Consider the following 62,305-nt stretch of genomic DNA (forward strand, 5'->3'; position numbering starts at 1 on the left):
AAAGGCTGGAAATCCCATTTCAGTCTATACTCCCACATCAGACTGTTCCTGGGAAAAGACCTTGCATGCACATGCATCCTCCCCTCTTCATTCCAACTAAATATCCATCTGAGGTATTGGTGGATTTCCTGCCTGAAGCACAGGAAAGTGTCTTCACCACCTGCTGTCAGGCCAGACATTCCCTTGTCAGATTTTGTTAGTTTAATTCAAGTGTGGCCTTGTTCGGGTTCTGCACACAGCCGAACTGGAATAAAACTGTTGTGCACAAAGAAACCACCAGCTTCCCTGGACCTGGGAGGAGAGGTGTGTATAGTCAGGGGCGGGCAAGGAGTGGCTCACGGGCTGATGGGAGCAAAGTGGAGTTGCCAACTCACCAGAAAAATAACTGGCTTGTGTCTTTAACAGCGGCATGTGGTGTAGATATCCACAAGTGGTGCTTTTCATAGTATGGAGATAAGCCTTAGATTACACCTGCTAACATTTGTTGCTAGTTGTTGTTAAAGGCAAAGGAGTTAAATAAAACCTGGCAACAGTAGAGGAGAAACATGAAGTCTGAGTTTACTCAGAAATAAGTCCCGTTAAATGGAATGTTCCCAAGCAAACATAGACATCTTGCAGTCTAAACCTAGGCATCTATATTCAGAGATTACTCCCAAGATCTGGGCTTTTGGGTGGTGGCTCCCCACTTGTGGAATGCTTTCCCAGGGAGGGAGGCAAGCCTTTACCTGTTTTTAGGCACCAGGCAAAGACTTGTATCTTTACCCAGTTTATACTTTAATTTGAAGGGTAGCGAGGTGAAGAAAAGAGTGAGGAGCTGCTGCGCACGCGCGCAAGAGCCACGGGGGAACGGTCTGCTTGCAAGATGCTGCGGCGGAAACCGACGTGGCTTGAACTGAAGCTGGACGACATTGAGGAGTTTGATGGCGCCCGCAAGGAACTCGATAGTTGTAGGAAGCACGAGGAGGTGGACGTGGTGGGAGCCAGTGATGGTGAGGGTGCGCTGGGACTCAGCACTGATCACAAGAGCCAGGAGCAGATGATACATGACCAGATTGGCTACAAACCCCTGCCCAAACCAAACAACTGTTCATCTCAGTTTGGAATGTTCTAGAGCCCAAAGGGTGGACAGTGGCAGTGTCTGGTACCTGTGAGCTTTGGAAGAAAGCAAGAATTTGTTTCAAGAGCCCAACAAACTCTGTTTAGAAATAGCAGAAAAGACTGAGTTTCTATCCTCTAGGTTTTAAATGGAATTCCTCCTCCAAGCAGAGCAAGTCTTGCTTTTCCTACAAAGATGGGATCTCTGCCTTACTTGATGATTTCTTTTGTGCAACCTTGCTAGGCTGCCATGCTCAATAAAATATTTGTTTTTAACTTTGCAAAATAAAAAATGAAGTGTAGCACTGATGCCTCTTTCTGTGGGATCAGTAAATGCTCATTTGTTTTATCTGTTCTGCTATGTTTTTAGATTTTTGTTGGATGAATGTTCTTAGCTGGTTGTCGCTTTGGGTTCGTCTGTGAGAAAAATGACCAGCAAATACAATAAGAAGTGAGCAAGTATGTACAGGATTGCAGCCTTGGCATTGTGGCTCTCCATCTCTACCTGTACTAATGCTTCCAAATGGGGGGGTAATGAGGACCCTTAATGGGGTTGTGCCTTGCCCCAAGACAGGTCATTTCCCTTAAACTATTTCTACAGTCACAGCAGTAACCCTTCAGAGGTCTGACTACACCTGCAAAGGTGCACTCTTCCCTTGTCTTCTGAGACAGGCGTTTGCTGACATGAGGCAGGAAAAAATATAGCTAGAAAACATGTGAACAGAGATAGCAACGTTGCCACATCTTTATTTGACACTGCTCCTGTGTCTAACAGCAATTTGACCCACAGACATTAGCAAGTGACCATGTTTTTCCGCATGCATGGAAAGTGCCATGAATTCCACCATTTTCTGTAGCCCAAGCTGCCTTTAGCACAGGAGCAAGAAAAATGTTTTTCTTGGTTAGTTGGCAACCTCTGAAATAGAAAGTAGGCTGAAGATGGGTCTCATTTTGCAAGCTGGACTTAGTGGTTGATCTCTAAATCAGAAGCCTAACCCAGCATGCCATGAGCACTGCAGTGACTCCACAGATACCCAGTGGTATCTGCATCTCAACATAAAGATGCTGTGAAGACAATGGTCTGAATGGTGCAGCAGAAATGCTTCCTTTGCCTTTTGCGCCTTTGAATGTGTAGCAGAATATGGTCAAAAGCTAGTTTTTCAACCCCAATTAACTGCTGATAGAATGCTTCAGCTGTGTGCTTCCTGCCCAGCTTGGATGGCTTTGACTTATTTAGCCCACAGAATATTTAACAGGAGGTGAAAACCACAATGCCAACATGCCATTCAAGGCTTTGATCACAACTTGTGGTTTTTGTTGTTGTTGTTCAGTCGTTCAGTCATGTCCGACTCTTCGTGACCCCATGGACCAGAGCACGCCAGGCACGCCTATACTTCACTGCCTCTCGCAGTTTCGAGAACACTGTCCAACCATCTCATCCTCTGTCGTCCCCTTCTCCTTGTGCCCTCCATCTTTCCCAACATCAGGGTCTTTTCTAGGGAGTCTTCTCTTCTCACGAGGTGGCCAAAGTACTGGAGCCTCAACTTCAGGATCTGTCCTTCTAGTGAGCACTCAGGGCTGGTTTCTTTGAGAATGGATAGGTTTGACCTTCTTGCAGTCCATGGGACTCTCAAGAGTCTCCTCCAGCACCATAATTCAAAAGCATCAATTCTTCGGCAATCAGCCTTCTTTATGGTCCAGCTCTCACTTCCATACATTACTACTGGGAAAACCATAGCTTTAACTATACGGACCTTTGTCGGCAAGGTGATGTCTTTGCTTTTTAAGATGCTGTCTAGGTTTGTCATTGCTTTTCTCCCAAGAAGCAGGCGTCTTCTAATTTCGTGACTGCTGTCACCATCTGCAGTGATCATGGAACCCAAGAAAGTGAAATCTCTCACTGCCTCCATTTCTTCCCCTTCTATTTGCCAGGAGGTGATGGGACCAGTTGCCATGATCTTAGTTTTTTTGATGTTGAGCTTCAGACGTAGTCACCAGTGAATTTCTTCCTGTCTTTGTTGGCACAAAGGCAGCTGTGAGTAGATCCTCAATCAGCCACCAGGAGGCAGGAAAATAGCCTCTTGAACCAAATACTGTAGTCTGGGTGGAGGCAGCATTCAGTCATTCCCTCTCTTTCTTAGAAGTCATGGCTGAACGTCTTCAGCGAGTTATGAGATGGCTATACTGTGTCTTTCAGTTCTTAGCTATCAAAATTCTAGCTGCTGTCGTGGCATACATAAAGAAAGTCCTGTCACACTTTGGGATTTCTTTATTTACAATACCAAGTAAAAAGGCTTCTGGTTTTTTTTATTAAATGTGTTTTTCAACACTTTCTTTAATTCATTATAAATCCTCTCCCAGAAATCTTTTACTTTTGGGCACGTCCACCACATATGGAAGAATGTTCCTTCTACTTGCTTACATTTCCAGCATTTATTGCAGAGGAGTTACCAGCGTTAGAAGAATGGCAGATGAAAATGATGGACTATATGGAGCTTGCTGAACTAACTGGGAAACTTCGTGACCAGAGGGATGACACGGTGGAGGAAGATTGGAAGAAATTTAAATTGTATTTAAAAAATCATTGTAAGATAAAAGATTAGAAGTACCGGTAAACTGAAAGATAAATCAGGCTGTAGATTTAGAAGGTAGATTTAAGACGTAGAATTGTTTGAATAAATAATGAAGATATGAAGAGAGGTAAAACTTAATTAACAACGTTGATTATAACAATGTAAAGAAATTACTAAAGATGATTGTCAAGGAACGCAGGAAGAGAGGACGGGAGGAAGTCAACCTACAATGTTAAGAAAGTAAGATAGGTGTATTAAGATCTATGTGTTGTTCTTGTTTTATATTTGTGTTATTGTTTTTGTTGTTGGTAGTGGAGTATTTGTTAATTTTTTATTTTGTTAAAATCAATTTTAAAAAATTGAAGAAGAAAAAAGAGAGAGATGGCTATACTGTGAGTCCTGTAAAACTCAAGTGCAATCCACAAGGTTAGTACAATAATACCTTCAGTGGGACAAATCAGTATCTACAAACGGCATATAAGCTTGCACAATAATGTTTCTGAGCTAAAGCCCTTGGCTGCTGTGTATTTTCAGTCTTAAGAAGGCAGGTAACAGGAAGAGACTTTTGCAGACTTGACTGGCCCTGAGCAAATCACAACAGACCTTCAGTGTGGGTTTGGGCAGACCCCCACCTCTATGCACTAAAAATTATCCTTCCTTCATAAGAAACAAGGAGGAGGAGATTACCACTCTCTGTACTGACAGAGACTCCTTGGCCTTGACCCAACATATGCCATGTTTTTTCATTGATAATTTTAATATTTCTTGTAGAAATCAAGCAATATATAAATTTGTTGGTTAAATAAAAATAAAAATGCAACTGTTGAAATTCTGCTCACTAAAAGCATGGGCATAAGAAATAAAAAGCAGCTGATGTGACTTGCATAGCACATCATGCCAGTCTTTAAACTAAAATGTTTAAAAACTAAAATGTTTAAACTAAAATGCCTTCTAGGCAAAATCATCTGTCTGTTTGCAGCCAAAAGAGAAAGCTTTGAAAAGCAACAGTTCTGTCAATAGGAGATAAAAGGAAATGAAAGTGAGAGGAATTTATAATACGGTGGTTGCCCACATTCCTAATCCCAAAAGTTGCAAGCCTAAATACGCACAAGGTCAAGAGCTGCAAGACTCACATCACCCCCTTTTCTCTAACTGACCATCCCAGTAGTCTCCCAGTGTTTTGTAACTTCCCTCACTTTCCAGTAGGTACAGCTTTCCCTCACTTCTTCTGCCTCAATCAAGTCTGGCGAGGGTTTACCAGGACTTAGTATGTCTAGAAAAAGAACAAAAGTACCCCAGGTCATGTGCAGAGTGCATTCCATCACCTATAATAAATCGGGGAGTATGGCTTGCAACCAAGCATAAGCTCCAGCACCCACCCACCTTGGTTCTCAAACTCCGACTTCGTCTTTATTTCTCACCAGACTCTATAAAAACCTATAAAGTTTCCAAGCCACTTCATACGTCAGATGAAATGGATAACTCAAGGGATGGTCTAGGCTGTGGTGGGTGTTGTTTTTGGCCACTCTAGGCAAGTTCAAATACCTCCCTCATCTAACGGCATGCTGAGCCACAGAATGACAACATGATCAAGAGTTGACCAAAATGCTATTTTCACATGTTCATATTAAATGCCTGTCCTGGCTTTATTTCCTCCCATCCCTTTACATTTGCACCTCAGTGGCAGGCAGCCAAGGGAGATCAAGAGGCTCTTGAGTGGGTCCCCTAGAATGCAAAGGATGTGGCCCATCTGGTGAGCTCCTGGAAGCTTCAGTCAGAAGTGGATGCCTGGATGGTGGCGGCTCTCTCTCCAAGTGCTTGTCCAAATTGGTGTTCTTTCTTTCTTTCTTTGCAGGACTATTTGTGCAACATGTTATTGATGTAATGCTGCTGGCATTGTCTCAAGAGACAATGGAATGTGCCTGCAATTCTAAGCCCACTTACAGAGGAGCATGCCCCATTGAATTCAGTGGGTCTTACTTCTGAGTAGACATGTATGGGATTTGATTGATAGACATTTTAACAGCAAATGTCCCTTAAATTTTGGCTGCGATAAGAAATAAAGTCTTCAGGGTGACACAGGAATCCTGAGGAATCCTTTAGCAGTAACGGATTAATAGGGTTCTGCTCTTCAACAGTTGCATTAAATGAAGACTGTGAGATAATCAGAGATTGTTCTTAGGTGCTGCAGTTTTTAAATGATGTGTACAGCCCCAGAAATGATTTCAGTGAAGGGTGGCCTAAAAAGGTCAAATGAAGAAGAAGTATGATTCGAATGCAGTTAAAGGACTGGTTGGTGAAACGCTTGGAATTATTTTCAGGGCAGGAACCTTTGCCCGGCTTAAAAACGACAACAGGCAGGTGCTGGAAGAAACCTATGTTTTTAAATAAGCTCCCCCCTTGGCCACATGGAGGCGAAGCTGCGGCGCCCCCGTTTCTCGTGATTACATTGGGGCAGAAGAAGGACGGGGGAAGCAACTCTTTCTCATACCGGGATTCGAACCGGGCTGCCTGGGTGAAAATCAGGATCTTAACCGCTAGCGGCTATATGGGAAGGACATGCTGCACTCGGGCTCTCCGCTAGGGTCAACCCCCCCCCCCCAGGAAAAAGACAGCTGCCCGGCCCGCCCCCTCCTGGAAGGAAGCCGCCCTGTCCGACCAGCGCCTCTCCTCGGGTGAAAGCCTCCCTGCTCGTCCCGTGGGACAGACTGACTCCCCACCAGCTGAGCCTCTCCGTCGGCTGCGCATCTCCGCGGGCGGGGCAGCTGCTAATTGGGCGCACCTGGGTGGGCGCGGGGGAGGGACGCCGAGCCCTTGAAAGGCGCCCGGGGGTCGCGGCAGCCTGAAGGAGGCGGAGAAGGGGCAGCAGGGGGTCGGGGAAGCATTGCTAGCCCAGCAAGATGGGGAGCTGCTGCTGGTGCCCCGCAGCGAGGTGAGTTGGCGCGGGGGGGGGGCAGGTGAGAGAGAGGGGCGTTTCTTGTATTGGAAAATGGCACCGCCGCTGAAATGAGCGGCCAGCAAGGTTTCCTGAGCGGGGGCCTCTCCGGTGCAAACTCCCCTCCACGGCTAAAAGGATGCAGGGAGAACAGGGTTTCATGTTGTTGAACCGACTGGTTGTAGGGCTGCCCCAAGGAACCCCGTTGCCTGAGGCAAAGCACAAGGTGCTTCCACACACCCGCTTCTTCTGCTCAGGAAAGCAGCCACGGCTAGTGTCGTTTCAGACAAACAGACAGAAGCGTTTTTGCTAAAGCGAGACTCCCTAGCCAGGCAGGCGGTGCTATTATGTACACCTGACTTCACTGGTTTTCTAGTCTACTGTTTCTTAAAGTCTTCTTGGTTTCTATGCTTTAACTAGGTTTTTCACTTATACAAACTGTTCTGATATATTTGTGATTAAGCTGCATGTAACTCTTGCAGGTCAGGCGCTACATCCTCCTTACAGCTGTGGTCTCCAACCATCGCAGGGCTCTCTGCCTTCTCTCCCTCTCCACTATTGGCAGCCTCTGGTGGCTGTCTCACTTTGCCTAGTGGTAGGGCCACTTGCTAAGGCTCAGTCTTCTCTGGGGTGTGGAGAGTGTCCTAGCCTGGAACCATACCCGTCAAGTTTCGGATTTGAAAATAAGGGATCAGCAGTCTCACCTATCCCGGGGACAGTCACATGTCAGTGGTGGGCGGAGTCAGAAGCAAAAGTGGGCGGAGCAGCAATGTAAACTCCAAGCGGGCTTGGGCTCGGAGCGGAGCAAAGAGGAGGGCAGCCATGTGCTCCGCGCAATGGAGCCCCATCATCTTCTTGTCTGATCCCATCAAAACAGGACAGGAAGCAGCAGCTGCTCAAAGGCAGCCAGGCTCCGCCCGCCAGCTAACCCTATTGGCCGGCTGAGGGGCTTGGTGGCAATGGCTAGGGGCTGATGCAGGGGGAGGAATACACCCCCCTGTAAGCACGGGAAACAGCTCCCACTTGCTTTGAGGGCTGAGACTTTTCTCTCCAAGTAGGTGAGGTCTTCCCACCCAGTCCCTGGCCAGCAGGGGAGGAGCTGCTTCCATTAAAAACGGGAAATTTAAGGGAAATAAAAAATAAGGGAGAGCAGCGGGAAACTGCTTGAAATAAGGGAGAATCCCGGGGAAAACGGGATACTTGACAGCACTGCCTGGAACACTTTGGGCTTCTCTACTCTGCAGATTGTTTTCCTCCCAGCCAGCTGCTCTTTTCACACACACACACCCCAGACTCTCCGATCCCAAGGGAAAGAGGAGGCAGCCCGTTGGGCATGCTCCAAATCAACAGAAAACTTCGTTTGTTAGCAAAGATGTCCGAGCAAAACTTCCAGATTTGGAAGCCATCTTGGGATTCATCTAGTCAATGCCGTCTGCTCAGTTCAGGACACTTGCAGCTAGTGTCCTTGGCAGGTGGTTGCTGAGCCTCTACTCAGCGCTAGATTTAGGGCAGTGCGGATGGTTCCTTTGCACAGGACACCAAGCCAAGGAGGCACAAAAGAACAACAAAAACAACAACAAAAGAAGCCTTTGTTTATATGGGGACCTACTCAAAATTAGGCCCCAGTCAGACAGGCAATTGAATTGCCGCAATTATGATGCAGTGCCCTTGAGAGCATGTGTGAGCACGGATAATAAATATTTAGGGGGGTGCCCTAATTTGTCCTCACTCAGGGCGCCATATTACCAAAGTGTGCCCCTGCTGTGCTTAAGTACTTCCAGTGAAGGAGATGTTGCCATCTTATGAAAGACTCTTGCTCTTAAGCAGCATCTCCAAACATGTACAGTAGCTGAAATCTGTTCCCTTGCTACTTCTGCGCCTATAGTTTTGCTCCTACCCTTCTGGAGCAACAGTAAAGATGCAGAACCATATTTGGCCTTACCTCCCTTTGGCTCTTCCACTCTTGTTCAGTGTTTTGCCAGGTTTCTAATAAAGATTACCGGTAAATTGCAAAAAGAAAAGAAAATAGTGGCAGTCTGGGAGCATCCTAGGAAAGGCTGGCCTCCATCTGCCTCCCACTGTTTTCATGCAGCGCCAACCATTTTTCCATAATTCTCTTTTCAGGTTGCTGCTTCTTGGCTTTCTGGCTCCTGGACTGTGCTTTCAGTTTGTTCCTGTAACAGGTAAAAGCCACATGGCAAGGCGAAAATAATGCCTCATGTGTTCCTCAAAGCTCTTGTATGCCCTTGCTTTCCTCCTTGTTGTGAACAGTCTGTTAATAGGGAAGGAGGAAGAGCACACCATCTTCCTCTTTATAGAAGAGGTGTGTCCCACTCTTGGACTGCTTACTCATGCAAACAGGACAGGAGTTGGGGGCTTGGCCCTTTTCCAGGCGTCTGCCTGCCATGGAGTGGATGATCATAATACTTGCAGCTCCTGTCATGAGTTGGCCAAGATTTGACAGTTGCTGGGTGCACCCAGACCCATTGAGGGCCACCCAGCTGGAGGCAATGCTGCTCTTTGCATTCTGGACACTCGCACACTCTGCTAAGTTAGCATATACTGCTTGCTAACATCTGATTTATTGAGGCCCTGCACAAGCAGAGAGTGGTAGGGGATGTTTTATCCCATGCTGATGGCCTTTCAGCTGATTCCCTGGTGACCCGCTGGAATGTGGAGTTAACCAGGGCTATTGACTGTTTGGCTCCAAAGTGCCCTCTCCGGTTGCATGGAGCCCAGACAGCCCCATGGTTTTCCCTGGATCTGAGGGCAATGAAACAATTGTTGAGATGGCTAGAGTGCTGTGGCGGATAACTCATTCTGAATCTGACTGGACACAGGTTAGAGCTCAGTGTCGAGCCTACCAAGTGGTGGTAGCGACGGCAAAGAAGACTTTCTTCACTGCCTCTTGCATCTGCAGAAACAGCAGCAAGAGACTCTTTCAGGTGGTTCGGAATTTAGCGGAACCACCTGCTCCATCGGGGCCCAGTATGGACCACATGATCTCCTGCAATGATTTTGCAAAGTTTTTTGCAGATAAAGTCACTCAGATTCGGGAAGAGGTAGATTCCACCGTGGAAGCAGGGCCAGGGCGGGAGAGTGCTAGAGTCCTGTCTAGTCCAGTTGCATGGGATCAGTTCCAATCTGTTACCTCTGAGGGTGTGGACAGGCTGCTTGGACGAATGAAACCAACCACCTGTCTCCTTGATCCTTGCCCATCCTGGCTTATAAAAGCTAGCCAGGAAGGGCTGGGCGGTGGGCTTTGCGGGGTGGTGAATACTTCTTTCTGTGAGGGAGCCTTCCCAGCCCCGCTGAAAGAGGCAGTTATTAAACCGCTTCTTAAAAAACCATCTTTAGATGTGGCCAGTATGGCCAACTATCGCCCAGTCTCAAATCTTCCATTCTTGGGCAAGGTGATTGATCGAGTGGTTGCTGAACAACTCCAGGCATGCCTGGAAGAAGCGGGCCATTTGGATCCCTTCCAGTCGGGATTCAGGCCTCATCATGGGGCTGAAACTGCCTTGGTCGCACATGTGGATGATCTCTAGCGGGCTAGGGACAAAGGTGAGAGCTGTTTCCTAGTTCTGCTGGATCTCTTTTGACACCATTGACCATAACATCCTTCTGGACTGTCTAGAGGAGTTGGGAGCTGGAGGCACTGTTATACAGTGGTTCCGCTCCTTCCTCCTGGGCCATGTTCAGAAAGTGGTGGTGGGGGATGAGTGTTCAGACCCCTGGGCTCTCACTTTTGGGGTGTCTCAGGGTTCCATCCTCTCCCCCATGCTTTTCAACATCTATATGCAGCCACTGGGAGAGATCATCAGGGGGTTTGGGCTGGGTGTTCATCAGTATGCGGATGATACCCAGCTCTACCTCTCTTTCAAATCAGAACCAGTGAAGGCAGTGAAGGTGCTGTGTGAGTATCTGGAGGCGGTTGGAGGATAGATGGCGGATAACAGATTGAGGTTGAATCCTGACAAGACAGAAGTACTGTTCTTGGGGGACAGGAGGTGGGCAGGTGTGGGGGGACTCCCTCATCCTGAATGGGGTAACTGTGCCCCTGATGGACCAGGTGCGCAGCCTGGGAGTCATTTTGGACTCACAGCTGTCCATGGAGGCGCAGGTTAATTCTGTGTCCAGGACAGCTGTCTACCAGCTTCATCTGGTACGCAGGCTGAGACCCTACCTGCCCACGGACTGTCTTGCCAGTGGTACATGCTCTAGTTATCTTTCGCTTGGATTACTGCAACGCGCTCTATGTGGGGCTACCTTTGAAGGTGACCCAGAAACTACAACTAATCCAGAATGCGGCAGCTAGACTGGTGACTGGGAGTGGCTGCCGGGACCACATAACACCGGTCCTGAGAGATCTGCATTGGCTCCCAGTACATTTCTGAGCACAATTCAAAGTGTTGGTGCTGACCTTTAAAGCCCTAAACGGCCTCGGTCCTGTATACCTGAAGGAGCGTCTCCACCCCCACCGTTCTGCCTGGACAATGAGGTCCAGCTCCAAGGGCCTTCTGGTGGTTCCCTCACTATGAGAAGCCAAGTTACAGGGAACCAGGCAGAGGGCCCACCAGATGTCAAAGAGGAAAACAACTACAAGACTTTTAGGAGACATCTGAAAGCAGCCCTGTTTAAGGAAGCTTTTAATGTTTAATAGATTGTTGTATTTTAACATTGGAAGCCTCCCAGAGTGGCTGGGGAAACCCAGCCAGATGGGTGGGGTATAAATAAATTATTATTATTATTATTATTATTATTAGAATTGGCCTTCAAGATGGCGGCTAAGGAGGAACAGCCCCACGCTGCTCCCTGATGTTACAGATAAGCTATAGCCCAATATTGCTTGTTTTATTGTTTTAATTGTCCTCTATGTCTTTTTATGTCCTTCCCAAACGCCTTTAGCGTTTGAATAGTTTTAGTTGACTCCGATCCCAGTTTAGCCGAGTAATTTATTACCTTTTATCTGAGAGATTTACTACTTTTTACTTACCGGAATTTGACCATTGGAGGCCTCCCTATCGGAACGAAATACTCCACCAAGTGCAACTTCAAAGAGGGGAGAGCTCTATTTTTACTCTATTTTTACTACTACCTGGGAATTTTATTAATAATTGCATTGGAGGACGCCTGACGCTGCTGGGGAATATCAAAGTACAGCCTTTTAGGTAATTTAAGATGGCGACTCAGGCCAGATAGGCTTTCGCCGCTCCCCCCCCCCCCCCAACGTTCTCTCTGCTACAGCGGAAGCAAGGATTTACCCTCGTTTACTTCCCTCTGTTCTTGGCTGCCAGTCTGTGAACTGTAGGAAATCCTGATAAGCTGTTAGAATACAGCCATTGCTTTAAACAAACGAGGAGCTTTGGGAAGTTTATTAGATAAAGAGAAGAGGGATAACCTGCATAGTAGGGTCCGGCGGTGCTACTCATATATCTTACGGTGATGGTGCTCACCAGACAGAAATGTAAAGACCTGGGGATTTCCCCAACGCAGAGAGCTGAAACACCTCCGGTATCCTTGCAGACGAAAATTTTGCATTACTTCAAGCCTAAAACAACAAAGCTTACACGCCCTGTATCCCCACCTCCCCACGAATGGTCTATCGATCGAACATGGTATGGGAAGGAAACTGAAATGGAGGAGGAGAGAGTGGGGATTAATCTGGCAACTGAGATGGCTTGGGCTGTTTCCCAATCCAGTGCAATCAATACCCCCGCCAAGTACGATCAAGAATGGGACCTAAATTGCCCCGAAGCTTCACTCAATGGATCAATTAGATCAGACAGAAGGAGTGAAAAAGATAGGATGGAATCCCCAAATATGAAGAGAAAAGAGGAGAACCCAAGCCAGATAAAAGGACCCTGCTTGGATCCACATACCATTATCCATACTCTGATTGGGCTTTTTAATGAAATGATGAACGAATGCCAAATGCACATAAGTAAAGAACTAGGCCCAATTAGGAACTTCCTCACAGAAACCGTGGGTCTGCTTGTAAGCCTGACCGAGTCCATTAGGAAGGGAGCAATTCTATACACCCACAATCCAGAGGCAGAAGCTCCAGCAGAGTCCAGTGCACCGGTGAAGGCCTCAATGACAGCTATACCTACGTCTGCCATTAGCCGAGATATACACCCCCCACTTATAAAGAAACAACTGTACCAAAGAAGCATCAATACTAAAAAGAAACTCCATCACCAAAGAAAACACTTACCCCAAAAGAAGAAATCTAAAAACATAAAAATGGGAAGGCGGTCAAAAAGTGATATGCGAATCAAGAAATTGAATTTCTCTAAACTGTTCAAGCTCATTGAGAATCCTACAATAAAGGAAGCAAATACAAAAAATACTAAAGTCGAGACCGTAAAACCGAACAGTACCCAAGAAGCAACACTGACAGCTGCACTACATTCACCTAAACCGCATTCTCCGGAAGCTCAGAACGAACAAATAGATAAAGTTAAGAAAATTTTATTCGAATCAGTGGAGATTAACAATTTTAATCCCAATAAGATAAATCAGAACAACCAAGCGATGATTCTTAATAGAACTAGATTAGTCATCTGCCCTATGTATAATCGAACAGAATTACTTTCAGTGGACCAACAAAGAACATATATACTTAAGAAAATTGATCTAATGATTAGAAGCCTACTACCGCAAGGATATGATATCAAGGTAGACTTCCTTCCAAACGATATTAAGTATAATCGAGTGATGCTGACACTCAAAGATGATGCGATCGCTAAACAACTACTAACTAATAAGGACAAGTGGCGCAGAGCGGGTCTAATCGTGACACGTCTTTTTGAGGTGGCTGGCCCTCCAGTGCGCCTCATCAAATTAAACAAGAATGACAGCTACTCAAAGGATGTGGAAAATAAAAATGCTGAATATCAGAATAATCATCATTCAGCAAATACTAATGATTCCAACCTACTGAGTCAGGACGTGCTGGGCTCTCCTAGAGACATTATTCTGGCTATGCCTAATGAGAACATACTTACTATAGAAGATACATTGGAACAAATACAAAAATCGCAGAAAGCACTTATAAATAGGCTGCAATCTATCAAAAGCTTCATATCTTGCATTGCCTCCTCAGTACCGTTAGAATTTAACTACTCAAATAACATCACAAAACCGATGTCTAATGAGGAATGGATAACATGCTTATATCTGTCACCGCACGAACTGGGTACCCCCACCCCTACATTAAGACCCCAAAGTAAAAAGCAGCAAGTTGAGCTAGTGACCCCTAGCTCAAGAAACGGCTCAATCTTTATAGATAAACAGGGCCTATTGGATACCATCCACAGGAGTGATTGACGAAAACTGAAGAACAGCCAACTAAACAATGGACTGAGCAAGCTCATTACAATCACAGCAGAAATTAACTTACTAAGATCAGTCAAGGTGCAAAAAACAGATTCAACTAATTCCACACACAGTGTACCACCTGGAAAGATATCCCCATTAGTGGCTTCTCCAAACGCCTATATGTCGGCCACAGCTGATGATACGCCAGTCACTACGACATTAACTAAGTCAAACCATAATTTGTCTCTTATCTCCTGGAACATCGCAGGCTGGGGGCCTAAGAGTAAAGACCCCCTCCTCATAGATTTTCTTACCACATATGACACCATTTTTATTCAAGAATCCTGGCTAACAGGAGAATTATATTTAGAAAATTATCAATCCTATGTAACACATGCATCACCAAGCCAAAGAGGAGGAAGATCAAAAGGGGGCATCGCCATACTAATTTCAACGCATATACAAGCAAAGGTTACTCAACTTCAGCACCATGCAGATTGGGTGGCGGCGGTTTACATGGACTTCTATGTTTGCAGCCTGCTGTGCATAAATCTCTATTTACCTCCTAAGCGACTGCACGCACAAGTTGAGCAACAATGGAAAGAAGTAGAAGACTATATTGAAATGTGTCGTGACCTCTACCCGTCAGCAATGATATTAATAGCAGGGGACCTCAATGCCAGGACAGGTCAGAGTGATGCAGATCTTTTTGCGCACTTCCACCTCTGCCCACTGGACTCAGAAATTACTGCACCACTAGGTTCCAGAGCATCTTTGGACAAAACCTGTAACTGGGGAGGTTTACACCTGATACAAACAGCATTTAGACAAAATCTACATATTTTAAATGGAACAGCTCTGGGCGACTCACCAGGCCAATTTACTTTCTGGTCAGGACGGAAGCTCTCTGTAATAGATTACTGTATTATCTCACAAGAGCTGATTCCCCTGATCAACGAGTTCAGAGTAATTCCAAGATCAGAAAGTGACCATTTACCACTAAGTCTGCGATGCATTTTACCCCAAAGCCAACCTCCCCCACAATCCAGACATAGGGCACGCCTTACGACCGATGCAGGTTACAAAAAAGTCAAATGGAATGGCCAAAGGAATGTCCTTGCAGCTAATTGGTACAAGTCCCAAGAAAGTGAGAAGTGGGTGGAATTATTTCAGAAGAGCTGTTTAGAATCGGCAACAAATACATCTGATATGCAAGTATTATACCAGAAGCTGATAACAAGACTTCAAGAATTATTTGTAAAACCATATATTTATAAACCCCAACAAATGACCCACTCAAAGAGATGGTTTGATAAAGATTGCATAAAAGGAAAAAAGTTACTGACTCAAGCTTTTATTGAGCATAGGGAAGACCCCTCAGACCATAAAAAGCAGCTTATGATGGAGACCAAAAAAAGCTATAAAAGACTATTGGCAAGGAAAAAACGGGCCGATCTGATGCAACACTGGAAACAACTCATAGAGGCTTCCAAGCATAAAAACCCGTCATTATTCCGGAGGCTAGTTACAGGCCGCCCAACACAGGAGATGACACACTTATCACCTTGCATAACAGTGTCAACCTGGCAGTCGCACTTTCACAACCTGTATGGAGAAGTTAACTCCACATTACCTTCGTTAGACATCCCGGAAGAACAACTCCAACCATGGCCCCCGCCTTCAATAGAGAAAATACACCATTTGATAGATCAGCTAAAGAGTGGTAAAGCCCCAGGGCATGATGATCTCCCACCGGAGGTGTTTAAAATCGACCCGAACTGGTGGGCTCCTGTGTTAGTGGCCCTTTTCTCTTTCATTGACAGAACAACACAGATCCCTGAGGACTGGGGGCTGTCAATTATTATACCTATCTATAAAAAAGGTCCAAGAGATGACCCAAACAACTATAGGCCAATAAGCCTTTTGAACATCCTAAGCAAACTCTACGCCAGCTACTTAAGTGAGAAGTTGTGCTTGTGGATAGAATCTAATAATATACTCAATGATGCCCAAGCAGGCTTTAGACAAGGAAGGTCAACACTAGACCATTGCCTAATACTCCAGCATCTGGCTGAGAAATACACCTCACAATTCAACACCCATCTTTTTGCAGCATTTATCGATTTTAAAGCTGCGTTTGATTCAATCCCTCGTACTCGCCTTTGGGATAAACTCACCAAATTATCTATAGACCACAGATTATTGCTTTTAATATCTAAACTATACAGCAATACCTTTTTGAAAGTAAGATGCAACCGGGAAGGTTTACTCTCGAACCCAATCAAAACAGCAAAAGGGGTTAAACAGGGATGTATTCTGGCCCCCCATCTGTTCAACATCTACATTAATTCTCTTATCACCCAGATGGAAGAGGCAGACTCGCATCCCCCCAAACTATCGAATCAAAGGATCCCTATCTTACTTTATGCAGACGACGCGGTCATATTGTCACAGACCCGTATTGGCCTCCAGAGAGCACTAAATAAACTGGAGCAATACTGCAAGGTGGAACAGCTATTAGTGAATTTCCAAAAAACTAAAATAATGATATTCTCCAATAAAAGGAAAACACTAAGGTGGCAAATAGATAACCAACCTATTGAGCAGGTGACTTGCTTCAAGTATCTTGGCGTAGTCTTTCAATCTTCCAGAAAAAACACGGCGCATATTAAATATGCATCCTTGATAGCTCAAAGGAGTGCGGCCGCGATTGTAAGATATCATCGAACAACCGGGGGAAATTTTATCCCGGCAGCCCTTAAGCTTTTCGCGGCCAAACCACTAGCCCAATTACTATATGGCGCACCCTTCTTGATAAATTCCAGATTGGATGCATACGAGAAAGTTCAGTCGGGTTTTCTAAGATCTATAACTCTAACCCCTAAATGTATTCCTAACGCAGCTTTGCGACTGGAAGCTGGAGTGCAGGAAGTAGAAACTAAAGTATGGCAATCAGCTCTACAGTATTGGATAAGAGTGAAAACGTCCCCAAATGGTCTTCTCCCCTTAATCAATACTGATAGTTTTCAATCCACTTGGGAGCAGACTATTCAAAAGAAATTAGCCTTGTATGGACTGCCGGTGGCGACTACTCTATCTATGGGAAGCGAAAGGGCGAAAAAGATTATTAGGCAAAGAATCGCTGATATCGACCGCCAAAACACCTTAACTCGTCTTCCCTCAACGTACAGACAACTGTATGAGCACCGCCCAAACCACCCAGCTATCTACCTAAAGACGTTAGAAAACCCGAGACACCGATGGGCCTTTACTAGGGCTCGTTTTAATGCATTACCCTCGGCGTTGCTAACTGGTAGATATCTTCGGATCCCAGTAGAACAGAGGCTATGTCCTTGTGATCTCAAGGAAATCGAATCTATTAGCCACGTTCTCCTACACTGCACTCTGTATCGAGATTTGAGGAAGGAGTTAATCGAACCCCTATTAAAAAATCTACCAGGCCGTTCAATTGAAACGCTGACTAGATACTTAATTGAGGACATCAACCCAGAGCGCACTATGACTGTAGCTAAATTTTGCTATCATGCAGCAAGACTGAGACGCGTCATGATATCAACCGACAACAGCGATAAAGCCGTCCACCAAGCCATAGTAGATAATACTTAAATGGAACTATCGCCCATTAAATTTTAGCTTAATTTTAATCTAACATGGGATCTGAAATAGTATTGTTAAAAGACGATATTTAAGAAATATTTATTTTATGTACTATCGTTTTATTTTCTCTTCTGCTGGTCTATGACCGTAATAAAGTTTATTATTATTATTATTATTATTATTATTATTATTATTATTATTATTATTATTATTAACCACTGCAGCTTGGCTCCTTTTGCCCCCCCTCCCCAAATAGCGAGACCAGCATTTCTCAAACTTGGGCCTCCAGCTGTTTTTGGACTACACCTCCCATCATCCCTAGCTAGCAAGACCAGTGGTCAGGGATTACTGTACTCCACAAAAATGGATCTCGTGCTGGTCCTGCTTCCTGTCCTCCCACCAGAGGAGGAAACTCAGTGGGTGCATTATATATAGGGGGTGAGCCCTGGTGCTGCTGGTGGTTTATGTGTAAAAGACTAGGTAATCTTCCACCCAGTTCATGCAGCCAGGGAGGAGAACTAAAGTTCACAGGGCAGCGAACACACAAGTCAACCCTAGGAGCAAATCCGTTTCCTATCTTGGTTCTTTGTCTTGGAGAAAGAGTCCGTGCTGGACTGGTCCTTCTGGAGTAGACATGCTGGAAACCCTTCGGAATGTCGTTGTCAACCTGGGGCACAAAACACAGCTGTGAACAGATGGAGGTAAAGAAAGACTTCTTGAAGAACAGCAACATGAAAACAAGATTTGGCTGCCTCTGTCATTAAGTGGGCTACTGCCAGATGCTGCTGGAGGGAATTAGGGCTGCCACCTTTTGAACTCCCCTCTTTGGCTGTTCCTCTTTGTTCTTGTTTAGAGTGTTGAAGGTGCAGTCGTGGGATGGAGAGTGAGGGAAGGAAAATGAGGAGCAAGCCTGTATAGATGTGTTGAGCATCCCCAAGAGGCTCAACCTGGTCCTGGGACCATGGCTTGTGAACCATTTAGGAGTTTTGCTCCCATGTTGACTTGAGCCTGCTAGGTCGGTGCCCAGTTTGCTAACAACTTTGATTTTTTGTTATCTTGCCCTTCAGATCAGGTTAGTGTGCAATGTCTAGGCAGCCTTGCCCGACTCCGATTGAGTTCAGCCTATTTCCAAAACAAGTACATCAGCTTTGCTGCCATCGGTGAGTGCTGTTTCTTTTCCTGCCTTTGATGAAGAGAAGAGTTAGGCGTTGTTCTACATGTAACATTCTTCCTTTCACCTTTGGAGGGGGGGATGAATGGGTTCCCCATGTGTGCCTTAACCAGGTTCTGGCCAGTTGCCAGATGTTTGCTTTGCTTCACTGGCTTGAGACAACCTCTCCAGAGATGCATTGACCGATATCTTCTTCACTGAGGGTTGCAAGACTGTTTCCTGGTGCATGTTAGCATGCTGAGCCCACCTGGCCAAATATCGAGTATCTGGTGCCGCAGGCTGTTGGTGCCTCTTTTCCCACAGTCAGACGTTTGCAGCTGGCCTGATAAGCAGGGTGTCAATGAGGTATGTTAAAGAATTAAATATTAACGCACACAATGCTATTGTGGGTAACTATTATGAAGCAATTTCCCTTTCCCTCATCTAATGATCTACATTCTTGTCCTTCCAGACCAGTTTGGCAGGCCCTGGCCTATAGACGAGGTCCAGTCAACAAAATGTGGATACACCATTTCCCAAGACGTTTGGGGGAATATAGAACTCCGTGCCTCGCTGCTTGGCTGTTATACTCTGATGGTGGGATGTAGGGCTAAACTGTATGCTGCAGGGGTTGTGAAGAGGCTCCTGGACTGTTTGTGTGAAGCTGTCTTAATGCTCAAAACAAACTGTTTTGCCCAGTGGTGAGCAGCCGCCAACATAATGAGGCCTGGCGTGGGTCCCAGTTTGGCCAGTGAGGCGATTCCCCCACAAAACACACCCACTTTCCCCCATGCCTGATGTCATCTATGATGTCATGTGTGGACATAGTCCAAAAGGAACAGCTGGGGCCTTAAAGTAATTCCCCCTTTGTTCCTTTGCAAGTGGAGTTCCTTGATACAGTCGTACCTCGTGTTACGAATGCTGCGTGTTGTGTTTGTCACAGGTTACGAACGCGCCGAACGCGGAAGTACCAGAACGGGTTACTTCCGGGTTGGGTGGTTCATGTATGCGCAGACGTGCAAAACCACGTCACACGCATGTGCAGAAGTGCTGAATCGCGTCGCGCACATGTGCAGACGCAGCACTTCAAGTTGCAGACCTTTCAGGTTACGAACGGGGCTCCGGAACGGATCCCGTTCGTAACCAGAGGTACCACTGTACTGCTGATTGACTCTGACAGGAAGGCCCACTGGGAAGGGCCACACTAGGGCGTTATCCATTGGCTCTTGAGGCAGAGTGGATTGAAGCCTAGGCAATGCTGACAGTCTGTGAGAGATTTGGGGATGTTTCAGATCAAAACGTCAAGGCACTATGAAGCACTGGGGCCTTAATTTACCATTCAGACGGCCCAGAGCATGCAGGACGACCTCCTGCCAGAGCTGTGCTATCTGCTTGCTCTGGTCAAAGTGGCTGAACCTGTGTGATGGCCTTTGAATTCTGTATCTGAGTCTGTGCAGAGCCTGGAACCCATAAGTCTTCCTGATGGGAGTGAAGGTTATGGGCAGAAGTATGGGCTGTGTGCTTAAGCATGGAGACTGCTATAGAGGAAGGTGACTTGGAGTTGGGACATAAGGCAGTCACTGTTCCTGGTCTTGGGAGCATCTTCAAGTTGGATATGCATGCAATGCCCTGTAGCTTCCATGAGGACTAGCAATTTAAAACAACCAGGAGAATACAAAGAATACAAACAAGGGTGCCATCTAGGGGGCATTATTATGTTTCAGACCACCTGTGGTTAGTCCTCAGGAACACCTTGACATCTAGTTATTCCACTAGGTGTACAAAGCTAAGCACAGCTAACTGAAAGCAGGTGTTTTTTGATCTCTTAAAATTTGAAAATATCCACAAATAAATGTTGTGTCAAGTTCATTTTGGTAGGCATTTCTGAATGCAGTGTCTATAAATTCCTTCAGCCACTTTCCCTTTAAACACCCTTGGAAACATATCTCAGTCCTTGACCTGCCTCAAACACTGTCTTGTGGCTAGAGCTTCTCTCTCCAGCCAAATTGACAACTTTCCCTCTTTGCATAATTGCTGGATTGCAGACGTTCTAGCAGCTTTGTTCTCTGAGCAGCTGGAATGTTTGTTACATATTTAATCCAGCTCATCCTATACTGCAGGAGGAACACTTCCACCACTGCAAGCATAACCTTTAATGGAGGTTAACTGTTGGTCCTCTTCTTCCCACATTCAGGATGATCAGCACTTCACTTTGAACATCCAAATAAAGGCAGCGACAGACCCTGAGATGCAGCAGGCGGTGGTGCTTAACATTCCAGTGAGCTGCTCATATGGCCCATGGCAGCCTCGAGAAATAGTCTGTGAGGCAAACTATATGGAGGTAAATTTTTATATTGGGGAGCCAAGCAGCATTTTGAAATGCATGAGAGGTGTACCTAGAGATCATCTGCTGCCTTTCAAGAAGCCAAGTCTCTGAGCGTGAAGACTTTCACTTCCTAGAGCAGGAGGTTGCACACACAGTGTACAGATTCCCTCAATGAACCTTGGGTGCTTTTTTAAAAAAAAAAGGTGCTGGGAATTGTGAATTGTAGCTCTGTGAGGGGTAAACTACAGTTCCCAGGATTCTTTGGGGGAAGCCATGTACTTTGAATGTATGGGGTGTGCACAGCCTGTATTTACAGGTGTACACTAAAATGCTATTGAACCTCTCTGACTCTGCTTATGTCATGTGCGAAAGTTGATCTGGGGGTAGAATGTGGAGGAAAAATTGTGTGTTCCAGATGCACATGGGGAAAGGTGGGTGGCAGGCTTAAAGGTAGAAACAAATATGAGATGTCGAAAATAATTTGAGGTATACACTTCAAAGGCCGGGAGCCTTGCTCCTTGATTTCATGTTGGTTGCCAGATGAAGCAATAATGTTTAGTTGGGAACTCCTAATTGCAAAGTGTGTGTGTGTGTGTGTGTGTGTGTGTGTGAGAGAGAGAGAGAGAGAGAGAGAGAGAGAGAGAGAGAGAGAGAGAGACGGATAAGGCACATGGGAGATCCTGTACAGAGAGTAGCTGTGAAGAGTCCCAATGACAACGTCCCTTTCCCCCACTCAAGGTCTCTGTAAGAAGGAATGTACCACCAATCCCAGATGGCTTTCTTCAAGATCAACCTGCAGGTCCACCTGAGGACTGGGCTGCTGCCTTTCCAGAGGTATCTCTCTCCTTTGCCACAACTGAGAAAGAACTGGGGGGGGGGGCAGCAGACTTCCATATGGGAGGTTATTTTAAAACTCTGAAATTATTTCTTCCCTCCCTCCCCCATAGGCTGTAGCAGGGGCCTCCTCCATCTGGCAAATCGTCTTTCACATGGACGCCAGGAGGAAGGCCATGCGGGTGGAAGAAGCTCATGCTGCTGGCTATGGAGTCAACACCACAGACACGAGGATCGTGCTCAGGGCTCCCTACAATGCCACTGAGGCTCAGAAGGTGGAGGTAAGTGCATAACCCCCCCCCCCCCAAATAGGGAGGTGCAAGTCAAAAGGAAACAGCAAGAGCTTGAATGGTTTGTAGAATTAATAGTTGTATTTGTGTGTGTGTGTGTCTTTACGCTGCTTTGATGGCCTCAAGCTGTAAAGCAACTTATAAACTTGTCAAGTAAAAACAAAACTTGCATAAGATAAATTTTGCATATATATACATCTACCTTGATCCCTTCAGCATGGAGCACCCCGGCATGGCCAGGAACACCTGTGTCTTTTTGAGCTTGGGATATGCACCCTTTAGCAATGAGAAATGTGGGTTGGGTAGCATGTAAAGGACTAAACAACAAGCATGTAGTCAGCAGAATGCCTTGGCTAGGAAGTCTCTCTGAGTGTTAGATGATATATTTCTGCAACTGAAGTAGAAAAGTGGGAGTGGTACTAATGATGGTGATGGAAGCTAGACCCTTGACCAGGGCTTTATGTAGACTCATGATCTGTACTTACTTGGCATGAATGGATTTGAACTGAGCAACAAAAGGTGCTGAACTATTTGACCAACATAAGTGATGCAAACTAAGCGTAATTTGAATGGCATGTGCCTAATTCTGCAATGCCATTGAAAATCACTCTGCTCTTGCTAGTTCATGGGAAAAGGGACTGAGCCGTGAGGCACTGAAACATGGCAAATGACAGGCAGGAGCTGCTGCTTCTGTTTCCAGGTCAATGGGATTCCCTTCTCCTCTGTGAGGTCCAGCAGCTACTACAAGCAGCGCTTTATGCTCCTAATGGTGGACACAGCAGTGACCTGCCCTATAGGTATGTAAACAAGGGGCTGAAGCCCACAAGAGTTTCCATGCTTTGGATTCCCTCCTTGATGGTGCAGGATTTCGAAACAGTTGCACTGAAAGGTGAACCTACCTTCTTCACATTTTCTGAAACAATATGAAAACGAACACAGCTATACTAAAAAAACTGCTTCTCTGAAGTTTGCAGTGCAGTTATTCAGACAAGTAATGTGTACAGCAGCATTGCTTATACTGGGGATAAAGTGTGCATAAACATTCATATTAGTGAAAATCGGGTTTTTTTTAGCCAGAACTCACTGGAACTCAGTTCAAGCTCTGCTCAGGTTGGTGCCATTGCAGTTGTACAAGAACAAGGGAGGCGTTTGTGGTGAATGCTGAATGATTTTCATGTGGACTTAGCCTTTCCCCTTTTTATCATTTGCAAACTAATGTTGAGGTTAGAAAAAGGAGAAACAAAGGGCTTATTCACACCTTCCCTCCACTCTTTCCAGGCTCTGTGTCCCGCCCCCCCTTCTTCTTTTTTGTTCTGGAGCTTTCCCTGTGAAAACCCAATCTTAAAAGCTCAATCAGAGCAAATGGTCAACCTGCAGAAAATCTGAATTGACATTTGCTTGGATTCAGCTTTAAATAGTGGGTTTTTGCAGGGAAAGCTCGGCGGGTGGGGGACATGGAGCACTGAAGCAAGGACCTCTGCCAGACTTTAGAAAGGGCAAAAGGGCAAAAGGCAAGTAAGTGGATTCAACCCCAAGAGGAGCCAAAATTGGCATGTTCCTCCATCCAAAGATAAGCTGTTTGCTTAACATTCATCCTGGTTTGCTTGCACAAAAAGCTTATGTGGAGGTTAGATTACATGCCGTCTCTGTCATTCTGATTTGTTTGATGGGTAGTTATTTGCCAATGAGCATCCAACCTGCATTCATTCCAATTTGCTTGCAGTGTGTCTTCCTGTTGCTCATTCATTCATCCCACACTTCTCAGTGCCTTTCTCTGTCACTTTCTGACCCTCAAAGAGCTTGTTTCTTTTTTAAAGTGGATTTGTTGTGCTGGGGCAGCAGAACCCTTTAAGCCACTAACTGGGAATTCGAAGCTTCTGGGATGGGCTTCAGTCTCTCCCACAAAAGAGTGACTGTCTGGAGACTCCCTAAGCTATGGGGATCTACATTTCCCTATCTCCCTCCTCACTCTCCTCTGCCAGATGGTGTGTACTACTCGAAGGAAACAATTACCTGGACTATTCCCAAGAGCATCCCTCCTCTCCTGGTTGGAGCTGGCATTGTCAAGGAGCTGCAAGTGGACATGGGGGTCAACCTGGACAAACTGTCTGCGCAAGACATCAAAAGTAGGGGATACTCACTGACTAGTGACAAGGATGCTATAGTAGTAAAGATGCCCATTGGTGCACCGGGTGGTAACTACAAGGTGGGTACAGACATTGCTCCTGGATGCTTTAGATAATTCAATGGTCTAGCACAAGGTGTTTTGAATGGGGAGTAATTTGTTAAGTGGCAGGGAGGCAAATGGGTGGCCATGCATTGCTTCACTCCTGAACTATGTACTCTAAAGAGGGGTGGACAGAAGGTAGATTGGGATCTACTGGTAGTTTCTGGATTGTTTGTAATGGCTCAGCAGGGGGTTGTCTCACAAGGCATATTCATACAAGGTGCCAATGCCTACATGGGCCATTTTTATGTGTGTGCGCCATTGTCAACATATGAGTGCTTTCCATTTTATGCCTCCAAAATCTCAATATTTCTTGTTCATGCCTAGTGGGTGGTCCTCGATGGACTCAATTCACTCTCTGTGCCGCCCCTTTTCCACAATTAGTTCTTCCAACCCCTCTCTCTGCAGGTCAGGAAACCTGGGGTCCATTGTGGCCATGACAGCAGGTATTTGCTTACCAGTATGCATGCACCTTCGTAGTGGAATTGCACAACAAGTTTCCACCAAAGCCAAATTTGAAGCATGACTTTTTTATTTTAAAAAATTGAAATACATGTTTTTCGGTCTATCAGATTTGCACAAAAGAGATGTGTGTGGTGTACCTCACAAGGGCAAAGAATGACCAGGCAGGGAGGATCATGGGCGCCTCTAATCATTGACTTAAAAGTTTTGGGGTGGAATCAATGGGGCCATGCAAGGCTGTGCTTGAATAAGAGCATGCTGCTCTCATTTCTGGGAGAGAGACGGGAGAAGGTCCTACTTTGTCTTGGAAAAGATCTTCCTTTCCTTTTTTCTGTAAATGCCAGGGCAAATATTATTATAAATTATTTTTATTAAGATTTTCCAACAAAATTTTAACATAATCAATACTAAAAACAAAAACACAAATTACATCTTATATTTTCTATTATTTCCCCCCTCCACTTCCCCCAACTTCCCTTTCAGGTTTATCACATTCATTTCTTCTGTCTATAATTTTATATACCTTATATATTGAAATTGAAATTAGACCTTACTAACATTCTTTACATTTTACTCTCATATTTATATTTTCTGTTTATATTGATTAATTGTAAGTGTCTTAATCAAATCCAGGGGCGTTCCTAGCCCCTTGGCTGCCCGGGGCAGGAAGCCAAGAGGCACCCCTGGAGGCGGGGGCATCGCGGCGCGTGCGTCCGTGCGTCATGACGTCATGACGCACGGACACGCTGCGACGCCCCACCCCCGGGGGATGCCGGGCGGGGCTTCGGGACTATCTGCACCCCTCTTCGCTGACCCGCCCCTCTCCCTGCCCCACTTGCGCTCCCCCGAGGGGGCCCAGGCGGCTGCTTTGGGAGTTTCTGCAGCCCGCAGAGGCTCCCAAAGCCCCCGCCCGGCATCCCCCGGGGGTGGGACAACGCCACGTGTGCATGCGTCATGATGCACACGCCGCGATGACCCGCCCCTGGGGATGCCGGGCCGCCGCTTCGGGAGCCTCTGCGAGCTGCAGAAACTCCCGAAGCCACCGCCTGGGCCCCCTCGGGGGAGCGCAAGTGGGGCAGGGAGAGGGGCGGGTCAGCGAAGAGGGGTGCCCCGGCTCTGCAAGCCAGCCAGCGGCGCGAAAAGCCGCTTGAGGGCGGGGGCTGTGACACCCCGACTCGCTGGCCGCCCCTGCGGCTCCACCCTGGCAGTGCTGAAAATAGCCTAAAAAGAATTAAAAATAAAAAGTTTTAAAAGCCCAATGGGCGGGGCCGCCACCCAATGTGTCACCCCCAGCAGGGTCGCTGCCCGGGCCCCCCCCGCCCCCCCTGCGACGCCCCTGATCAAATCCTGCAAGTGAGTCCATTTCAGTGCATTGTTTCTGTATATATGTCATAAAAGATTCCCTATCTTTCTTGAAATCATTATTGTCCTTATCTTTAAGTCTCTCAGTCAGCTTTGCCATTTCAGCATATTCCATCATTTTTTCTTGCCATTGTTCATCCCTTTTCCATCTTTGAGCTAATAAATTTCAAAAAAAATAACCACACATACTACATCTTTTCTTTGGGACAGAAACCAAATGGGAGTAAGGAGTATAGTGCACAGTGGACTCTACTCAGTGACATGGCACCACACATGTAAAAAACAACAACCCCTAACCTGCCCCAACAGTGCACATGTGTTTGTCCACCATTGGTAACATGCACATTTACATTAGCTAGACTGTCCTTACTGGATTATCCTCAGATTCGAAAATCCAGATGTAATGTGAGGAAGTGCAGGCTGCTAGGCTCAAGGAGGAGGAGGTCATGTGGATGAGACTCAGCTGCTTTAAATCTACATTAAACTCCTGTGTGGGTGATCCTGCAGTTGGCTGACAATAGCGGCCACTAAAAGGCTTTCTTCATGAAGCAGGCTGCTGAAAGAGAGAGGGGAAACCAGTAGTGGATTTTTGTGTGTGAAAATATTGTGTTTGGTTCTGGAATTAGATCACTCCTTGGCACAGAGCATGTGCTTGGAGCCACCCCACTCCTGAATTCTATAAAGAGAATGTTCCCCTTCCTTTTCCTCAGACAATGAGCTCATCCACACTTCACTTGTTCCGCCAGAGCAAATATCAGTTAGGTTTTCTGCAGATTGATGATTACTCCAATTCAGCACTAAAGAGCGGGGTTTCCCTGGGAAAGCAGCGGGACAAACTGAGAACTGTTTGGAGCTGTGATTTCTCGGCATGGGATAAGCAGCTGTGTGGACAAGCCCACTGTTTTGCACTTGACTTTGGTTGGCAGAGCTCTAGCAAAGAGTTCTTGAAAAAACGATGTAGATATGCTCACCCCTGCTGTACAAAATGGTCTTAATGGCACTTTCTTCCAAAATGAGGGAGATGAAATGTGTCAAGTGTACACCTGTATTAGAAATCCTTAACAAATCTTAAAGTCCAGAGCCCATGTTTTGGGATTGAAATAGCAACAAGGTGGGAACCAGGGAGACAAGGGAACTTCTCACACATCCTGCCAAAACATGGCTTGTATTAACATTAGGTCTCTTCAACTGATGTCTACTTGTTTATCTCTTGCTCCAGACCTATGTGATTGATGGGAAACCAATGATTACCTACAAAATCACCCCTTATTTAGAGCATCTGTGGGAAGATGACAAGAGGGGTATTACGAAACATACCATCCTGAAGGATATTAGCACCCCTCTGCAACTTGTGCCGGTCATAGTTACAGATTGTGAGTGTTCATTGTAAATAAACGTCCTGTAAAGTTGTTGAAACATTGGTGATGTGCTAGACAATTGGGTGTGCTAGTAGATGCCTTCTATTCTAGCAAGATCAAATTGCCCCTAGATGTGCTTAACTCTTCAGTGGGAGAGTTAGAGATGGCATCATAGTCTTGCATGCACACGAAAGCTCGTACCAAGAACAAACTTAGTTGGTCTCTAAGGTGCTACTGGAAGGATTTTTTTTATTTTTTATTTTGTTTTGACTATGGCAGACCAACACGGCTACCTGCCTGTAACTGGCTTACAATGTTCATCTTGAGCCCAGGAACCACTTCACTATTGCTGTGTGTGTGTGTGTGTGTGTGTGTGTGTGTGTGTGTGTGTGTGTTTGTCTATTCTTGATCCTTGAATTCAGGGAAGAGCTTGTCACTCCATGGTAGAGCCTTTACTTTGAATGCAGATGTTTCCAGGTTCAATCCCTGGCATCTCCAGGTAGGGCTGGATGAGAATCTTGTCTGAAAACCTGAGGAGCTGGTGCCAGTCAGTGTACACATTACTAAGCTTGATGCACCAATGATCTTACTTGGTATAAGGCAGCTTCCTCAGTCCCCCATTCTGAATGGGTCCTGCCCACCTGCACTGAAGAGCTGTAGCTCAGTGGCAGAGCACATACACTGCCAAAGGTCCCAGGCTGAAATGTTAGCATCTCCAGGTAGGACTAGACATAACTTGTATATGAAACACTGGAGAGCCTCTGCCAGTCAGTACAGGGCTAGACGGTCCAATTATTGGATTCCTTTTTTCTTTGTTGGAGGCTAGCTGATTTGGTGCATTCAGATGTTGCTGGACTCCCCTAAGCCTGCCGGTGGTCAGGGATGCCAGGAGTTGCCATCCACCACATCTGAACAGCCACAGGTTGACCACCCTTGGTCTTTGTCTTTGAAGTAAGAACATTGAATTGGTGAAGGAATAAACAAATAAGCAAACATGTTCTGTAGGAAGGATGAGCTTTGTTAAATAGGAAAATTGTCTAGCTTACTAACATCCAGAAAATGTTTTCAAAATGACAACCTTGAAGAAGGATTTATAGAAAGGAGAAGCAGCATATACTTGTGGGGGCTTGTTGACAGAACAACTGAGGAAATCCATTAGAGAGCAAATTTAACTCATAAACCTGATGAGCAAAATTGATATGGGGAACTGGCCTAGAAAAATGTTTTATTTTACAAAAACTGTATTTCTCTTCTCCTTGCAGATACTAATGCCAGTCTCCAGCTCTTCAATGCAACAGTTGGCACCTTCCTGCCAGATGTAGTGCTGGTCAGTATTACTGTGGATGCTTCAGGGCCCTTGCCACTACCTGAGGCTGAGAAGAAGGGCTATAAGATCTATGAAGCTAAGTATTCCAACGGAAGTCGGGGCTACGTGGTACAAGTGCCCTTTGATGCCCCTGGAGTTGGAAGGGAGGTGAGTGCTGCCACCCACCAAGCCTAGTCTGTGGGCTCTTGGAGAGGAATGTATTGCAGTTGTAAGGGGCAAAGCATAGAGTGGAAGTGCTGGTGGTCCTGTTGACTGGGGAAGTTGGCTAACTTCAGAGTTGACATTTAAATAACACAAGCACATGTAGATACATCAACTATCCATCCTGAAATCATCTGAGCTAGGAAAACAAATTTTGGCATGACATCCTTGGAAAGGCCTAACTCAAAAGAATATACCGGTACTTGGAACATGGAGCTTCTTTCATCTAATTCTTTCCAGGAGGTTGCATCTCTTCCCCCTGTATCCTATAACTGAACTGAGACTTGGTAAGGGATGGTGCTTGTTTATGCCTCTGGAACTGCCAAATTGCCTCTCACCCCAAGTGTGTGTTGTCCCTACAGTCAATAGCTGATGGGTTGGAATGTATGGATACCTTCTCTCTGGAGCATATTAAAAATAAGCTACCCTGCACCTATCAAATTCTAGGCACAAGCTCCTTCAAGCAGATGCATGTCAATCTTTTATGATGCACTTAAGGCACCAGGAAAACTGGATTTGTGTGACACAGATGATTGCAGCCCACCAGCTATATATGGTGCCCTGTTTTATAAATCACTGTGTAGTTTCTTGTCATCATGGGACTGCAAAAAACGCTGAAATCTAGTATGCCAGGTTAAAGTATGTAGGTTAAAGTGTACATGCTTTTTATGCCTGGCTTATGAGCACAACAAAGTCTCCTTCCCTTGAGAGCTGTTAAATGATGGTGATATAATAACAAAGGTTTGTCATGATGCTGAACAACCAGAGCTCACCTCCGCTCAAATTATCTTCCCAGTATGTACCAGATAACATCAGAAGCTACACTACAAACCCCATATTGGGATTCAGTGTGATTCCTCAGGGAGACACCTTTGATGTCCCCGTTCCTCTGACAGCCCTAGTCCAGGATGCAGGTGAGTCGGTTGGGACCAACATTCTTACCACTTTCCATTTTGGATTCAAGAATCAGTTAGTGGAAATGGTGAGCTTAACTTTAGTTGCTGAAGGTTAAATATTTGGGAGATGCACCTATTGTTCAATTTGAAGTGGTATCTAGGATTTCACCAGGGGCAGGGAGGGTGCTTCTGGGTTGCCTGTAAAGAACACCAATATTGAACTATGAATATCGAATAGCTTGGCATCATTAAAACAGTGGTGACTAAATGGAGAAGTTATACCAAGGTTTAGATAACTCTTTGTATTATTTTGTAATGTTGATGCTCGGTGTAGAGGGTCATGTCTTGATCTTGATTTAGCCTACCTCAAAGTGTTATGGGGAGGAAAAAAACAAAAGTGGGCCACTCCAGTTCTCCATCCTGGGCAGTTCCTGGAGGAAAGTTGCAATGTTTCAGAATTCTGTGAGCTGCTGAACGTAACAGGCATCCTCCTGTTGCAGGGGATGCTGGTCCACTAGGGCAGAGGGGACACTGTCCCACTCACCTCAGTCTTCTCTCAGCCAGCCCCCACCTGCCTACAATTGGTGCAGGGGAAGGCCCTGCCTGCCTGCTTCTCCTCCTTAGTTTCAGCAGGGAGTAGGATGGGGGTATAGCTGGAATCAGTTGGCTCTGCTGGTCATTGGCTCTGGTTTCTTCTGCCTTACCAGTCTCAGTGGGCGCCAGCCGCTATTCTGTTGACTCCTGGAAATATAGCCAAGTACTAGAATGGTAATTTTCAGTAAATAGAGATTAGTTTCTAGCCTGCAAAAATTATTCTAGAAATTGTGCCTGGAAGGATAAAACAAATTGCCCCTTAGAGAGGACTTTCAGGAGAAGGTCAGGCAGGCAAATGGCTGTGGGATTCTTCTGCTCTAGGTAAGGTGAGAATTGATGGCCCATTTCACTTCATAATCAGTAGCTCTACTTTAACAGGGCTTTGAAATCAAGTACTCTTCAGCGGGCTGGGTGGTAAAAGCATGTTACATGCACACAGATATGACTTTTCATTGTGTGTGAATCACATTCTGTTTGAGAATCTACAGGCAGCACCTTGTCTTTGTAGGTGCTCCACAACAAATAGCCTTAACTGTGTGAATGGGGTGGAAGTGTGGCCAGTGAAGGGTTAACAAACATGCACATGGCCTGTCCAGGTGAGTGGCCAGGCACTGTGTCCCACCTACCCTAGACCCAATGCCACCTGAAGTGGTGTGCCTCCGTGTGCCTGTGCCCTGAACACTGGGTCCCTGGCAGGTATCTTACCCTGAAGAGCAATTGCTCCCAGCCTCATGCAAATATTCCTTTTGGAGGAATGGGCCTTGTCTGCTGCTCGGCTGCCTAGAAAGTTGTACTGCCGTTAAATCGTGCCGGTGGCATTGGAAGGGCGGGGAGAATGTGAATGGATGAGGGCTCCTGCTCTTGAAAGTCTTGCTTCTTCCTGCTGCCTCCCTCCCAGTGCTGCCCCAGGCTGAGGGATTCTGTGATGACGAGGCCCTCTACCTGGTGGTGAAACGAGGCAACGTGGACCAGGACTGGCTTCCCTTTGCGGGGGACGATCTTTTGACGCGCGAGAAGGCACAGGCACTCGGCTATACTTTGCTGGACAATGGGACCCACTTGGCCTTAAGGGTACCCAGGCAGGCTGCCCACGTGCGCTATGAGGTAAGTGTGTGAGTGAAGAAGCTTGGGTTGCACAGCCATGAAGCGGGGAAACAAGAAGCAGCTGTGAGGGGTACGGTGATCGGTTTCCTTGGGGTAATTGCTTCCCAAGAGTCATAGGTGCCAATGCCCTGGGTGCCCAGGCACCCACAAATTTCGGTGCCAGGCCCTGGGCACCCACGGCCATGGGGACAAGGTGGCACTCCTGCCTGCCAAGAGTGTGGTTCTCTGGCAAACTCACTTGTACTGTACAAGTACTTTTAAATGTAACGCATTTTCACCCTGCTCTCTAGCTGAAAATGCTCTCAGAGCAGCTTACAAAGGTAAGAGGATTATTTGCAGGTTAAAAAGACATGATGTACATGGAAGGAAGAATGGAGCTAGAGGAACCTCAGGTGCCATTTCTTAGTCCTGGTGTGCATGAATGAACAGCTGGCGTGTAAATGATTCCAGTGGTGTGGTGAGAGAGGACCACAGGCAGCTGGCCTTGGCGGCAGCAGCACCACAAGAAGCCTTCTTACCTTCTCTGCTCTTGAGCATGTTTGGCACTGAGTACCATGACTAGAATGGCAAATCTCTTCGCTTCAGCGAAAGGAATTACTCACCCCCTATTCTCCACCTCCAACAAAAAATGCTTTTAAGGGCCCTGCTTTGCTTTCAGTCATGAGAGTACCCTTGACCCAGACCCTTGAGCTCTGCAGGAGGAACCTCTTTGCCTCTGCTAGAGATCCATCTAAGGCTTAAGGTGACCTTCAGAATCTGGGCCAGAAGACAGGCTGATGTTCCAGCAGGGGCGTAGCAAGGTAAATTGGTACCCGGGGGCAAAATTTTGTCACCCCCCTCCCCCCCCCCCGAGCCATGGGAAAGTCAGGTGGTACCCGGTGTGGAAAATTTCGTGTCAAACCCCCCTTAGATTCCCCCCCTGCAAAAATGGTTTTACGTTATTTCATATTTTCTTACAAAGGAATAATAACAAGTATTAAAAAAGAAACTTTTATTTATATCCCACCCTCCCCGGCCAAAGATGGGCTCAGGGTGGCTAACATCAGATACATAACATTGGTATAAAATCAAACAATAATTAAATTACCTCCTAAAAACATATCAAAATCAAATTAAAGTCTAATTAGATGGCTTTCCACAGGGTTAGGGTTGGGAACAGTAAGTGTTCTCTGAACTGAAATTTCAGCAATCATGACATAGGAAAACAGCCAAGTGAACAGCTATTTGGGTGGAGGAGGGTTAACCGATATGCATGAAATTCCATATATAGCTATATAATCCCTAGTATAGTAAGATAAGACCTCCGGAGCAGGCATTTTCAAAAAAAATTTGTTCCTTGATAATTTGTCACCCCCTCCATTATGGAACCCGGGGTGGCCCGCCCGCCGCCCCCCCTTGCTACACCCCCGTGTTCCAGTCTTCTACACAACAGTGTGTGAGTGCCGATGACTAGAGACTGTGTAGGAGATAGGTTTTAATCTTTGTTGGTGCTTTGTCTGAAATGGGATTTGTGTGTTGTGGGGAGCATCCTTGGCAGTGAAAGATGTCCACAGACTGGACAATAATCCAAGATAAGGGTCTAAAAGGGCTGTTCATGCTACTACGTCCCGCTTTGTCCCGAGGAAGGATGACTGAAACCAAGGATGCAAGCAGGCAATTGAGGACTGCAGTATATCCACCTTGGGTTGGAAGGTGTTGGCAGTGAGGTTGCCCAAGCCTCCTAATGCAGCCAGCTCTTAACTTGTGCAACTAGTCTGGTCTCCTTTGCTTTGTAGGAAATAGATTCTTTTGGGATTTTGGTCACCTTCCGGTTGCAGCTGAAGGACTATCGTCTTGCTGAAATGATAGACTTTGCCGTTTCCTGCAGCTTCTCTCCAAAAGACCTCATTGGTAATCCCTCTCTTGAGCCCAGGGGCAGGGGACCCTTTTCCATTTGGGGGCCACATGCCAGGGGTGGGTGGAGCAAGAAACAAAACAGGACAGGACACCTGGTTCTCTGCATAGCAATGGCAATCTGCATTTCTGTTGTGTTGTACTCTGTATTTTATTTGCTTTTCCTAATGTCAATTCATAATTTCCATCATGTCCATCTTGGGCACCAGCTATTTGTTCATTTTCATTAGCAGAGAAAATGATTTCATTTGATGGTACAGTGGTACCTCGTGTTAATCCATACTTAATCTGTTCCGGAGGTCCATTTGTAACGGGAAACTGCTTGTAACATGAAGCATGCTTTCCCTAATGGCGCCTCCCTCTGCTGCTGTGCTGCCGGAGTGTGATTTCCACTTGCAACCCGGGGCAAAGGTCACAACAAGGGGCATCTGCTTCCGGGTTAGCGGAGCGCGTAACCCGCAGCATTCGTAAGGGGGACGGTATGTAACACGAGGTCCCGCTGTATTGAAGTCTTCTGCTTGCTACTCTGCTTATATTCAGCAAGGCACCGTCTCTCATCTTCTTGCCACTTCCGCTTCTTGACTTGTCTGCAGAGGCAGATTTAGGGGAGCACAACCAGTTGGGTTGCACTGGGTGTGGAGCATTGGGGGGGGGGGTGCCACAACTATGATGTAGAATGGAAGGTGAGAGGCGGGGTGTGTGGAATTTGGGTGTCTTTCAGAGTGTTGTTGAAATTTGAGACCCCAAGGTCTGCCACTGCTTGTCTGTTATGCTCTGGCACAGGCGTCGGCAAGGTTATCTGGCCATGGGCCGGATCAAGCCCACGGAGAATGTCCGTGGGCCGGACATGTGCAGCGTGATGCCAAAAATCATGTCTGCACATGTCCAGACGGTGAAAATCGTGCCCGTGCAGACGCGATTTTTGGCATCTGGACATGCACTGATGCAATTTCCAGCGCCACTTGGCAAGTCCCCATGCCATGCGCAGGAGGCTTGCCGAGCAGGCAGCTTGTGGGCCGGTAAAATGGCCTTCGTGGGCTGCATCTGGCCCATGGGCCGGAGGTTGCCGACCTCTGCTCTGGCATATGTAATATATTTCTCTTGCAGATTGCCTAGCTAATGGCACAATGAGGATCTCTGCCTTGAAGCTGGTTGGCACCCCAGATCTGGTGCCTTCTGGCCTAGTGCTGAGAGACAGACGCTGCAGGCCAGTTTCGGTGACAGAGGAAGGAGCAACATTCATTTTCAACGTGACCTCTTGTGGGACAACTCGCAAGGTAAGAAATGGCTGCTTTGTCAGGAGCAGAGTCCATGAGGCCACTCATGTTAGAAGATGGTTCCTGAATGTTTGCTCCAGCAGTACATGTCAAGCTCAAAAAAACCATGCTTGCTCTTTATTTGGCTTGTCTTGGGTTGAAGCAGCCTGCCTTTTAGCTACTGGAGGTGGCTGTGAAGCTTGGCACAAAGTCTTCTAGTCTGGTACTTGAGGCTTCCTGCCTCTCAGGGTTGTTGGGAAGATGGAGGGACAATGTACATGCACAACAAGTGCTACGCTGAGCTCCTTGGGGAAGGAACATCAAGACCAGGGGCGGTAAACTGTGCTTCTCCGGATGTTGCCAGATTCCAAATACCCAGCAGCCAGCATGGCCCATGGTGGGAAGGGGATATTAGGAGTTGTAGCCCAACCGCTTCTAGAGGACCCCAGGTTGCCCAGCCTCTGCTCTAGAAGATGGTTGAAACCGCCTCCTGTTTTATCCTCTAATCTAATCTGCAGTTTGAAGATGCCACCATGTCCTATGAAAACGAAGTCCTCTATTTTCTCACAGGCCAAGCGGCACCTATCTATCAGTGAGTACTCATGGCTTGGGCAAAGGACTGGGGAAGGAAGCTGCTTACCGCATTGTAATACAAGGGTCACTTCGTGACATAGCCCCCATGTGCAAGCTTTTTCTAGGAGATGCATCCTGCCTTTAAACATAACCGGCTAGAACTCTTGTGCCAGTTTCTGCTGCAGCTCCCTTCCTCCCCCTTCCACCCCTCAAAGCAGGGCTGTTCTGGACTGGAAGGGTAACGAATGGACTATTCTCTCACTTGTATTTTTCAAGGTTGAAATGTGCTTGCCGGTACTTTATTGGTGATACCCTGTTGCTCCAGTACAGCCCAATAGAAGCCCCATCGCCAAGCATCCTGCCTGGGCTGGGGGCGCTGGTGCTTGCCCTTAAGCTGGCCAGAGGTAATGTCACAACACAGCCTTCTGTGGGAGCCTTGCAGGTTAAGGCTGCAACCAAACTTTATCTCAAAATATGTGAATTTTATCTCAAAACAGCAGGCAGGAATGTGGATAAAACATTTATGAAGAACATTTTTTCATCTGAAATCAGGGATGGGGAAGCTGTGGCCCTTTTGGACATTGTTGGACTGCAGCTCCCATCAGCCTCAGGCATTATGGCCAGTGGCGGTGGATGATGGGAGATGTAGTCAAAGATTTGTAGGGCCAGATCTACATAATACAAATTGTCTTGATGGTGCTCCTGTGTGTTGAGGGAGAATACTTAAGATGTTGCTAGTCATATGCAGTTGCAGTAAGTATTCACATTAAGTCCCCCCCCCAAAAAAAATTAGGGAGATTTAATCCAACCTACAGTATTTGAGTGTTGAATATCTAGTTTATGGATTGTGGGCTGAAGAGTTCTGTTGCCTTTTCTTCCCTCACCCCAAAAGCATGTGAAGGGGGTGTTTTAAGAGCAGCCAGGAACATCTCTTGGCTGTTTTTTGGGGGGGGGGGGCAGAGATGTCAGTGGCCTAGTTGGATTCCTCACATCAAATGGTTTGGTAGTGAGCACCAGACTTTCCCAGACCCACCTAGTAGAGATGCAATACACAGAGATGTATTGCAGAAAATGATTCTTTTTGCACAAAGTCAGCTTTCCAAGCTCCTCCCACCCCATATTGATCCTTGGGAGCAGCTTTTTGTGTGATGTTGGAGGATCTGTTTGAGCAGATTTCCACTTGATTTGCTCTAGATTCAGACAGTTAAAAAGCTTGTTCTCTGTCACTGGTATAAGGTCTTGCCATAGTTCTCTGTGATCTCTCAGCCCTGGTACCAAGGGTTTATATTAGGGCTGAAAGCAGAGGCGCCACTTGCATTGCCCTACCCCAGCCTGGCTCTCGTACTAGGAGAAATAGCCTAGGCCAGCTGTTCTCAACCTTGAGTCCCAACTCCATCACCCCTGACTGCTGGCCATGCTGCCTAGGAATGATGGGAGTTGTAGGCCAACAATATTTGGGGGCACAAGGGTTGAGAAAGGCTGACCTGGACTGCTCAGTGCCAGCCTTGGCTTGTTAAAAGCAACTAATTCTTCTGGGTTTGTTAAGGTTCTAATATGTGCTTTTCTTCCCTCCTGCGGCACCATGGGAAGATAAGTCCTACAGCAGCTTCTACCAAGACATGGAGCACCCAGTAACTCGCTACCTTAGAGAACCGCTTCACTTCCAGGTTGAGCTTCTCCATAGCCAGGACCCACAGCTAGAACTTTTTCTGGAGGACTGCTGGGCTACAGCATCTTCTGACAGGAAGAGTCTTCCCCAGTGGAACATAGTGACGGACAGGTAAGAGTCTGAATAATATGTTACTAGTTCTAAGAGCAAGGATGATGTTTTCACACCCTGTTAATTCAGTGAGGTGAGGTGAGGAGGTTGGTTGGTTTGGTTGCATTTGCTGAGGCAGTTTACCATTTTAAAATTATATTATTGCCTTAGGTATCTGGGGTAAAAATAGAATAGCACTTCTGGGTGGAGAAGTGATGGCTAGAACTAATGAGATGATCTGAAAACACAACACAAGCCAGAATGGAGCATGAGAGTCAGTACTACCTGCCGCTGTATTCCTGACCATTTTGAAACAAACATTTCTTAAAGGGGGAAGGGAGTTTTAGTAAATTTCAGAAGCCAGAGACAGGGGTACTAGGCTTGTACTGAGCATCACAAGTGTGCATAACAGCAGGTCACAGGCTCCAGCTTTTCTTGTGGCATTCAGGCTGCCCCAGTGTGTTCATTGCCATGGGGCTGTTAGCCCAATGATGTGGCAGCAAGGCTTGTATCTCTTAAGCTTCTCTGTCATGTTCTCCCCCCCACCCCCACCCCACAAAGTTGTGAGAACACAGAGGACTCTCATCAAACCACATTCCATGGAGTGACTGAGGACTCTGTCCCTTTCCCTACACACCTGAAGCGGTTTGAAGTGAAAATGTTTACATTTATGGTGGACAACCAAGCACTTCAGGGGAAGGTAAGGGAAGCTCTTGACCATGGGATAATGCTTGCTATTGAACTCCCCCTCCCCCCAATGTGGTCCCATCACAGTACAGACTTGCCTGCCTCAGTTGCTGTGCTCTGATAGTTTCTGTGGATGCAAACAGTCTTAACTATTACGTTTTATCATTGTAAGCTGCCATAGGAATTAAAGTCAAGAGCACCATATTGATTAAAAGCAATAAAATTAAAGCTGAGCTGGTATGTATTTTGGCACAAGGAGACACATGCTGGGGGCAGGGAGGGGAGTACGTAGCTGTCAGGACCCCGACTGTTGGGAGTTTTGCTTCCTGGTTCTCCTATGTTATGTTGCTTGTACTTTCCTCAGATCTACTTCCACTGCAGTGCCGTCATCTGTGATTCCAGCCGGCTGGCCATGGACACCACCTGTGCCCAGCGCTGCATTCCCAGAAGGCAGAGAGTAGGTAGGTGTCTTGTGAGGTAAATGCCTTCTGTAGAGCTCTCTACCTTCAAACACAGTGGCAGGAGATCCGTGGCTCTCAAAGCAACATAGCCAATGGGAACTGTATTCTTAACAGTGGATCACAAATTCCTCACCTCTCTTCTAATCCCCTGCCAGAGGCCAGCATGGCTTTCCCTATTGCCTAGAACACAGGTGGGAAACCTTTCTCACTCTGCACGCCATGTCCTTAGCAGGATCTGCTTTGCAGGCCAACCCATCTGTCAGTCACCTGAAAGGAGGACTAGCCTGCACAGTCAATGCAAAATTGAACCCCACCCCCATCAGCAGGCATCACTGTTACCTTGACAGGTGGGTGTGGTTTTCTGGGGAAACAGGTGGGTTTTAGGTCAGCTCAAAATGAAATGCAATTGGTTCAGGCAAGCTAAACACATCATTTTTTGTTGTTCATTCATTTAGTCGTATCCGACTCTTCATGACCCCATGGACCAGAGCACGCCAGGCACTCCTGTCTTCCACTGCCTCCCGCAGTTTGGTCAGACTCATGTTGGTAGCTTCGAGAACACTGTCCAACCATCTCGTCCTCTGTCGTCCCCTTCTCGTGCCCTCCATGTTTCCCAACATCAGGGTCTTTTCCAGGGAGTCTTCTCTCCTCATGAGGTGGCCAAAGTATTGGAGCCTCAGCTTCAGGATCTGTCCTTCCAGTGAGCACTCAGGCCTGATTTCCTTCAGAATGGATAGGTTTGATCTTCTTGCAGTCCAAGAGTCTTCTCCAGCACCAGAATTCAAAAGCATCAATTCTTCGGCGATCAGCCTTCTTTATGGTCCAGCTCTCACTTCCATATATTACTACTGGGAAAACCATAGCTTTAACTATACGGACCTTTGTCGGGAAGGTGATGTCTCTGCTTTTTAAGATGCTGTCTAGGTTTGTCATTGCTTTTCTCCCAAGAAGCTGGCGTCTTCTAATTTCGTGACTGCTGTCACCATCTGCAGTGATCATGGAACCCAAGAAAGTAAAATCTCTCACTGTCTCCATTTCTTCCCCTTCTATTTGGCAGGAGGTGATGGGACCAGTGGCCATGCTCTTAGTTTTTTTGATGTTGAGCTTCAGACCATATTTTGTGCTCTCCTTTTTCACCCTCATTAAAAGGTTCTTTAATTCCTCCTCACTTTCTGCCATCAAGGTTGTGTCATCAACATATCTGTGGTTAGTTCTTCCCGCAATCTTAATTCTGGTTTGGGATTCATCCAGTCCAGCCTTTCACATGATGAATTCTGTATATAAGTTAAATAAGCAGGGAGACAATATACAGCCTTGTCGTACTCCTTTCCCAATTTTGAACCAATCAGTTATTCCATATCCAGCTCTAACTGTAGCTTCTTGTCCCACATAGAGATTTCTCAGGAGACAGATGAGGTGATCAGGCACTCCCATTTCTTTAAGAACCCCCCATCGTTTGCTGTGGTCGACACAGTCAAAAGCTTTTGCATAGTCAATGAAGCAGAAGTAAATGTTTTTCTGGAACTCTCTAGCTTTCTCCATAATCCAGTGCATGTTTGTTTCTTAAAACACAACTATAATAGAAAGTGCTTTATAATGAGGAATTGTGATATTAAGTCTAAAACTCATGAAGACGTAATGGCACTACTTATGAAAGCATCTGTTTTTGACTCTGGAAATCTATCTTAGGAGAGCAGCCGAGCTGAAGCTATGCTGCGGACCAAGCAGTTCTCCAGGAGAACTACAGTGCAAAGCTTGGACTATTACAACTTTCTGTAGCATTTCAGGAAATGGCTTTTGTTCATTAGGTTTCTATAAACTAATGGCATTTTGGGACAGATGCAATAGTAAAGAAAAAATGGAGTAGAACATGTGCCAGTGCAAAAATAAATAAATATATGCTTGTCAGCATGTTAAACTGAGATGGTAAAAAGACATTGAAAGTGTGAGATGATGCATGTTGATGGAAAGTGGATTTCAAATCTGCATCGCTTATTAGAGCTACTTTATACAGGTTGCAGAGTCCTTCTGCTTTAGGAGGATGTAAATGAATGTGGTAATGCTGCCTTTTCCACCCTCCCTTTCCAGGCCGTAGCATTGATTCTACCCGCGGTCGGCAAGTGCATGTCTCATCTGGACCAGTTGTGATAAGGAGGGACCATATGTGAGCATCCGAGGAAGAGAAAGAGACTGGACTAGGATCAGCATTTAGCAACTGAAATGGCAAATGTTCTGTTGCTGGCCGTTACAGCTGTGTACATCTTGTGCAATAAAGGTATACAATAGAGATATTCAGACCTTTTGCTCTTTTGAGAATGGGGGTGGGAAAAACTAAAAGCCCAAATATTTGATAAGGAAGCACCTTATCTAAACTATTGCACTGACCCTTGTATTGGAAGTTCTGTTTCCTACCTCTGAAAGAAGAGGTAGAACATTCAAAGCAGTTAAACTGCATTTAAGGAGATAAAGCGAGATATGAGTTGCTACCCGCCCTAGGCTCTGAAGCAAAACATAGGAAGCTTTAAATTTTGCATTAAAATGAAGATTACAACCACCTTAAATTTCTTTCCACTGCATTGCTCAGTAGCTATTGTACTCCTTTTAGACATTAGCCTGGTTTTTCCAGGCGTTAACTTCCATAGTGGCTTGAAACCTGCTTAGCTAGAAGGCAAGGAGTGACCTCCCTTACAAGGGCCTCTGGAATTAAGATACTCTCCTGCTTCAGTTTTCACCATGACTGGCTCTATCAACCTCAGATTACAAATCATATGCAGCACTACACTGAGTTTGAGGAGGTTACTTTAAAAAAAAAAAAGAATAGAGGATATATTTAGAACAGAGGAATACAGCTACTGTTCTGGGAATTAGAATGTGTGGCAACTCAGTCTTCTGACTTAAAAGTCATTCCTTTCTACCATTTGCTGTCAAACAGCTGAAGGGAAAAATCTGGTTGTCCTAAAACCATACAAGTAAAAAAAGTAAAAATAGATGTTAATAAAATAATGTCCCTTCCACTTGTCCTAAAACTACAGAGAAAGTAGGACAAATGCTCCAGAGAAGCGGACACGGAGCAATGGATTCAAACTACAAGAAAGAAGATTCCACCTAAACATTAGGAAGAACTTCCTGACAGTGAGAGCTGTTCGGCAGTGGAATTTGCTGCCAAGGAGTGTGGTGGAGTCTCCTTCTTTGGAGGTCTTGAAGCGGAGGCTTGACAGCCATCTGTCAGGAATGCTTTGATGGTGTTTCCTGCTTGGCAAGGGGTTGGACTGGATGGCCCTTGTGGTCTCTTCCAACTCTGATTCTATGATTCTATGAAATATTTTAGAAGCTACAAACAATAGATAATGAAACAAGCATGAACTCCAGTGACATAGAAGAATGGGGGGGGGGGTTGAGGTTGCTTAGCTGTGCCATTAAGCAGCAGTTATCCTAAATAGGCCTGGCTTTAGGTAACTGAAGGTCACTAGACGTACGCTGCAGATGCACTGTAGTATTAAATGGTGCAGATCATGGATACATAGATCCAATACTGATACCAAGAATTGACACCACAAAGAGAAGAAACACTGCTGGTAGTTTTCTGCAGCTAAAAATTTTCATCAGAATGTCAATTCAATGCCTGTACACCATTTAAGGAGCCTAAGAGATACCGGATTTCACATGAACGAAAGGAGAGAACGACAGCAAAGTCCAAAAGTTACAATCTTGGACTAAGAATCTTATCCAAAGAGTAGGCACAAGGACAAGGAATGCAGGCAGAGTACTGTATAGTGTTCACCTAAAGTGAGAAGGCCAATCTTGCTATTGTGTACAAATCAGCAAATAATGCTGCAACTATGAGAAACTTTCCAGTAGTTCTGCAAAGTGGTTTCTAACAGAACTGTTTGGAAAGTTTACTTTCCACCACATTATTTCTCCATAGAGCTCCCTACACTTTCTAGCGCAACGTAGAGCTACAGGAATCCAAAGGGGCAGCAGGCCTACCTGAAGCCAAGCTCTCTATGCTCTGATTAGCTCCCAGTCTATTGGACTGCTTCTCCCACCATCTTGGTTCTGGCTTAAAACATTTCTTGTTTCTAGGTAAGACTCATTTCCTCATGAAGGTTATGGGAAGCGTGTGATTACTTTTACCAGCCATCACAATTTAGTCCAACCAAAGCACTCCATGGGCTCAGCAGTTTGGTGGGGACAGTGTGTACAACTGCTGTAAGCAAAATCAATGCTCACCTTTTATGGATGGCACGCCTACCTCACATACGATAAGTTCAAAGTCCGGAGGAAGTACAAAACGAGACTGGAGCCAATGGCACCATGGTTAAGAGAGCCAGTGTGGTGTAGTGGTTAAGAGTGGTAGACACAATCTGGTGAACCGGGTTCGCATCTCCGCTCCTCCACATGCAGCTGCTGGGTGACCTTGGGCTAGTCACACTTCTCTGAAGTCTCTCAGCCCCACTCACCTCACAGAGTGTTTGTTGTGGGGGAGGAAGGGAAAGGAGAATGTGAGCCGCTTTGAGACTCCTTCGGTTAGTGATAAAGCAGGATATCAAATCCAAACTCTTCTTCTTCTCACCTCTAGAAGCCCATGCCATGAAAAAATTAAACACGAGTAAGGGATGGGCAACATACAAAGATTTGATAATGGAAGATCAAGGTAAACTTAGAATAAGACCATATGAGGAAACAAGGCATTATGTCTCTGACAGATGGCAATATGTACAACTTGGAAGTGTCTTTAACTCTGACTCAAAGAAAGGCTTTGCTAAAGAGAATTCATTAATGCAAGAAACATTATTTTAAAAAACAACAAAAAATACTATCTAAAATGTATAACCTTTTGCTAGATTTGGGTATGATTGACAAGGAAGTGAAAGAGACAATGATTAAATGGGCGTGAGACTTCGGCCAAGGGGAGAAACATAAGATTTACCACCTGTAGTACAATAAAAGAAAATTTCGTCAAAATGTTCTACAGGTGGTATTTAACACCAGTCAAATTAACAAAAATCTATAAACTGAAATCCAACTTCTCTTGGAAATGCAACAAGGAAGCTGGTACAACAACGCATATGTGGTGGAGTTGCACCACGATTAAGTACTTCTGGGGAGAAATACAGGAGGAGTTAAAAAAAATGCTTAAAATCCCATTAACGAAAAAACCAGGCTTACCTACTGGGCCTTTTGAAAAAAAGAATTTTCTTATATGCAACCACCGTAGCTAGGATAGTAATAGCATCTAAATGGAAAGCTGAAGAACTACCTTCCAAGGAGGAATGTCTTCTCAAATTAAATGAATCTTTAAAATTGGCTAAATTAACAACATCCCTATGGCAGCAGTCAAATAAAAAACTAAAAGATGAATGGCAATGCTTTGATGATTATACAGTGGTACCTCAGGTTAAGAACTTAATTTGTTCTGGAGGTCCGTTCTTAAACTGAAGCACCACTTTAGCTAATGGGGGCCTCCCGCTGCCGCTGCGCGATTTCTGTTCTCATCCTGAAGCAAAGTTCTTAACCCGAGGTACTATTTCTGGGTTAGCAGAGTCTGCAACCTGAAGCTTCTGTAACCCGAGGTACCACTGTATGACAAAATATTGCTCTAAAAAGACATGCTAATATGCTTAGATTAAGAATGTAAATGCATCAAAACAATAATGACATGTATGTACCATATTTTTCCGTGTATAAGACTAGGTTTCCCCCCTAAAAAAAATTGAAAAAATTAGGGGGTGTCTTATACACAGGGCCATCTCCCCCCATTTTCTTAAATCTGAGTCCCCCCCAAATAGGGGGCATCTTATACATGGAAAATACAGCATAAAGAGAAAATAAAAACAACCAGAATGCAATGATAAGGGTGAAATTGATTCTAGAGAAGACGAGCAGCGGTGGAGGGGAGTTAAACAGGGTGGGGGTTTATCTTGTTTTTTCTTTTTCTCTTTTGGATATTGTATAATGATTTAATGTATAATGTTTATTCTGTTATGTATTATTTCTTTTTTATTAAACTGAATGACGGAAAATCTAAATAAAAATACATTAAAGAAGAAAAGAAAAACAAATGCTCACCTTTTTAGTGGTTCCCTTTCCAGAGCAGATTTTAAGAGGCAAAAGGCAAAGCCCCACCATGTACTAAACATTGCTACAAATTTATTACAGATTTTTCTTTCAAGTACATTTTGAAAAGTAACAACCACTTTTTAAACATGTGAATACAAATTAAACACAAAATCATACACCCCGGTGGCAATGCAGTGAGTACAAAGAAGGCAGAAGGGAAGGGAAGCAGGAGTGTGAGGGGAGCAGCGAGACAGAAGCAACAGAGGAGGCCCTTTGCACTTGAAGCTGTGGCAGTGGCTACTCCAGCTACCAGCTATCCAGAGAGCTTCCAAACAGCAACAAACTGGCTCATAGCACCTCTGCTTACAAATATAGATTTTTGCTAGAAAGGGGCCAGGCTTCAAGGCCCAGTCTCTTGGGCCAGTTTGAAGGAAAGGCAGCTGTCTGCTCTGCTGTCAGGAGATAAATATTTTAGTGGAGACAATTCTGTTCTGGGGTGGGGGAGAGAGAAGGTGGAGGACCTGATGTCACTTTACTGAGACAGCCCTCAAGAAACTGAAAGTGGGTGGCTTTTGTACTGGGCTATGTTCGCCATGAGGAAGGGGACATGCACCAAAGTGGTTCTGCTCTACCCTAAAGAGCAGAAAAGCCAGCTAAGGGATCAATGAGTCTGCCAAGATACGGGTGACCGCTTGCCCACTGTGCAGGAGGACTGGCTCCACTGACAATCAGTGACTTGTTGACATGTCAAGAGTCCCTTACTAGGCAGGGCCCGATGTTTCAATTCAAGGCTCTGACCATTATTGAAGCAAAGGGCTTTCACACTTTGGCAAAAAGTCTTCTGCAAAGAAAGGGCCTGGAGCAGTGTAGTGCCCTAGGCTGCCAACGAGAATCAAGACTGCTTTGAGCAAGCACATGGAAAGACAAGGAGCTCTCCCACTGACCCACTGAGGGCCAGAATTTTCTGACCTGTTGAGGGAGTCAGAAGCCTGTGACGGAAGGGGGAAATGCCATCCCTGCATGGTGATGGGCAGAGCCTGGGGCAGACTGGGAACCCCACCTCCAAAGTTAGTTGTCATGCTCCAGAAGAGCCCCTGCCCAGCTCTAGCAAGCCCCCTCTCTGAGGAGACCTGCCAGTCCATGGTATCACAAGAGAGGCAAGCCTGGAAGCTAAGAGCTCAAAGGCTTGGCTGGCTGGCAGGGAAGGCAGGCTGGGAAGGAATTACAGCAGCTGGCATGAGGTCTTCTTGCGCCCACGTTTGGCCTGCAGGGCAGCCCGGGTGGCCATCTCAAACACTTCCCGTACTCCATCCTTTGTCTTTGCAGAACATTCCAGGTAGCCAAAAGCACTAATCCTGTTTGCCATGTCACGTCCCTCTTCTGGCTTCACTGGTTCCTGAAAGGGAAGGGCGAAACAGAGAGTGAGGTCACCTGGGATCTTTCCTGGCAAGGGAAATGAGGTAGAATCTAGCAATCAAAGCAAAACCTCAGCAATCAGAACTCCTGGCTCCTATAACCACACAATACTAACTCCCTGGGACTGTATCCTTTGCTGAAAACTGGTACCCAGCCCTTGCTAGGGTTGTGAAGTTGGCGATTTACTTAATAAATTATTATTATTATTATTATTATTATTATTATTATTATTATTATTATTATTATTATTAATTATTATTTATACCCAGCCACTCTGGGCGGCTTCCAACAAAATATTAAAATACAATAGCCCGTTAAACATTAAAAGCTTCCCTAAACAGGGCTGCCTTCAGATGTCTGGTAGTTGTTTTTCTCTTTGACATCTGGTGGGAGAACATTCCACAGAGCAGGTGCCATTGTCGAGAAGGCCCTCTGCCTGGTTCCCTGTAACTTGGCTTCTCGCAGCGAGGGAACTGCCAGAAGGCCCTCGGCACTGGACCTCAGTGTCTGGGGAGAACGATGGGGGTGTCCCAGTCACCAGTCTAGCTGCTGCATTCTGGATTAGTTATAGTTTCCGGGTCACCTTCAAAGATGCACAGAGTGCATTGCAGTAGTCCAAGCGAGAGATAACTAGAGCATGCACCACTCTGGTGAAATAGTCTGTGGGCAGGTAGGTTCTCAGCCTGCGTACCAGATGGAGCTGGTACACAGAATTGACCTGCACCTCCATGGACAGCTGTGTGTCCAAAATGACTCCCAGGCTGCGCACCTGGTCCTTCAGGGGCACAGTTACCCCATTCAGGACCACACCTGCCCGCCCCCTGTCCCCCCAAAACAGTACTTCTGTCTTGTCAGGATTTAACCTCAATCTGTTAGCTGCCATCCATTCTCCAACTGCCTCTAGATACTCACACATGATCTTCACCGCCTTCACTGGTTCTGATTTGAAAGAGAGGTAGAGCTGGGTATCATCCGCATACTGATGAACACCCAGCCCAAACCCCCTGATGATCTCTCCCAGCGGCTGCACGTAGATGTTGTTGAAAAGCATGGGGGAGAGGACAGAACCCTGAGGCACCCCATAAGTGAGAGCCCAGGGGTCTGAACACCACCACTTTCTGAGCACGGCCCAGGAGAAAGGAGCAGAACCACTGTATAAGAGTGCCCCCAGATCCTCTAGACGGTCCAGAAGAATGTTATGGTCGATGTTATCAAAAGCTGCTAAGAGATCCAGCAGAACTAGGAAACAGCTCTCACCTTTGTCCCTAGCCAACCGGAGATCATTGACCAGTTTCAGTCCCATGATGAGGTCTGAATCCCGACTGGAAGGGATCCAAGGTATGCCTGGAGTTGTTCAGCAACTACTTGTTCAATCACCTTGCCCAAGAATGGAAGATTTGAGACTGGGCAATAGTTGGCCACATTGGCCGCATCTAAAGATGCTTTTTTAAGAAGTGGTTTGATAACCGCCTCTTTCAGCGGGTCTGGGAAGGCTCCCTCACAGAGAGAAGCATTAATCACCCTGTGAAGCCCTTCCCAGCTAGCTTTTATAAGCCAGGATGGGCAAGGATCAAGGAGACAGGTGGTTGGTTTCACTCGTCCAAGCAGCCTGTCCACACCCTCAGAGGTAACAGATTGGAATTGATCCCACGCAACTTGACTAGACAGAACTCTAGCACTCTCCCGCCCTGGCCCTGCTCCCATGGTGGAGTTTACCTCTTCCCGAATCTGAGCGACTTTATCTGCAAAAAACTTTGCAAAATCATTGCAGGAGATTATGTGGTCCGTACTGTGCCCCGATGGAGCAGGTGGTTCCGCTAAATTCCGAACCACCTGAAAAAGTCTCCTCCTGCTGTTTTCTGCAGATGCAATAGAGGCGGTGAAGAAAGTCTTCTTTGCCGTCGCTACCGCCACTTGGTAGGCTCGACATTGAGCTCTAACCCGTGTCCGGTCAGATTCATAATGAGTTATCCACCACGGCGCTCTAGCCGTCTCAGCGATTGTTTCATTGCCCTCAGATCCGTGGAAAACCATGGGGCTGTCTGGGCTACATGCAATCGGAGAGGGCACTTTGGAGCCAAACAGTCAGTAGCCCTGGTTAACTCCACATTCCAGCGGGTCACCAGGGAATCAGCTGAAAGGCCATCAACATGGGATAAAGCATCCCCTACCACTCTCTGGAAACCATTTGGATCCATTAAGTGGCGGGGGCAGACCATCTGAATCAGTCCCACCTCCCTGCAGAGGGGAAGGGTCGCGGAGAAGTCCAGTTGCACCAGGAAGTGATTGGACCATGGCACTTTAGTTTCACTTTTACTTAGTGTCAGATCACCAACATCCATAGAGGTGAACACAAGGTCTAAGGCATGTCCGCGGCTATGAGTTGGGCCAAACTTATTCAGGGATAGCCGCATGGAGGCCATGCTTTCCACGAAGTCCCAAGCGGCCCCTTGTAAGGTCGTGTCGGTGTGGATGTTAAAATCCCCTAGGACAGCCAAACTAGGTGTCTCCAGGAGAACATCCACCACGACCTGAAGCAGTTCGGGCAGGGAATCCTTGGTGCAGCAGGGAGATCGGTACACCAAGAGTAATCCTGTACTGCCCCTGTTGCCCAACTTCCAGAACATGCACTTAGAGCACTGGGTCTTCCCAACAGGATGCCTGGTGCAAACTAATGACTTCCTATAAATCACTGCAACCCCCCCTTCCCGCCCACAAGGCCTGGGTTGCTGTGCGACAGAGAAACCTGGTGGACAAGCAGTGGCAAGGACAGTCCCATCTGCTTCATCCAACCAAGTCTCTGTTACACATGCCATCATGCATGTGTTACACTTTATGGCATCATGCAAGCCATGCTGTCTTCAAATAGAGTGTGTTGTGAAAAGGTACTGAGAACCCTACAGAAACCAGTAGCTTTGTGCTTCGCCAAGCCCCCTTCAAAAATGAGAGGAAGGCCACAATATACCTCTCTGGATGGGCTTGTGCTTCTGCTCAGATGTAAATGGAAAGGACACAGATTCCTTTCAAGCCCCCAATGGCCATATGCATAGCTGTTTGTACCCTCCTCCTATTCTGATGGCAATACCAAATCCTCTCTGCACCTGCTTCATCTTGGCTAGCTCCCGGCGTGTATGCTCATCATTTCGCAGGTCCTTCTTGTTCCCCACCAGGATGATAGGCACATTGGGGCAGAAGTGCTTCACCTCCGGAGTCCACTTCTCAGGGATGTTTTCTGTAGGGGCACAAAGTAAAACCGTAAGCATAAACCTAGGAAGACCGTGGAGTTCCAAGCCACTTGTGCCCCAAAGCAAAGATTTGGGAAACTATCTCAAGTTCCTTCAGATACCACCAGGATGAAATTTAAAGGACTTCCACTACTGTGGGTACAGGAGCAGCAAACTCAGAAAATGGATGTGGTGCAACCAACGTTAAAGCTGGGACATGTGTACATGGGGGGGGGCAATGGGAGAAAAGACGGAAATGGGGAGGGACAAGTGGCAGAACACTGAACGCCTGCAGTGGTGTGATGTAATACACATCATATGACCAGCTAATCAACTACTATGGCAGTTTAACTGCTCCCATCAGCAATCTGACATCTGGGAAGAGACCAGAGTCAGAAGTCTACAGAAGTCTCTGCTGTATCTCATTCAGTCAGCCCTCCCACATACTCAGGGGAGACTCACCTAAACTGTCGGGGCTGTCAATGGAGAAACACATGAGGATGACATCTGTATCTGGGTAGGAGAGGGGTCTCAGGCGGTCATAGTCCTCTTGGCCAGCTGTATCCCACAGGGCAAGTTCTACCTGTAGAAATGCAAATATGATAACTTAATGGGGGCAAGTCCTCAAAGTGCTGTCATCACTCCATTAAACTAAAGCATATTCTGTGATGTGCTAGTGTCTTCCCCATTAGATCCTTAAAGGTAAAGGACCCCTGACAGTTAAGTCCAGTCGCAAATGACTCTGGGGTTGCGGCGCTCATCTCACTTTACTGGCCGAGGGAGCCGATGTTTGTCTGCAGACAGTTTTCCGGGTCATGTGGCCAGCATGACTAAGCCACTTCTGGCGAAACCAGAGCAGCACACAGAAACTCTGTTTACCTTCCCGCTGGAGCAGTACCTATTTATCTACTTGCACTTTGATATGCTTTCGAACTGCTAGGTTGGCAGGCACTGGGACCGAGCAATGGGAGCTCACCCCGTCGCAGGGATTCGAACCACTGACCTGATTGGCAAGCCCTAGGCTCAGTGGTTTAGACCACAGCGCCACCCGCGTCTGTAATGAATGTTTCTGTAATGAATGTAATGTGATTCTGTAATGAATCACAAGCAAAGTGGAAAGATGCTGGTATTGTTGTAATTCAATCAGAAAAGCATTCTCCAAACTCTACTCCCTGTTGCCACCAAGAAATGCAGTTCCTGTTCTTTTCTGCAGCTATTCTTCATTTCTCTCAAATCAATTCCTCTCTGCTCTTGGGGGTGGGGAGAGGAAGAGGGCTATTTCACACATTACGCTGACCAACTCAGAGAAAAAAAACACTGGGAGGCCAAATGCCCCAGACAATATATAAATATATATAGTGGGCAAGCAGCTGACCTCCAATTTGGGCTCAGCACAGGGGCTTGCAGCGGGACCCCAGCTGGGCCTCAGAGAAATGGAAAATGTAGAATGGTACATAATGCTCTACACAAGACGCAGACTCTTCTGCTGCTGCACGAGTCAGGTGGCTTGCAGAAGCTGCTGCTCTTGCACCACAGCAAAAAAACGCCAGCCAGCCAGATGGTGGAGATATCAGGCACTATCATTGCGCCCAGGCATCTGCCCGGCCCTGTAGGCTCCCAACATCAGTATTACCTGCTTTCCATCCACCTCGATGTCAGCCACATAGTTCTCAAAGACGGTGGGGACGTAGACCTCTGGGAATTGGTCCTTGCTAAAGACAATAAGGAGGCAGGTCTTTCCACATGCTCCATCTCCTACAATGACAAGTTTCTTGCGTATGGCAGCCATCTCTCCTGAAGGAAGAAAAGCAGCACCCACTTAGCAACTGGGGATGGGCTTTACCTTCACTCAAGACCCAATACATTAGCAAGCCCCTCAAGCAGAGACTCTATGCCATCAACAAATCTTTCTTGCCTCTGGGTTGGCAACTGGAAGGGCCAACTGGTACTCCTAACAGGAACCATATTTGGGCTCATGAAGCCTTCATTTGCTGATCCCTACAATGCAGATGGATCAGGCCTACAAAACTTCCAAGTGAATTTTGAGGAACAAAATCAGGGGGATCAGAGGTCACCAGTGTTTGAAACTCTCCATTCACAAGTCACATTCCGTGTGTGGAAACGCTCAGACGCGACCAAGGTCATTTCCTTTGTGCCTGAGCCAGTCTGTGAGAACTTCTTTCTTTTCCAACCTCAGTGCCACCTGAGCCCTGCCCCCCTGCTTGCTTCAAAAAGACTTCTTGGGTACTGGATGAGAAGCGAAGGGGGCGGGTGTAAAACTCCAAGTGGAGGTGCCTCCAGCAGGGCCGCATGGCTCGGGGTAGCTGCCTGTGTGCAGGCAAGTGAGGTGGCATGTTTCTTATTATTAGGGCAAGCAGAGGAGGTGGCCGGGAAGCAGCAGCCCAGGCTCCAGATGTGATGGCGCTTCCGTGCGACACAGATACCTTTCCCCTCCTTCCTTCCTTCCCTCCCTCCCTTTTGCTCAATGTCTGCTGAATCACATTCATTGAAACAGGCAGACCGTGCATACTCAGGGAAGGAGGGGAGAAGAACAGAAATCAGCAACTGCGTGTCTGCTTGCTTGCTAATGAGAAAGGGAGAGAGCCTGCCTGCTCCCCCCCCCCCCGATTACTATTATCTCTTCTTAATCTGCTCTAGGAAGGCATCATCCAAGTCTTCAGTCTGGCTTGGCAGTCCATAGCAGACACCCACAGTAAGGTCACTGTTGTTTCTCTCTCCTACCTCGACTTACAAATTTAATCCATTCTGAATGCACATTTGTAGGTCGAAAAATTCGTAAGTAAAAAAAAGCGATTTCCCCATAGGAATGCATTGGAAACGAAAAATTCGAAAAAATCGTAAGTTGAGTAAACTGCATCTAAAATTCGTAAGTCGAGTAAACCCCATCTAAAACCGCCGACGTATGTCCTTCGGACGTCGAAAAATTTGTAGGCGTGCGGGCACTTTTTTCATTCGTAAGTCGAAAAATTTGTATGCTGAGTAATTCGTAAGTTGAGGTACCACTGTAATAAGAATTTAATGTGATACGATGTAAGATTTTCTATTTTTATTTCTGGATGAATTTCTGTTTGTCTTTTAATTTCAATAAAGCACTAAACAAAAGAAAAGAAAAGGAGGAACCATCACCTCAGACATGTAATAACTTAACACGAACGCCCGAAAAAAAGAAAAAACCCGGAAGTTCACACATTTTTGCGCTTCTGCACATGCGCAAAGTGCTTCTGCGCGTGCTCCGGGGAGGACTTGCGGGTCACGGAGGTCCGTAAGTCGAACGTACGCAACTCGAGGTATGACTATTATGAAACTGGTTAGCATTATTGTTACAGACTTAATTACATTGCCACAGAACCCTGATTTAAAGGTAATGACAGCACTGCTACTGTATTTGTCTAGATTATTTAACAAACTCCAAGTCTGCCAAACATATTGTTGCCGTAACCTGGTGGCAAGGCCGTTGCAAGTCTCAAGATTCCATATTTTATTTCAATTGAAATAAAGTTAATACAACACACACACAAAATCAGGAAACAAACACACGAGAGCAGTAACTCTGACATACATGAAGAATAAAAGCCAAACTGAGAGTATCTGGGTCAAAATTAAGGGAGAGAAAAATAACAGTGATCTCATTGTGGGAGTTTACTACAGATCCCCAAGCCAAACTGAGGACACAGATGATGCCTTCCTGGACCAAGCATTCAAAAGGAAGTGAGATAGTAGTAATTGGGGATTTCAACTATCCTGATATTTGTTGGATGTCAAACTCAGCCAAGAGTATAAGGTCAAACAGATTCCTCACTGGCCTTGCAGACAATTTCATTGTCCAGATCAGCCATTTTAGATCTGGTCCTAACCAATAGTGATGACTTGGTAAGTGGAGTAGAAGTGGCAGGATCATTAGGTGAGAGAGATCATGCTCTTCTGGAGTTTATTATACAGCGGAAAGGAGCAAACAAGCATACTAAGACTCAAATTCTAGACTTTAAGACAGCTAATTTCAGAAAACTTAGGGAAACGCTGGGTGTGATCCCATGGTCAGTAACACTAAAAGGGAAGGGAGTTCATGATGGATGGGAGTTTGTTAAAAGGGAGAAATTAAAAGCACAACTTCAAGCAGTACCAATGAGACGAAAACATGGAAGGTGCCTAAAGAAGCCAGGGTGGCTATCTAAAGAACTTTTAACTGATTTAAGAGTTAAAAGGGATATGTACAAAAAATGGAAAAAGGGGGAAATCACCAGAGAGGAATTCAAACAAATAGCCAGCATGTGTAGAGACAAAGTCTGAAAAGCTAAAGCACAGAATGAACTCAGGCTTGCTAGAGAGGTTAAAAGCAATAAAAAGGGCTTTCATGGGTATGTCCGTAGCAAAAGGAACAAGGAAACAGTGGGGTCACTTAGAGGAGAAGATGGTGAAATGCAAACAGGAGACAGAGAAAGGGCAGAACTCCTCAATGCCTTCTTTGCCTCAGTCTTCTCCAAAAAAGAAAACAATGCCCAACCTGAAGAATATCGAGCAGATGATTCAGCAGGGGAAAAACAGCCCAGAATAAGTAAGGAGGTAGTACAAGAATACTTGGCTACCAGTAGTTTAGATGTATTCAAGTCTCCAGGGCCAGATGAACTACATCCAAGAGTATTAAAAGAACTGGCAGAGGTGATTTCAGAACCACTGGCAGTAATCTTTGAGAATTCCTGGAGAACAGGAGAAGTCCCAGCAGACTGGAGGAGGGCAAATGTTGTCCCTATTTTCAAAAAGGGGAAAAGAGAAGACCCAAACAATTACCGCCCAGTCAGCCTGACATCAATACCAGGAAAGATTCTAGAGCAGATCATTAAGCAAATGGTCTGTGAGCACCTAGAAAGGAACGCTGTGATCACTAAAAGTCAGCATGGGTTTCTGAAAAATAAGTCATGTCAGACCAATCTGATCTCATTTTTTGACAGAATTACAAGCCTGGTAGATGAAGGGAACGCTGTGGATGTAGCCTATCTTGATTTCAGCAAGGCCTTTGACAAGGTGCCCCATGATATTCTTGTAAAGAAGCTGGTAAAATGTGGGCTAGACAATGCTACCATTCAGTGGATTTGTAACTGGCTGACTGACCGAGCCCAAAGGGTACTCATTAACGGCTGCTCTTCATCCTGGAGAGAAGTGACTAGTGGGGTGCCACAGGGTTCTGTCTTGGGCCCAGTCTTATTCAACATCTTTATCAATGACTTGGATGATGGGCTTGAGGGCATCCTGATCAAGTTTGCAGATGACACCAAATTGGAAGGGGTGGCTAATACCCCAGAGGACAGGATCACACTTCAAAATGACCTTAACAGCTTAGAGAACTGGGCCAAAGCAAACAAGATGAATTTTAACAGGGAGAAATGTAAAGTACTACACTTGGGCAAAAAAATGAAAGGCACAAATACAGGATGGGTGACACCTGGCTTGAGAGCAGTACATGTGAAAAGGATCTAGGAGTCTTGGTAGACCATAAATTTGACATGAGTCAACAGTGTGATGCAGCAGCTAAAAAAGCCAATGCAATTCTGGGCTGCATCAATAGGAGTATAGCATCTAGATCAAGGGAAGTAATAGTACCACTGTATTCCGCTCTAGAATACTGTGTCCAGTTCTGGGCACCACAGTTCAAGAAGGATACGGACAAGCTGGAACGTGTCCAGAGGAGGGCAACCAAAATGGTCAAAGGCCTGGAAATGATGCCTTATGAGGAACGGCTTAGGCAGCTGGGTATGTTTAGCCTGGAGAAGAGAAGGTTAAGGGGTGATATGATAGCCATGTTCAAATATATAAAAGGATGTCATATAGAGGAGGGTGAAAGGTTGTTTTCTGCTGCTCCAGAGAAGCAGACACGGAGCAATGGATTCAAACTACAAGAAAGAAGATTCCACCTAAACATTAGGAAGAACCTCCTGACAATAAGAGCTGTTCGACAGTGGAATTTGCTACCAAGGAGTGTGGTGGAGTCTCCTTCTTTGGAGGTCTTTAAGCAGAGGCTTGACAGCCATCTGTCAGGAATGCTTTGATGGTGTTTCCTGCTTGGCAGGGGGTTGGACTGGATGGCCCTTGTGGTCTCTTCCAACTCTATGATTCTAAAGAAGAAGCAGGAACTATGGATCTTACAGATTATGCTAGACAAATACACTGATTTGTGCTAATATTTTCAAGGATATCATCTATGAAGATGAAGTGAGATGTGAACTGCATTCAGGATAGCTGACTTTCTCTACAATTAATTTTGCAACCTGTTTTCATGATTATACAGAACCAAGCCCCACCAAGTTCAATGGAGTTCATTTGCAACAGAGTGTTTCCAGGTCTGCAGCATTAATATGATGATGTACTCCACATAGAACCACTCCTTGTTTGTCTTATAGGGGTGCTTATGAGTATTCTCTCTAAATATATGAATGTCTTCGGATTCTGCGTATTTATGCCTACCTTCTAAGATCAAATAGAAAAATCTTTTCATTACATGTGGGTCTAAATTTCACTATTTTTTATTATTTTCCAACTAGCAAAAACTAAGATACCTCTTAGGGTCTTACAGTTTCATGTCCAAAACTTGTGTATCAATATCTAGCTTATGCCTTAAATAATTTATTCCTCCAAAAATAAAGTGGAATGTGTTTTTATGGGTTAAAAAAGCTGTAATACACCCCATATCAGTTTTGGAGGAGGAGCAGGTGATAATGGACATCCTACAAAGTAGATGTCTGTTAATATTCTTGTATTTTGATTAAAGCAAGACAATTACACACACCATTCCATCAAAGTGGAAGGACAATTAATGTACATTGAAGAGGTTATACTCATAGCTGTCAACTTTTCCCTTTTCGTGCGAGGAATCCTATTCGGAATAAGGGAATTTCCCTTAAAAAAGGGAAAAGTTGACAGCTATGGTTATACTTGGGCAGCGATCCAGCATGCAATACCTATACACAGCGTAAGCTTTTGAATTTAACAGGACACTTTTCCATCAATACTAAGAACCAGGTTACTTTTGTCTTTTTTATCACAGGTTTGACCTACGGTACTACATGGTGCACACCTGCCATCAAGAGGATTACATGCAAAACGGCGGCCTTTCACGCGGACCGAGTTCAAGTTGCTATAATTCGCCACAACTCCGTGATTTAAAAGTACAAGAGTTTACAGCAAAAATCACACTGCAGGCGAGTCCCACCCCCGCGGAATTCAGACGCGCCTCTTCGGCCCTTTCCCGCGCCTAAGCGGGAGGCGCCTCGCAGGACATCCGGAGGGGGGGGGGCGCCACTCGAGCAGCTCCAGCCACGGATTTAGGCCGCACATGCGCAAGGTGCTCCCGAAAGCCCCACTCCGCCTCCGTCCCCCGAAACCTTTCCCGCGGAGCCGCCCAATCAGGCGCGCTTCCTCCCACCTTCGCCACCGCGACCCCGCCCAACAGCCAACCGTCTTCTGGCTTCGCGCATGCGCCGCACATACGAACCCCCCCCCAACTTTTCACCAACAGCTTTTTCTTAAGGCTAAAGCCCCTCAATTTTGAAGGAAACGAGGCCCAGTCGCAATTAGGGCAGCTGCTTCCCATCCCGCTGTCGTAGGAACTTCCCTCTTACCCGCTTCTCTCGGCGGCCTCCACTGCCGGCTCCGCCCGGCTCACTCGCAGGCGCCCGGACTCTCCACAGCAGCCCCCTCACAGCCCCCTCCCACTTCCTGATTGACAGAAGCCACAGCCCAATCGCGTAACTCCCTACTGACATCGAGGCCGTCGCTGTCTTATAAAAGGCGTCTGAGACTTCCCTTCCGTCGGATTGACAGAATGCTGCGGCCAATGGAAGAGCGTCATTCGTGCCAAACGAGAGATTGGTTGCGTCATCGGGCGCTGTCTGATTCCGGAACGGGAGAACACGGCGGCCAATCGCCGCCCAGTCACAGAATTGGCTGATAGGCAGATTGAACTGACCAATTGTGCTCGACACAAACGAACATTGCTCCTATTGCCGACGGAGGCCGCGATTTCCACATCAGCCTCTTTGACGAATGGCAGCCTGCCCTGGCCAATCGGAGCCCGCTATGAACGAAGGCGCCCTTGTGATTTCCCGGCCAAGGCGGGGGTAAACGCCCACCCGGTGACATCAGGGTCAGCGGTAACCAATGGCGGCTTTACCGACGAAGCCCCGCCCAGCCCAAGGAGCCCGCAGGAGAGGCGCTTCCCGGCCAATTGTTGCTCGGCTGAGGAGAGCGGAGCGGAGTCTGCTTGGCGGCCATTTTGGGCGTGTCTCTCTGGCGCCCCGCAGAGGCGGAGAAGTCTTGGCGGCGCTTTTCGCCCTGAGGCGAAAGTCAGTCTGTCCCGAGAACAGCAGCTGCGCCTTCGAAGGCCCAGGCTCGCTTGGTGTCCCCGGCCTCTCTCTCTCCCTCTCCCCCTCCTTGGACTGATCGCAGCCCCGGCCCGCTTCCGGGCAAGCGCGGAGCAGCCGAAGGGCGCCTGAGACTGAGGAGACCTTGCTGGGAGCAGCTCAGCCCCGGAGCCTCTGGGGGCCCGAGGAGGCTCGCGCCGCACCTTCCACCGTCTTCTCCCAGCAAGAGGCGGCACAGGAAACTCCCGAGGTGCCCTCGGTCCAGCAAAGGGATCCCGTAGCAACTGCTGGGCAGGGCCGGTCCGCCTCGGACGGCAGGATCTGCAGCCGGTGCCGGGCTGGACTTGGCCCTTGTTCGCGACGCAGATCTTCCCTCCCCTCTGGAGGTGCCTGCCTGCCTGCCGTGGTTTGCCCCAGGTGCCCAAATGTCTGGGACTCTTCCTGGATGGAGCTGCCCTGCACTATCAGAGCACGCCAGGCACCCCTGTCCTCCACTGCCTCCCGCAGTTTGGCCAAACTCATGCCAGTCACTTCGAGAACACTGTCCAACCATCTCATCCTCTGCCGTCCTTGTGCCCTCCATCTTTCCCAACACCAGGGTCTTTTCCAGGGAGTCTTCTCTTCTCATGAGGTGGCCAAAGAACACACCCGCCCCGAAAATAGCAAAATTGGTATAGTTCAGGCATCTTAGTGCTCTCTCAAACATCGTTCAGCCCAGACACTGAGGTCCATCTCCGAGGGCCTTCTCAGCAGTGGCGCCTGCCCTGTGGAATACTCTCCCATCAGATGGCAAGGAAATAAACAACCAGCTGACTTTTAGAAGACATCTGAAGGCAGCGCTGTTTATGGAAGGTTTTAGTGTTTGATGCTTTATTGTATTTTTAATATTTTGTTGGAAGCCGCCCAGAGTGGCTGGGGAAACCCAGCCAGATGGGTGGGGTATAAATAATAAATTATTATTTATTGTTATCTGAACTTTTAATAATATTGAAGTTTTGTTGAGACACATTGATGAAGTAACCACTCCTTCACCTCTAAATCTTCCAGGCTTCCAAGTAACCATCTGAGCAGTAACGTCAGGCGGCACTGGAAGATTGAGATGAACTTGTGGCATTTGCCAATTGTAGCTTCTCAACAATAGGAAGATGCCATGTTGGTTTATGTTTATGTGCCAGGCAGTCTTAGCAGAATGTGGTCTACGTACTGGGCAGTTTTTGCCCAAATAAATGTGCAAGCTAAATGACCTCCACTTGTGCAGGGGGACTTTCCCCCTCTCCCCCCCCTCCTGGAAGAGTTTTAGGGGGCACACAAGTGGGACGCGGGTGGCGCTGTGTTCTAAACCAGAGCCTAGGGCTTGCTGATCGGAAGGTTGGCGGTTCAAATCCCCGCGACGGGGTGAGCTCCCGTTGCTCTGTCCCAGCTCCTGTCGACCTAGCAGTTCAAAAGCATGTCAAAGTGCAAGTAGATAAATAGGTACTGCTCCAGCGGGAAGGTAAATGGCATTTCCGTGCACTGCTCTGGTTCGCCAGAAGCGGCTTAGTCATGCTGGCTACATGACCCAAAGGTTGTACGCCGGCTCCCTCGGCCAGTAAAGTGAGATGAGCGCCACAACCCGAGTTGTCCACGACTGGACCTAATGGTCAGGGGTCCCTTTGCCTTTAAGTGGGGAAAAGGAGCCCCATTATGCAAGTTTAAGTTCTGCTCGTGCAACCCATTATGTGTTTATTCATTTGTCAGCATAGTACAGTGGAACCCCGGGTTACGCATGCAATCCATTCCGGGTCACTGTGCGTAACGCGGACGTGCGTATCCCGAACGCACAAAAAAACCCCGAAAACCTGGAAGTAGCGCGATTTGAGTGCTTCTGCACATGCACGAAGTGCGCAGAAGCGTTCTGTGCATCCGGGGGGGCGTGCATGCTCTGGAAATGCTTCTGGGTTGCGGGTGTTCTTAACCCAAATGTACGCAACCCAGGGTATGACTGTAGCTGTCTTTTCTTTCTCCTGGCTGTAAACGTGTTACAAAATTGTACTATAGTCGTACCTCGGGTTACATACGCTTCAGGTTGCGTACTTTTTGGGTTACGAATTCCGCTAACCCGGAAGCGCAACCCGATGTGCGCGATTTGCTCAGTTTTTTTCACAGTTTTTTTGTTTTGTTTGCGCATGCGCAGAACGAATTGTTCGGGTTACGTCCTTTTTGGGTTACGTACTGTAACCTGGAACGGATTAAGTACGTAACCCAGGGTACCACTGTAGTTGTAGAAATACTGGCAATACTGGTACTGTAACTTCTCTTAAACAAAATAAAAACATGAGAGCTCATACCAAGAACAAACTTAGTTGGTCTATAAGGTGCTATTGGACGGATTTTTTTTATTTTTTATTTTGTTTTGACTTTGGCAGACCAACACGGCTACCTACCTGTAACTGGAACTTCACTTAGCTTGGTAATCTGAAGACTTTTACAGGTCATGCCACTATGAAACGATCCAGCAGCAGTGTTGAGGTATAGCTTGAGAGATTTTGTTGTTTGCTGCCTGTACTGGTCTCCCCACCTTCCTGTTTGCTTGAGGGTACTGAGGGCTAGTGGTGATGTGGTGAAACTTGTAGAATGACTGGGGCTTAGCTACTGTCCATTGCGTAAGACTGTAGGTCACTTTTTCCTCTGTTATGCCGGTTAACAATTATCGATTATGAAAGAACGCTGTGACAGGTAACATTAGCCAAGGAGAGCGTGATATGCTTTGAATAATATTATGTTTACATTATTTCCACCATGCTTTTTAGGGCAAGTTCTCCCAAGGTAGCTTAACATTTCTGTTGCAATGCTCAAAATAGTAATGGGTAGAACAACAAAATAAAAACAATAATGGGTGGTATCTATTGCTGAATTGGTTGGACAGTGGTTACAGTGTGGTGTAGTGGTTAAGAGTGGTAGACTCGTTATCTGGGGAACCGGGTTCGTGTCTACACTCCTCCACATGCAGCTGCTGGGTGACCTTGGGCTAGTCACACTTCTCTGAAGTCTCTCAGCCCCACTCACCTCACAGTGTGTTTGTTGTGGGGGAGGAAGGGAAAGGAGAATGTGAGCCGCTTTGAGACTCCTTCAGGTAGTGAAAAGCAGGATATCAAATCCAAACTCTTCTCTTCTTCTTGAAGCTACCAACATGAGTCTGACCAAACTGCGGGAAGCAGTGGAAGACATGAGTGCCTGGCATGCTCTGGTCCATGGGGTCATTAAAAGTCGGACATGACTAAACAACAACAATTCATGCTTGTTCAAGGGGAATTCTACACTCCACTACAGCCTCTCCTGAGGGTTTTGGGGGTGGCAGAAGTATAAGCATGAGGAAAAGCTGCAGTGTTATTGGGGAATCATAATCCAGATATTTTCAACCTCTTCAGAGCCTGGACCCATTTTTAACCTAAGCATGCATTTGGGGACCCATTTCTGGATCTTTTACGATATATTTGCATGGTGGCAGTGCTCCTGTTGCAACCCAACTACGATCAGGCCACAAGTGGATCCTGACCCACCAAATGAAGATCAGTAACATAGTCCACAACCACCAAATAGTATCAACCTTTCAATTCACACAGGTCTCTTACAACATCAGGGAAGGCTGCAGTAATAAATTTCTTTGGTTATGTTGTTTTTCTTTTGCAACAGGTGCAAGCTTAGATTTTGGGGGTATTCAACTAACAGCTGCCACCAGTACAAGGATTTCTGCTTGTGCAACAGGCCCTTCCCTACTGCTACATACCCCAATCTCTTCCATTTCTTGACATGGCCTCTCCAGAGGTTCATATAGGGTTGTTCACAATCATACCTAGATACGCCAGGGATTGAGCCTGCAGTTGGCATCTCATCTTTTTTGAGAAGAGAATGGAGTGTGCCTCCAGGGGTGAAATCAAACTGCTGTGCTAGAAGCACTAAAGGGTGCAAGCCTGGTCAGTGTGTGAGGTCCTGGGCTGCCCAGATGACAAGCCTCTTGGCCTCACTGATGTACTTCAAAGGAAAGCAGAGCAAGACGTCTGGCCCAGCTTGGCTGCAGGAGTTGTTGGAAGGAGGCATACAAAGCACCATCCAACTGCCTTAGGGACTCCACTCAGGATTTGTGTAGGGTTTACTCCTTAGCCTTTTCTTCTTCAGCAAGGCAGTGGGGGTACTGATTTTCCCTTGGGGTTTACTCCTGAAGCCTTTCTCACAAATGAGTATAGCCACAAGGCAGCAGAGATTTAGGACAAGAGTTTACCCAGGTTGACAAGCCCCATCTGCCCTCACTTTGCTCTATGGCACACGCAGAAACCCACTTCTCAATTGTTGGACCCATTATTGGTTTCTTCTTCTCAATTTGCTGGAGCCTGCCTTTTGCATGCAGGGGAAGTCCCAAATTTAATGCGGGTTTGAGACCAATCAAGCCTGTACTTCTGTGGAAAGTATATGTTCTACCACTGAACTACAGCCAGTCTATATACTGACCACAGTGATAGTCTAGAACAGGAATGGCCAACTTCTCAGTTAAAAACTGGCAGTGATCTACCCCCCTTTTTTGGGTTCAGGTACCTGTTGGACGTGCCTGGTCTAGACCAACACACAGCTTAAGCTTCTTGCTCTTTGCTGAAAACCCTTTGTACTGGCAATTAGAGGAAACCTGTTTAGTTCTATAAGATAATTGCTCCTGAAGACAACTGTACTACATTACCAGTTCACCCGACTTAATTCTGCCTGTGCCTCCAGCAATAAGGAATTAGATCCACACCAGTAGGCACTAACTCAATTCTATAGTCTCTGGCCCAGGAGTAATGGAAGTCTCGCCCCCTCCAGAGGCAATACAGAACAGTTAAGAGGAAAAGGCTGCCTCCTTGCTGGTAGGCAGTCTGGAGACACAAAAATCTTTTAATTGCTTTTTGACAAGACAGCTGG

The 62,305-nt window shown here is 46.4% G+C and overlaps 3 protein-coding genes across 4 annotated transcripts; 2 read left to right on the forward strand and 1 right to left on the reverse strand.

Annotated features, from left to right (window-relative positions):
* The first annotated feature begins 860 nt into the window (after positions 1–860).
* On the forward strand, positions 861–1,295 carry LOC117060930 (anaphase-promoting complex subunit CDC26-like). Its single transcript, XM_033173540.1, has one exon. It carries the CDS (start codon positions 863–865, stop codon positions 1,109–1,111), a length of 249 nt encoding a protein of 82 aa, XP_033029431.1. The 5' UTR covers positions 861–862; the 3' UTR covers positions 1,112–1,295.
* A 5,243-nt stretch (positions 1,296–6,538) lies between these two features.
* Positions 6,539–40,595, forward strand: LOC117060910. Its single transcript, XM_033173513.1, has 21 exons — positions 6,539–6,600; positions 8,728–8,786; positions 18,612–18,704; positions 19,167–19,291; positions 20,889–21,035; positions 21,759–21,854; positions 21,968–22,135; positions 22,845–22,941; positions 24,127–24,350; positions 27,415–27,568; positions 28,816–29,027; positions 29,878–29,995; positions 31,470–31,675; positions 33,451–33,565; positions 34,676–34,845; positions 35,343–35,416; positions 35,674–35,801; positions 36,988–37,177; positions 37,718–37,856; positions 38,208–38,304; positions 40,393–40,595. Exons 1-21 carry the CDS (start codon positions 6,569–6,571, stop codon positions 40,470–40,472), a joined length of 2,724 nt encoding a protein of 907 aa, XP_033029404.1. The 5' UTR covers positions 6,539–6,568; the 3' UTR covers positions 40,473–40,595.
* A 4,891-nt stretch (positions 40,596–45,486) lies between these two features.
* LOC117060647 (transforming protein RhoA-like) lies at positions 45,487–57,516 on the reverse strand. 2 transcript variants are annotated; one of them, XM_033173049.1, is made up of 6 exons: positions 57,512–57,516; positions 56,730–56,732; positions 50,638–50,798; positions 49,467–49,587; positions 48,882–49,012; positions 45,487–45,760 (listed from the first exon to the last, which is right to left on the reverse strand). In XM_033173049.1, exons 3-6 carry the CDS (start codon positions 50,791–50,793, stop codon positions 45,587–45,589), a joined length of 582 nt encoding a protein of 193 aa, XP_033028940.1. In that variant the 5' UTR covers positions 50,794–50,798; positions 56,730–56,732; positions 57,512–57,516; the 3' UTR covers positions 45,487–45,586. The 2 variants fall into 2 exon arrangements, with proteins under 2 accessions (XP_033028940.1, XP_033028939.1); XM_033173048.1 differs by lacking the exons at positions 56,730–56,732; positions 57,512–57,516 and adding an exon at positions 56,636–56,723.
* Positions 57,517–62,305: the final 4,789 nt, after the last annotated feature.

This window comes from Lacerta agilis, chromosome 16, assembly GCF_009819535.1.
Source record: "Lacerta agilis isolate rLacAgi1 chromosome 16, rLacAgi1.pri, whole genome shotgun sequence".
Classification (NCBI taxonomy): domain Eukaryota; kingdom Metazoa; phylum Chordata; class Lepidosauria; order Squamata; family Lacertidae; genus Lacerta; species Lacerta agilis.

What these genes read in the sequence shown, in the direction of transcription:
- LOC117060930 (XM_033173540.1), top strand. Translation starts at nt 863, where the DNA reads ATGCTGCGGCGGAAACCGACGTGGCTTGAACTGAAGCTGGACGACATT.
- LOC117060910 (XM_033173513.1), top strand. Translation starts at nt 6,569, where the DNA reads ATGGGGAGCTGCTGCTGGTGCCCCGCAGCGAG. An exon ending in CTGCCCACGTGCGCTATGAG is followed by an intron (nt 31,676 to 33,450) that starts GTAAGTGTGTGA and finishes TTTGCTTTGTAG; the next exon opens with GAAATAGATTCTTTTGGGAT. An exon ending in TGCCCTTAAGCTGGCCAGAG is followed by an intron (nt 35,802 to 36,987) that starts GTAATGTCACAA and finishes CACCATGGGAAG; the next exon opens with ATAAGTCCTACAGCAGCTTC.
- LOC117060647 (XM_033173049.1), bottom strand. Translation starts at nt 50,793, where the DNA reads ATGGCTGCCATACGCAAGAAACTTGTCATTGTAGGAGATGGAGCATGT. An exon ending in TGACAGCCCCGACAGTTTAG is followed by an intron (nt 49,013 to 49,466) that starts GTGAGTCTCCCC and finishes GTGCCCCTACAG; the next exon opens with AAAACATCCCTGAGAAGTGG. An exon ending in AGCTAGCCAAGATGAAGCAG is followed by an intron (nt 45,761 to 48,881) that starts GTGCAGAGAGGA and finishes CTTCCCTTTCAG; the next exon opens with GAACCAGTGAAGCCAGAAGA.